The sequence below is a fragment of the Rhinatrema bivittatum genome, unplaced genomic scaffold (assembly GCF_901001135.1).
Source record: "Rhinatrema bivittatum unplaced genomic scaffold, aRhiBiv1.1, whole genome shotgun sequence".
NCBI classification, from domain to species: Eukaryota; Metazoa; Chordata; class Amphibia; order Gymnophiona; family Rhinatrematidae; genus Rhinatrema; species Rhinatrema bivittatum.
Genome location: NW_021821074.1, coordinates 14,263 through 86,351, shown reverse-complemented (window position 1 = coordinate 86,351; position 72,089 = coordinate 14,263). Strand labels below are relative to the sequence as shown.

The window sequence follows — 72,089 nt, the reverse complement described above, 5'->3', positions numbered from 1 at the left end:
TTTCTTGCACCCCTGGGGTATCATTGTAATGGGGATGTGGACCTCCCCATGGTTCACAAGTACCCCATTAATACTGTCTCCGGTACATAAACATGGTTCATTTGATAGTACCACCCTGGTTCCAGGGACTGTCAGAGGCTCAAGTGGTATGAAGACCCCATCTACCACTATTGCCATTCACAATTGCCATGTGTGTGACGGTTAACATATGGATGAAAAATAATATTTTTCTTTATATCCTGCTAGCTTCCAAAATAGCTGTGAAATGCACCACATTTGCCAATGCTATTATGTGTTCCTTGATGTCTTCTTCTCTCATTGCTAGACACCTGACCCCCATGCCTGCATGATCCTGGCTGCTGTGTTCACCCTCCATTCCCCCAGGCAGAGCAATCAGCTGCTGCCTATGATACCACTGTTGCATAAGATCCAATCTGCAGTGGTCTGACTGCAACAGAGATGGATGCAATTAGGGATGTGAATCGTTTTTTTGACGATTTAAAATATCGTCCGATATATTTTAAATCGTCAAAAATCGTTAGGGCCACGATACAATACAAATTCCCCCGATTTATCGTTAAAAAATCGTAAATCGGGGGAAGGGGGAGGGCAGGAAAACCGGCACACTAAAACCCCCTAAAACCCACCCCGACCCTTTAAATTAAATCCCCCACCCTCCTGAACCCCCCCCCAATGCTTTAAATAACCTGGGGATCCAGCAGTGGTCCAGAACGGCGGCGGTCCGGAACGGCCCCCTCATTGAATCCTGTTGTCTTCAGCCGGCGCCATTTTGCAAAATGACCGCCGCAAAATGGCGGCGGCCATAGACAAAAACGATTCGACGCAGAAGGTCGTTCCGGACCCCCGCTGGACTTTTGGCAAGTCTTGTGGGGGTCAGGAGGCCCCCCCAAGCTGGCCAAAAGTTCCTGGAGTCCAGCGGGGTTCAGGAAGCGATTTCTTGCCGCGAATTGTTTTCCGTACGGAAAATGGCGCCGGCAGGAGATCGACTGCAGGAGGTCCTTTCAGCGGCGGGTCCGGAACCCCCGCTGAACGACCTCCTGCAGTTGATCTCCTGCCGGCGCCATTTTCCGTACGGAAAACGATTCGCGGCAAGAAATCGCTTCCTGAACCCCGCTGGACTCCCAGGAACTTTTGGCCAGCTTGGGGGTCCTCCTGACCCCCACAAGACTTGCCAAAAGTCCAGCGGGGGTCCGGAATGACCTCCTGCGTCGAATCGTTTTTGTCTATGGCCGCCGCCATTTTGCGGCGGCCATTTTGCAAAATGGCGCCGGCTGAAGACAACAGGATTCAATTGAGGGGGCCGTTCCGGACCGCCGCCGTTCTGGACCACCGCTGGATCCCCAGGTTATTTAAAGCATGGGGGGGGGGGTTCGGGAGGGTGGGGGATTTAATTTAAAGGGTCGGGGGTGGGTTTTATGGGGTTTTATTGTGTCGGCTCACGATTTTAACGATTTTCACGATAGTTTACACACCCAAACGGCAACAATACGATTCCCTCCCCCTCCCAGCCGAAATCGATCGTTAAGACGATCGAGGACACGATTCACATCTCTAGATGCAATGAGAGGGGAGGAACAGGGGCTCTGGATACTATTTCTCATGTGCCTTGCTGCCTCTTGAGGTGTTTAGTGTTTTCCACAGCAGCAGGGGTACTGTTTATCTCTCTGGCTGGTAGAAGGTGGAAGAAGGGTCTTGCCAGTCAGAGTGACTGCCTCAGAGGTGGATAGAACTAAGGCAGGAACAGTATTTGCAGTTACTGGCCCTGAGGTGCTGCCACTGAAGAATTCCTCAAAAGTGGGTTCTCTGTCCCAGCGGATGATGGTGCTTGGGGGGGTCTTACACTGTGCCCAGCAGTGCCAGGATTGGTGTTATGCGCTGCTGCTGCTGTTGGGGGGGGGGGTGCAGCAGTTGGAGTTGCTGGGGGGTTGGCTGCAGTGGGTGGCATTGCTGCAGAAGATGTTTGGGGTGCCAGCCAGATGTTGACAGATGTTGAATTTTGGCAAAGCTTTCCAGCTGGCATCTTTCTTATGTTTCCCCCAGCTTTTCTCTTTCTTTGGAGATATTGGCAGTGGGGACTATGGAGGAAGCAGCATCTTATAAAATAAAAGGGGACGTTGGAGGGTTCTTCTGAAGCACAATTTATTTTTGTTCTTTATTTTATTTAACTAAAAATTAGAAAAATGTAGGCATAAATAAAATGTTTGTGAAAAATATAACTAAGTAACCTATGCTCAGAAATATACAGTGGGAAGTGCCCAGGGAGTGAGCAGTAATAAGAAACTCAAACTCAAACTCACTGAAAGTGCTGGGGCTCCTTGGCTGCTCCTGGAAGGGCTGCAGCAGGTGCTTCATCAGAGCTCAGCCGGGTTGCAGAGCTTCCAACCTGACTGAGCGGCTGAGTTACTTCCCCCTCCAGGAGCTCCCAGAGCCCAAGCATCCAGGCAAATTATAAAACTAAACTAAAATAAAAATAGGCAATTATGGAGGAAGATTTGAAATAACTAAATCAAACACAACAAGAGAGATAGAGCCCTGGCCTTTAGCTCCTATGGGGGTTTGAAAGGCAGAGCACAAACAAATGAAAAATGTAAAGCAATCAAATAAGAAAGAAAATGGACCCTAGGATTAACCCTGCCTAAATAAAACTCACCCTAAAACTAAAGCCCTGAAAAACTGCCCCTCTCTAAAATAAAAGCAACCCTGAAACTAATAAAATGTGTGTATTTGAGTAATTAAAAATAAAAGTGTGTGCCAGTGTGAGAAGGGAATGGGGGAAGGGAAGAGAGGATGCAGTCACATACAGGGAAAAGCAGAGGAGTTTCCTTTACCTAAAACAAATACAATAATATTCTAAATAAATATAATAGACTCTAACTAAAAGTGAGGACCGATTGCCTCAACACAAACCTAATTAAAATATGTCAAAAATTATAAGTAAATAAATGAAAAAAAGGTTTCCTTAATCCTGCAGCAGGAGCACGATGTGCACACAGCCTCTCTCTAGGAGGTAACACCAGATCTATTTTAATCGGTTTCTGATCCAGTGCCACCTAATGGTTGCTCCAGATCATTACATAGAACTTGGTTTCTCATTAAGAGGAACCAAAGAAAAGAACTAATGTAAACTAATTTCACCTAAAACCAGTGTAACTTGACTGTAAATCAAATAGAAAAATTGTGCATGGGGATAACAAATATTACAGTGAAGAATGTGATCTGGGAGGGTAGGGGGTGAGCAGAGTAGGGATGTGAATCGTTTTAGACGATTAAAATTATCGTCCGGATAATTTTAATATCGTCTTAAACCGGTTATGGAACACAATACAATACAGATTCTAACGATTTATCGTTATAAATTGTTAGAATCGTGAGCCGGCACACTAAAACCCCCTAAAACCCACCCCCGACCCTTTAAATTAAATCCCCCCCACCCTCCCGAACCCCCCCCCAAATAACTTAAATAACCTGCGGGTCCAGCGGCGGTCCGGAACGGCAGCGGTCCGGAACGGGCCTCCTGCTCTGCATCTTGTCGTCTTCGGCCGGCGCCATTTTCCAAAATGGCGCCGAAAAATGGCGGCGGCCATAGACGAAAAAGATTGGACGGCAGGAGGTCCTTCCGGACCCCCGCTGGACCTTTTGCAAGTCTCGTGGGGTCAGGAGGCCCCCCACAAGCTGGCCAAAAGTTCCTGGAGGTCCAGCGGGGGTCAGGGAGGCGATTTCCCGCCGCGAATCGTTTTCGTACGGAAAATGGCGCCGGCAGGAGATCGACTGCAGGAGGTTCGTTCAGCGAGGGTTCGGCGCTCGCTGAACGACCTCCTGCAGGCGATCTCCTGCCGGCGCCATTCCGTACGAAAACGATTCGCGGCGGGAAATGCCTCCCTGACCCCCGCTGGACCTCCAGGAACTTTTGGCCAGCTTGTGGGGGGCCTCCTGACCCCCACGAGACTTGCCAAAAGTCCAGCGGGGGTGACGGAAGGACCTCCTGCCGTCCAATCTTTTTCGTCTATGGCCGCCGCCATTTTTCGGCGCCATTTTGGAAAATGGCGCCGGCCGAAGACGACAAGATGCAGGAGCAGGAGCCCGTTCCGGACCGCTGCGTTCGGACCGCCGCTGGAACCCGCAGGTTATTTAGTTATTTGGGGTGGGGGATTAATTTAAAAGGTCGGGGTGGGTTTTAGGGGGTTTTAATGTGCCGGTTTTTCAGATTGTTTTCGATTTTTTCGATTTTTTAACGATTTTCTCACCGATTTTTCAACGATATTTTACACCCCCCCAAACGGCAACAATACGATTCCCTCCCCCTCCCAGCCGAAATCGATCGTTAAGTAACGATCGAGGACACGATTCACATCCTAGAGCAGAGCACACACTATTTAGTGCCCACCGGCAGGTAAAGGGTGTCCACCAAACCAATATACATGATGTAGTGGCCTGTTCACAGGTAGGAGCGCACCAATGGCCTGGAACAGGACCTCACAATCCATGTCCTTGTCTAGTGGTTGCCCTCCTGGTCTTAATAGATTGACAATTTTTGCAAAGAGTGAGAAGGAAGTTGATAAAGAGGTATCTTGCTTTATAAACTGGGGTCCAGGATTTAGTGTACTCACAAATAAACATGTTGGCAGAGAAATGTAGCCATAACTGCAGAAACAGATTTTTTACATAAAGAGAAAAAGGGCTGTAGTCTGGCACAAAGGAAAAACACATGAAATATGGACCCTCAAAAGGGACAGGAGAGTGAGGAGTCCATGAAACAAAGCTAAAAATTCAGCCATGCTAAGAGTGCCATGCATGATTCTGCAGCTCAGGTTCCCAACAGGTCTCAACATGTGCTGGGAATAGACAATGCCCACCAGGGATTCTGACCCTCAGATGGCAGAACAGTCTCCTGCCAGATGGTGACTGAGTGGGAGATGAAAGCAAGGAAGTGCATGAAGAACAGCATGAGTGAGTAGGTCTTGTGCCTCGACATGGTGCAGAAATGTGCCGGGATGAAGTTTGACATTCTGGATGAGTTGCCTGGATCAGATGACAGGGTTGCAAGACCCATGAGATGGGCTAAGGTCACTTACTCATGTCTATTGTAGTCCAAGAGATCTATAACTTTTGTGATCCTGTCCAGCATTAGCCAATGGTGACCCATAGTACGAAGACTATCTTCCACTACTATGCTGTCACTATTGCCACATGTGTGACAGCAAGTGTATAGAGGAAAAATACTATTTTTCCATACATCCTGCCAGCTGCCACAATGGCTAAAGATTCCACCTCTTCATCCAGTGCCAATACATGGGCCTTAAGAGTTGCCCCTCGCATGGCTGGATACCTGAGCTCATGCCTCTAGGTTAGCCTATGGAAAGGGTAGGTGCCATGACTTATATTGAGAGGGGTCCTAAAGCTTATACCTGGCTGGGTTGGTCCCAGATTCCTCCCCCCACCCCTCGAGTCATCACATCCGCTGTTGTGCCTAAAGCAACCACTGCATAGGATCTTACAGACCTATGTTGGTTTGGCAGCAGCAGAGGTGAGTGTGATGACAGGGGAAGAACTGGGCATCTGAGCCCTGTCTTTTAATGTCCTGCTGTTGCATGTGGTGTCTCAGTAGCAGCAGAGATACTGTTTCCTTCGCTGGCCGGTAATGCAGCTACCTCTGAGGTGGAAAGAATGGTTCTTCCGGTCATGGTCGCTGTTGTGATGCCACTCGCGGGTCTAGCCGCAAGCAGCCTCTTACCTCAGTGCTGCCAGTCTCCCCGAAGCCAACCCCTATCTCCCGTGGTGGTTGGAGTCACTGCAATCTAGCCTCGTGGTCCAGAGTCTGCCCCCTTTCATCTTCGCATCCTGGAGGCCGCCGCCCCCACTCCTCCTGTGGCCCGGAGGCCGCTGACATCACCGATGCTGCCGCCGTCGTTCGCAGCTGTCCTGCCATTGCTGACACCATCATTTTCCATGCGGTGGGCCAGCCCCCGCCACCGCTCCTCTTCACGGCCTGGCGGCCACCGCCAACCCTGCCATCTTCCTTGCGGCCTGGGCACCATCTTCCTCTATTCTCCATGGCTAGGCCACCACTGATGCTCTCCATCACATGGCCTGGATGCTGCTGACATCCTCTTCTGCGGCCTGGAGGCCGTTGCCAACCAGATCCTCTTCCACAGACTGGAGGCCACCCTGGAGCTCCTCTTCCTGTGGCAAATAGCTACCATCTTCTTCTTTCTTTGTGGCAGGGAGCCGCCGATATCAGGGCTTTCCTCCGTGGCATGGACACCACTGTCCAAGGTCCTGCCTCCTTCTCCTAGGTGCACGGCCGTGCCTCTTCAGCTGATTTAAAGGGCCAGTGGTTGGCAGTTCTCCAGGGCTCCTCCTCATGATGTTCCCAATGTGTTTCCTCTTCAGCCCTTTAAAGAGGGCCTTCCTTCAGTCCATCTTTCCCTTTACAAGGACCTGCCTGCTCCTGGATTCTCTGCTGTTCCCAGCTCTTCGTCCATGAGGCCTCCGACGTCCATCCTCACTTCTTCAAGTCACTCTGTTTCTTTGTGGAATCCCCTTGTCTTCCTCTGTGGTTCCTGATCCTTTGCCTTCATCTTTGTTCCATGTCCTGGTCTCTCAACGGTTCCTGTGTCCTCATCTATCCTTCAAGATGTTCCTGTCTTCAGATGTCCTTGTCTTTAGACATCTCTGATGTCCTCATCGCCAGAGGTTCCTGATGCCCAGATGTTCTAGATGTCCAGATGCCCTGATGTCCTGGTGTCCAGAGAGCAAGCCTCCAGAAGATCCTTGTTTACAATTTTCTGAGTTCTAAGTTCCAAGTCCTGATCCTGATATTTTCCAAGTTCCGAGTTCCAAGTTCTGAGTCCTGATCCTGATGTTCCGAGTTCCAAGTTCTGAGTCCTGATCCTGATGCCCTACATTTCAGTCCTGATCTTAAAGTAATCACTATTTCCTAGCTCCTAGCCTCGCCCCGGACCTCACCTCCAGCTGACCTTCCCTGGGAGTAAAAATCCATATTGATCTGGTATATGTTTCTGGTGGCTGGAGTCCTCTTCCAGTTGGATCCTTCCTCGATCACTGCCTGGATTCCTCGTTCATCCTGAGCCTCAGTCCTGTGCATGTCCCGCTCTCCACGTGGTCTGTGACCAGTCTCTTAAGATTGTGTAGGGCATGCAGTGGGTCAGAGTGGTCCATGACCAGCCCATGTTGGCTGTGTAGGATGCCCTTAGGGGCAGTACCTAAGTCTCCGAGTATCCTGAGTCCTTGTCTCGTCCAAGTTCCAAGTGTCCTTGTCTTGTCCGTGTTCCAAGTTCCAAGAGTCCTCATCTCATTCGAGATCCAAGTTCCAAGAGTCCTCGTCTCATTTGAGTTCCAAGTATCCTCGTCTCATCCAAGTTCCAAGAGTCCTCATCTTGTCTAAGTTCCAAGTATCCTCGTCTTGTTTGAGTTCCAAGTGTCCTTGTCTCACCTGAGTTCCAAGTTCCAAGTGTCCTCATCTCATCTGAGTTCCAAGTTCCAAGAGTCCTCATCACATCCGAGTTCCAAATTCCAAGAATCCTCATCTTGTCTGAGTTCCAAGTACCAAGTATCCTCTTCTCGTTCGAGTTCCAAGTGTCTTTGTCACGTCTGAGTTCCAAGTTCCAAGTATCCTCATCTCGTCTGAGTTCCAAGTAACCTCATCTTGTTCAAGTCTTCAAGCCTTGTCCAAGTCTCCGAATTCCTGTCTTGTTCCAAGTTCCAGTACCATCGCCTGTCCACAACCTCTGTCCATCCTATTGCATCTGCCTTTCCCAGGTGGCAGGTCTGAAAGGGCTATCAAGTGGCCGGAGGGCTACCCCAGAGACCAGCATTGCATTGCTGGGTCTCTCCCGGTACATGCATGTTCGGCAGAGGTCAGGGCCATAATCCAAGGAACACCAATCTCCACGGAATCAGGACTGCACCCTAGCGCTCCCTCAACAGTCGCTGCCTCAGTTGAGGATGGTTCTGAGGCAGGGGAGATGGTCATAGTGGCTGGCAAGGTGGTTCCAGCCACCAAAGATTCCCTTGAAAGGATAGTTTCTGTCCCAGCATTTGACAGTGCAGGGACAGCAGTTGCTGTGTGCACAGAGGTGGTAGGAATGACTTTATTATTCACCACTGCTGGAGTAGATTGTGCACAATTGGGGAGTACAGCAGTTTTAAGTGCTGTTAGGTGGTGGTGAGGGGCTGCAGATGATGTCATTGTTGCAGCCTTTGGGGCATTAGCCAGAAATTGGAAGATATTCTTACGAATGTCTTATGTAGCCTAGTTATTCCACTGCTGAGCCAGCTCCTTAAATAAACTTTTAAAATTTAAAACCAACACTATAAAAAGTTTGTGGTTTTATTGAAAGAAAAAAAAAGACAAACCAATCTTATAGTATGAATAACCATTTATCATAACCCCCTTTATAAAAAAAAACCAAAAAAACAATTTGGCTGAAAAGTGTTATGAACTAGCTCTGCCCGCGGGTCACCCCGCAAGCAGGCCACTTACCCACGCTGTTATCTTCGCTGACGTGGCAGGACGCCGACGTCAGCTTGCCCACGCGGTCCGGAGGCCACCCACCACCATCTTCGGCTCCGCGGTCAAAGCCGCGGCCTTCCACGGGGCTGGGACTGCCCCTGACGTCATCTGCATCTTCGCGGCGCATAAGACGCAGCCCCAGGCTAGATTAGCGGCAGGAGCTGCCCCCGGGGCCTCCCGCAGCAGCTGGAGCCGCTGCCGACGTTGGAGCCTGCGCTCAGGCTCAGCCCTGCCTCTGCTAGCGTCTGACGCACAGACGCTGTGCAGGCCGCTGGCCATGGTCCTGCACAGCCTCTGCTTCCTCTCCCTAGGCACACAGCTGCGTCTTCTTCTTATATTTAAAGGGCCAGACACAGGAAGTGTCTGGGCCCCACCTTGGGACTATTTCCTGCCTCAGCCCTATAAAGGGCTGCTCCGTTCTTCGTTCCAGTGCCTTGCATCATCGTGAGTCTTCGCTCTGGAGGCTCCTGCCTGCCAGAGCCTGTGTAAGGTCTTCTTCTCATCTTGTGGAGCTCCTCACTGTGATGTCGTCTCGTCTCGTCATGCTTTGCCATGCCATGTCTTGTCTCCGTGCCTGAGGTCCATGTCCAGGTGTCTTCGTTCTCTATGTCCTGGTGTTCCTGCCTTCCTGGATGTGCTTCCCGATGCCATGCCTTGTCTTCGCTCTCAAGCCTTCTGGTACCGGTAGGCCTGGGGTCCCTCAGATGCAGTATTCCTGGGTGGACTGCCTGCCAGTGGACGGTCGTCCTGTGCTCCTGAGCCGTCATGTCCTGGATGTGTTTTCCTGTGCTGTTCCGCTCCCATCGTGGTCTGTGACCAGCCTTGGGGCTGTGTAGGGTGTGTAACAGACAGGGTGGTCCGCGACTCAGTCCCGCGGGTGGCCTGAGTAGGGTGCCCTGAGAGACAGTGCCAATGTCTATGCCTTGTGTTGCCTCCCTTGGATGTCTTGTCAAGGATGCTGTTACATCAGCCATTTGTTTTCGTACCATGGATGCCGTCGCATCACCCCATGTCTTCTTGCCATGGATGCCGTCGCATCAACCCTTGTCTTCATGCCATTGATGCCGTCACATCAACCCTTGTCTTATGCCATGGATGCCGTCTGCATCACTCTTGTCTTCATGCCATGGATACCATCGCATCAACCTATATGATGCCGTTGCATCAATCTTCATGTCTTCATGTCAAGGCTCGTCTACCCTCAACCTCAGGCCAGGCCTGCTGCTCCATGCTGCTCGCAGCAGGTCCAAAAGGGCCCGGAATGGTCGAAGGACCATTCACCTTCAATCATGCTCGGATGTTTGGCCATGGGAGCTTGCCGGCCTGGCGGAGGGTAGACCGTCAGCCATGCGGGACCACCGTCAACCCTTGGTTCGGCTCAGAAGGTCTGGGTCGGGCTGAGGCCCATGGGCACACTAAACCACCAGTACACAACAGAATGCAAGGCCTTTCGAGGCCGTATACAACAAAAAGAATAAACACATTCATAAAATATTGAGAAGATCTGTTTCTCTCTTACATACTAATATTCCTTATTTTTTCTTTAATTTTTTGGTAGACTCAATAATTGAACAGGTTGGCAGGAAGACTGTTTAAGGGCCCTCTACCGTGAGGGACTATTCCCTGCTCTTAAGGATGAGATGGCCACCCTCGAGATTCTCATCTCTCTGGAAGAATTGATCTCTCTGGTGGGTAAAATTATATCAATATCAATCACAAAATCTGCCCAACTAAAATCAATGTATTCCAGAGACAATAATCACACAAGCATAGTGTGGGTCCTACATAAATAATATATTACATACATTTATGTATTGAATGTGGCTATTTTGAAGTTGTTGAATTATATACCAGAAGACTATTTGTGCTGTGCTTGGGTAAAATTGACCACCATCTCCGACAGCGGCTTCAGGAGGTAAGGATCCCCCAAGCTCCCACTCCATGACCATAAAGTGCAGCTAGTCCTTCATTGCAGACTTTACCAGCTCCTCAACCATCCAAGGAACCCATGCAAGTCAATCGCAGCCGTTTGACCCCTGAGGAATGTCACCAACATAGAACAGCAGGCCTCTGCCTTTATTTTGGCGGTTCAGGACATCTCCTTCAAGCCTGTCCAGTGTATCTGGGAAACTCCAAAGCCTAAGCCTGGGAAAGAGGGGGGGGGGGGGGGGTCACGAGCTTGGTTGCCACTGTTTCTGGGTCTCAACTATTGCTCCCTATCTCCCTCCTAGGGGAGACACTTTCCTTTGCCACTACCGCCCTCATAGACACTGGGGCGAGTGGAAAGTTTATCATGGTAAATATTAAAATTCCCTAGATACAGACCCAACGTCTCCGTATCACTTCAATCCAGGAGGAGCACCTCCCCAGTCGTACCTCTCACCATACCACAACCATTCGCCTCACCGTTTGAACCCTCCATAACGAGGAAATCTGATTCTCAGACGGTCTACAAACCCTGTCATCCTTAGACTTCCCTGGATCCAGTTACATGCACCCCACTTTGACTGGCAGTCTCTCCAACTAACCAAGTGGGGTCCACAATATCAGAACCATTGTCTTCGGCAAGTATCTCCATCCATGACCGTATTCAACACTGTAACCTTCCTGGGTTGCCTACTCCATACTCAGACTTCAAGGATGTCTTTTCCTAGATTAACATCGATATCTTGCCACCACTTTGAGAATTTAATTGTCCCATAGACTTACTACCTGGAACCATGCCTCACAAGGGCAGAGCTTACCCCCTATATCACTTTCAGAAACAAAAGCCATGTCTGCCTATTTTAAGAAGAACTTAAAGAAAGTGGATTACAAACTAGCTAAAAGACAGGAAACAGAGAGTAGGATTAAATGGACAATTTTCTCATTGGAAGGGAGTGGGCAGTGGAGTGTCTCAGGGATCTGTATTGGGACCCTTACTTTTCAATATATTTATAAATGATCTGGAAATAAATACAACGAGTGAAGTAATCAAATTTGCAGATGATACAAAATTGTTCAGAGTAGTTAAATCACAAGCAGATTGTGATAAATTGCAGGAAGATCTTGTGAGACTGGAAAACTGGGCATCAAAATGGCAGATGAAATTTAATGTGGATAAGTGCAAGGTACTGTATATAGGGAAAAATAACCCATGCTATAGTTACACAATGTTAGGTTCCATATTAGGTGCTATCACATATGAAAGAGATCTAGGCGTCATAGTGGATAACACATTGAAATTGCCGGTTCAGTGTGCTGCAGCAGTCAAAAAAGCAAACAGAATGTTGGGAATTATTAGGAAGGGAATGGTGAATAAAACAGAAAATGTCATAATGCCTCTGTATCGCTCCATGGTGAGACCACACAAATACTGTGTACAAATCTGGTCGCCACATCTCAAAAAAGATATAATTGTGATGGAGAAGGTACAGAAAAGGGTGACCAAAATAATAAGGGGAATGGAACAGCTCCCCTATGAGGAAAGACTAAAGAGGTTAGGACTTTTCCCTTGGAGAAGAGAAGGCTTGAGGGGGGATATGACTCAGGTGTTTAAAATCATGACAGGTCTAGAATGGGTAGATGTGAATTGGTTATTTACTCTTTCAGATAATAGAAGGACTAGGGGGCACTACATGAAGTTAGCATGTGGCACATTTAAAACTAATTGGAGAAAGTTCTTTTTCACTCAACGCACAATTAAACTCTGGAATTTGTTGTCAGAGGATGTGGTTAGTGCAGTTAGTATAGCTGTGTTTAAAAAAAGATTGGATAAGTTCTTGGAGGAGAAATCCATTACCTGCTATTAATTAAGTTGACTAAGAAAATAGCCACTGCTATTACTAGCAACAGTAACACGGAATATACAGTTTTTGGGTACTTGCCAGGTTCTAGTGGCCTGGATTGGCAACTTTTGGAAACAGGATGCTGGCTTTGATGGACCCTTGGTCTGACCCACTATGGCATGTTCTTATGTTAATCACTCCGCATTCCATCTTTGGAATTATGTCTTCTTCAGAATCCATCTTTGGAGTTTCACCCTCCATGGCATTCCACTGCATCCATCGTGGTTCATCTTGCTGCTCCTGTCTGGAAGACTTCATGTTCTATGTTTTCTTCTTCCTGATGTCCATCCAAAGCTCCAGGTTTCATCCCTCATCAGATCATCCTCATGGTATGGTGTAGCACTTGGCTTTCCTTCCGTAAGCCTCAGGGTTCCTCATCTGTCCTAGACGTCTCCAATGTTCCCGACATCCTGATGTCCAGATGTCTAAATGTCCAGATGTCCTCTTGTTCCAGTAATCCAGATGTCCTTTGTCCAGATGTCCTTTGTCCTGATGACCATCGTTCTTTTCTCTATGACCTTCTGATATCTACTCATCCAGTAGTCTACTTTACCTGTGTCCATCGTCCCTGATTTCCAGAGACTCTGATGTCCAGTTGTCTTCTCATTCTGACATCCAGATGTCCAGGTGTCCAGATTTCTAGATGTCCTGCACTTGAGGCTTCCACTCTTGTGTTCCTGAAGAATCCACCAGCAGCTTTGCCATCCTCTGTACGTCTCCTTCAGTCATCCTTCGCAGAAGCATCCAGCATTCCCAGTATCAGTCTTCAAGTGACCGGAATCGTCTCCGGTTGGACTTTTCTCAAGTGCTGTCCAGACTCTCTTCTCCTCTCAGTGCACATTCTGCTCTTAGTGTGGTCCGCGACCAGCCTTCCAGGTTCTGTAGGGCACACAGCGGACAGAGTGGTCCATGACCAGTCCACGTCAGGCTGTGTAGGGCACCCTGAGGGACAACACTCTCCCAAGTCTCCAAGAGTCTCATCTCTTCTTCATCTTCAAGAGTATCCCCTTGTCCAAGTCTTCATGAGTACCATCTTGTTCAAGTCTTTGAGTGTATCCCCTCATCCAAGTCTTTAAGAATACCATCTTGTTCAAGTCTTCAAGTGTGTCTTCTTGTCCAAGTCTTCAAGTGAATCCCCCTGTCCAAGTCTTCAAGAGTCTCATCTTGTCCAGTCCAGGAGTCCTCTTCTCATCCAAATTCTAGGAGTCCTCATTTCCTTATGTACTCTGACTCTTTGTCTCTCACCAGTTAGGAATCCCCTACTCTGGTACCTTGCATCAGATTTTCCTACCCTCTGTCATCTATAGTATATGTTGGTTCAACAGAGGGTTGACCCACTTTATCCTCCTCCTGTGTTCTTGCTCTGCCCATGCTTGTACTTGCTTACCTCACTCGAAGTATGTCTTGGTGCTCCTCCATGAGCCACCTCAGGCCAAAGGGCTCACACTATCTCTCAGGAGCAAGCGATCACACCTCTACGCCTTTCCCAGGGCTCTCCTAGAGCGTCCATAACAAAAAGCAGTCAATCAGGGATAAGAATTAAAAGAAGTTTCAAAAAGGTGGTCTTTAGATGGGATTTATACATGGCAAGAGAGGGAGCATGATGCACCAGTTCAGGGAGACTATTCCAAGCACACGGTAAAGCTAGGTGGAAAGTACGGAGTCTGGAATTGGCAGTAGAGGAGAAAGTCATGGATATAAGTGACTTATCCAGAGCTGCTTGCACGTGGAGGGATATAGAGAGAAATAAGATAGGTGATGCATAGTGAAGGCATTTGTAGGTGAGAAAGAGGAGCTTGAACTCTATATGGGAGCAGATAGGGAGCCAATGCAGTGACTTCAGAGGTGGGGTTATGTGAATGTAGAGACTTTGGCAAAAGATAAGTCACACAGCTGAATTTAGGACAGATTGCAGTGGAGAGGGATGGCTTGCCAGGAGACCTGTGAAGAGCAGGTTGCAATAGTCTAAGAGGGTGGAGATGAGAGAGTAAGTAAAGGGTTCTGGTTGTGTGTTCAGAAAGAAAAGAATGGATTTTGACAATGTTATAAAAAATAAATGACCTGTTTTAGCAGTGTTTTGGATATGCATAGAGGAGGAGAGAGAGGAGTCAAAGAGGACTTCAAAGTGACAGGATGATAGGAGCGGGCTGATGACAGTGTTATCCATAGAAACATAAAAAAGAGGAAAAGGGGAAGTGGGCTTGGGCTCTGCTTTGGTCATGTTGAGCTTAAAGTGACAGCAAGATATCCAGGCAGCAATATCTAACAAGTAGGCCGAGATCCGAGTCTGGATTTCTGGTGTAAAAAGGTAGATTTGGGAGCCATCAGCATAAAAATAGTATTGAAATCCATGAGAAGAAATCAGAGCAGCAAGGGAATTAGTATATAGTGAGAAGATAAGAGGGCCCAGGATGGAGCCCTGAAGCACACCAATTGTTAGTGGAATGGCAGTAGAAGAAGAACCACCAGAGGAAATGCTAAAAGTGCGGTGGTAGAGGTAAGAAGAGAAGCAAGATAGGACAAAATCCCGAAATCCAAACAATGACAGAGTATCAAGGAATAGGTGGTAATCAACAGTGTCAAAAGCAGCAGATAGGTAAAGGAGGATAAGGACAGAGTAAAGACCTTTGGCTTTATCCATAAACAGTTTATTGGAAACATTGGTAAGGGCTGTTTCAGTTGAATGTAGAGGGTGAAAAACAGACTGGAGTGGTCAAAAATGGCTTGAGATACCACCCATCCCTCCCACCTGGAAAAATTCCAGAGACAGGGATCCTAACTGTCCCCCATATACCCAGTCTGGTGGGGATTCACTGGCGAGGTGTAGGCCCAGGCTGAGGCCTCAGTCTTGTATAAGTCTAGGCGACGGTAGGTCACTGAAACCTCGGACTAGGCTCTATGCAAGGCTGAGGCTTGGAAGCCTGGTCCCTATGCCTTGGCTTAGGCCCATTGCTGAGGCCTTGGCCAGGTACCAATTCCTGGGCCTCTGCCTCGGCCAAAGCCCATACCCTGGGCCAATGCCAGAGCTAGGACAAGAGATTGTGTCCTGGTGCCTTTGCCTTGGCCTAGCCCAGAGACTGGGCCCAGCCCAGAGACTGGGTCCTGATACCTGGGCCTCAGCCCAGGCCCAACACAGGGGCTCAGTCCAGAAGCCGAGTCTTGACACCTGAGCATTGACCCAGACCTCTTCCTAATGCCTGGACCTTGGCCTAGACCTAACACTGGGGCCTTGGCTTATGCCCAATTCTGAGGCCTTGGACAGGTACAAATTCTTGGCCTCAGCCTCAGCCAAAGCCCATGCCCTGGGCCAATGCCAGAGCCTAGACAAGAGATTGGGTCCTGGTGCCTTGGCATTGGCCTAGACCTTTTCATAATGGCTGGACCTTGGCCTAGACCCAGTCCATAGACTGGTTCTTGATGCTTGGGTCTTGGTCTAGATAAGAACCTGGGTCCAAGTGTGAGGACATAGTTTCTGGAGTGGCCCCTGGCATCAGGCCTGGGATCAGGCTCTGACCTAGGCTGACTGCCAAGCATTGGGATGTGGTCTCTGATCTAGGCCCCAGCATCAGGCCTGGGCTTGGGCCCAGGTCTTGGTTTAAGCTGAGGCCCAGGAATCAGGACCTAGCCTGGCCTGGCCTCGGCTTTGGGTCTCTGATAGAGCAGGTAAGTGGGGGTTGGGGAATGTCTCAACCCAAGTAAAAAGCTTTTTGGGGGAGTGGTCCTTTGCTCATGTTTCAACAAGGCCCTGGCCTTGTGAAATAGGCATAGACCTGATGAGAGATTTTAACCAAATTAAACAAATACAATTTGTTTGATTCAGGGTTTCCTCAATTCATTTTGAAAGAAATAAATTGGCCCTTATTTGTTGCGTTTTTCAAATTCAGTTAAAATGAATGCACATTCCTAATTTAAATGTAGGAAAAAGTTATAGAAATATGTATCCAATAAAGGATATCCACTAATGTACCTCAGTGATGCAATACTTTTAGAGATGCTGACTTCACATTCAAGGTCACAGTGTCATTCATCTCTCAAACATAATTGAGGTGAATTCAGTTTTCAAAAGAGACTTTAAACCAAAACATGTTTAGAAGTTCATTTTTTTTCTCCAATGAATTAATTGAATGACAAATATTATTTTATTGCCGCATAGTTTTTATCTTCAGTTCACAAGGGATCTGAATACATTTATCATCATTGCTGTTTATATTATTTGCATGTGACCTGCAATTAGAGTGAGGGAGGTATCTATAGCAGTTGCTGAAATAGACGTCCTGTTGGATAAAGAGTTCAATCCCTGGTGTTAAGAGAGCTGGTGAGAATGGAAATTGTTTTGCTTCTGCTCCCAGTACAGGCAATCTGTGCCTTTTTGAAGGCAAAGATTTGAAAACACCATGAAAAAGGTGAAAGTGGAATCATGCAGAAGACTTTTTAAAGATAATTTGGTACACAGTAGTAACATATACCGATTGGCTGGGTATTTTTCTTTTTAAATAGCTGCTGTCCCTATAGGGAGGAGTCATTGAACCAAAGGTACTAAAAAAAATCAAATCAAATGATACAATGCTTCCATATTCCTTACTTCTGAGAGTGAGTGGAGTCTTGATAATGATTTCTGCCACCGTTACCCAAAGCCAGATACGAGGTTCTAGCTATGCCAGAAATGGTAATAGATTCAGCATTAGAGGACGAGACCTGATCTTGGGAGGCGTCATTCAGATGTCTGATTTTTCCTCAACATTTCCCTTCAACTTTAGAAAGTCCCCTGAAGCATATGCGTGCTTTGTGTAAGTAGTTTTCTGACTTGGAAATGTATTGATATTAGTAATGGCTCACTGAGATTACTGCAATGTGCTTCGGGTAAATTTACTACAGTGGGTAATGCAAAAAAATTCAATTTCATAAAAATAGGATATTGGATTGTTTGAGAAAAGCCACAATAAATGAGATGTTATCAACTTTACATTAGCTCTCAATAATGGCTTGTATAAAGTTTAGGATACTGGTTTTGACTTGTAAGATGTAGCACTGTGTTATTTGCTAGATATAGTGATGTGGTAGCAGCCTGGTAGAAAACTGAGAACAAGTCAAGGAGCACTTTGTTTCCCTTCATTTAAAGTGAAACGAAGGAAATAGATAAGATCAAGGGTTTTCTCTTTCTTTGTGAAATCTCCCTGTATCGATTCATTAGGATGTAGACTATCTAATGTTTTGAAAGAAGCATTAAATCATGGCTGTTTTCTCAAATAAATTATAGAATACTGGGGAAATGATATGATTTGCAAAGAAAAGTTTTGTGCCTCAAATGGTAGCAAAGATATTTGTGTATGTTGTTTTTTTTATATTGTATTATCTTATTGTAAGTGTTTAATCTATTATTTTATTTGGTTGTACATCACTTTGAATGATTTTAGAGTCTGAAGGTGGTATATAAAAATTTTATAATAAATAAATACTAAAATTCAGCCAAACTTTCAAAGGTTATGTCACATTCTGAAATCACAATTACTTGAGTAAATCCTATGGACAATTCAATGGCAGATATTGCAGCAATTTTCCAAAGCCTGCTTACTTGAGTGAATGCTTTTAAAAATCAGGCCCTTATTATTTTATTCTTATGTACATACCTCCTTTGAAAATTCACCTGTAATAGTGAATGCAAAATGGGAAAGTGCATACTATTTGTCTTTTTATCATTTTAAATTTTACTATTTCCTTTGATTGAAGAATGTACAATTTTATTTAAATTCATAGGCAATGGGTGACTGATGCAAAATTATGTAAAACAGCTTGTAATCTATGAAAGCATAATTAAATTGTGGGCTAAAAGCCCTTCTAAAATGCACTTTCAGAAAATTATGTTGTAAAATTTTCTGTAGAAAACCTACTTATGATAATTTTTTAGAGGCATTACATAAATTGTGCATGTTACTCATCAGATCAGACTCTTTGCACTTATTTTATGAATGGTTCTATTTCATTGTAAGATCTTTAGACAGACTTCCAACTCCATGCTATCCAGAAATGATGAATGACAGCAACCTATAAACAGACCAAGCACAATAAAAACAAGAATAAAACGTATTCTATATAAAATATCCCAGAAATAAAATTAATATTACATAGAAAGTGATCAGAGAAACGTTTAGCAAAATAGTCAAAAGAGTGAATATCATAGGATTCCTGCGACCAAGAGCACCCTGTTTCTATTGTTTTTGTTTCTCTAAATGTATTTGAGGATATCATGATAGGAATGAATCTGATTTATAAGCAAGGGTATGACAAATATGATCTTAATGACACAAATTTACTATTGATGCTTTACTAAATAGTTGCATTGTGCCAAGGTCTTCTATTACTTGTATAGGCAGTATATATAAATAAATAAATAAATAAATAAATAAAATGGGCTTCTTGCTGGTGTCCATAGTAAGTAATATGTGCTGGTAAAATATCAAGCTGTGCTTGAATTTCTTTTTAATCAAGCTGGTGGTCCTAATATGATTGGGAACATTTCTATATCTCTCTGCCACATTCTCTTGTGCTCTGATTGCATCTCTAAACTCTTGGGAGTAGATTTTAAAACCCCAAAGCAGGTAAATCCTGGCTTTTATGTGCATGGCCAGGTCTTACGCACGCCGGGCCCATTTTCAAATGGGCCTGGCCACACGCACAAACTCCGGGACGTTGTAAGTTCCGTGGCTTTAAAAGGGGATGGTCAGGGGCTGGGGTGGGGCAGAGCTAGAGGCACCATGTACAGCGGCCATTTGCTGCTGAACCAGCAGGGTGCCAGCAGGGTGCCAGCGTACGCAACTTGCTCCTGCTCCTTTGCAGGAGCAAAAGGTAAAAGAAAAAAAATTGGGGTAGTTAGGATAGGGATGGTGGGGTTAGAATAGGGGAAGAGGAAGGGAGGTTAGGGTAGGGGGTTGGGGACTGTGGAAGGCCCTGAGGCATTGCCATGTGATTTTACCAAATTAGAGACTCCCTCCCTTGTGCGTGCCGACCCGGCATTTTATAACATGCATGCGCCAGCACGCGCATTTTATAAAATCACACATCCATGTGTGTGTGCTGGGTAGTGCGCACACGTGGACGTGCGCACACGTGGACCTGCGCGTGCTTACTTTTTGAAAATCTACCCCTTGCTGATCTTCCTTCTCTCTCTCTCTCCACATGTATTGATATTTCTGTTAGTAATACTTTTGCTCTATTTTTCAACTTTATCTCAATATTTGGTTTTCTATGGTCAAGCTTTTTATCAGTCGGAATGCAAATGGTTCATGTAATACCAACTTCTTCATTCTCTGAAGTTATGTCAGAGTGTTCTTCTGGTTCAGCAAAGCTATATTCAGGGCTTAATTTGTGGGGGAAATGTCTGTAATGGAGGTCAGCCACTTTTCAGAATTAAGAAGCAGAAGAGCAGGGTATTTTGCTCCAGCCCCTTCCTTCTAAGCAGCTCATAGAGAAGAAGAAAAAGGGGTGAGCCTGCTCCCTAATGCTCTTCCTTCTGAAAGAAAGAAATCCTGATTTTAACCAATGTTGATCTTGATTTTAATCAATGTTTGCCTAAGGTATCCAATTGGCTTCTCGCTTCTAAATTAAAAGCCAGTTAATCCAAATCCAAGACTATGTGGTTCTGTAGGAACCTAGATCTAGATATTCTTTCCTTCACAGAAATTGTGCGTGCATAGCTTCAGATTACATTGCCGCTCTGGGAGACAAGCTTGATTCAAAATTAAGCATGGAGTTCCACATTTACAACACTGTTAAAACATCATACTACTTTTTTATGGCTAGTTAGGCAACTCAAGCCATTCTTGGAGGCTCAGAATCTTAAATCATTAATATTCACTGATTTTGAGTCACTTAGGCCTGGATTTTCTAAGGTCACAGACCTTAGAAAATCCGGCGGTAACGGGGGCCGGGGGGGCGAAGCGGGGGGGGGGGGGGTGGCGGGCCTGCGAAAGCCGGCAGCCATCACACCATTGCAGTGCGCTGGCTGCCGGCTTTCGCACTGAATAACTACACCATAAAAGGTGTCTGTCCTGTAGTTATTTGGCGCGAAATTGGCGGCAATAAGTGTCCTTACCTTTTGCCGCCAGCGATTTTTCCACAGAGTCGGCCCCTGTGCTGCCCCAACTCCTTCTCTTCCGGGGCTGACTGCTCCCCGACTCCACCCCATTTAGTGATTGCACGCGGAAAGACCCTTTTCACGTGCGATCGCTTTTGAAAATGACCCTCTTAGTTTACTGCAGTTTTTTTTTTTCATAGCCTTCTTGTCTACGTTATCCATAGACTTCAAAATAATATAAAATACTGCAACCGAGGTCAGTTTTAGGAAAGGTAAATATCACCTTTCTAATGTAAGAGCTTAACAAATTGAATATTTCTTATCAAAAACATTTTAAGATGGTCAGTTTGATTTTTAAAGCATTCCGGTGGGGGACCCCACCATATCTGTCAAAACATTTAGTTCTTTACCATCCTTCCAGAATGATGTGTTCCTCCCTGAGAGAAGTGTTAAGGCTCCCATCCCCCAAGGAAATCCACCTCGAACAAACTAGGGAAATGTGCTTTGTCTACTTAGAACTATGTCTCAGGCACTCTCTCTCACTCTCACCTGGGGGGGAGGGGGGGTGCGAGGGCTAGAGTTATTCACTTTTAGAAAGAATCTGGTTTCATCCATGGCTTAGATACTTAAATAGATAATTTATTTTATTTAGCAGTTATTATGGAAGGTTGATATATTTTGTTTAGCTGTTTTATGTTTTTTCTAATATTTATTATTTTAATTTGCCTTCTATTTTAATTTTTTTTATCAAACCATTTATTTAACATTTATCACTCATTACAATGAGAATCATAAAACATTGGGAAACAAAGGTGAGTGAGTTGCTTGTTTGAATGTGTTACTCTGAACTATTCTGTTATTTGGGTATTATTGAATGTGTAACTTTTTTATTAATTTACAGCACCTTGATTTTTTTCTTTATTGATTTACAAAATATTAATCAAGGCAAGTGTTGTGCTTGGAGGTGAACCCTTGTCCTGGAGCAGTGGAGAATGGATCCCTCGTAGGGACCAGGTAGCACCTGCCCCCAGAGGGTTGAGCACTGGAGGAGACAGAGGCTAGGATGAGCCCAGGTGGAGCACTGTAGGGACCCGGGCCATTTGGACTTAGGTGGGCCTCGCAGGGTATCCTGGAGAGCTAGTAGAGAGGTGTGCCCACGATAGCAAGGGAGCGCGGTCGGACTCTAGGCTGTAGGTCTGGAGAAGCAAGGAAGATCCGAACAGCATAGGCGATGACAATGCAAGGGACAGAGCCAGAATCAGGAGACACAGTCAATGGCAGCCGAGGTCAGAATCTGAGGATCAGTCCGAGGAGTAGTCAATGAGGCAGAGGTCAGGTTCTGGAGGTCAGACAAGATCACAAGGCAGGCAGAGGTCAGGATCCAGGCAGCAGACAGAATGGTCAAGGAGCAGGTCGAGGTCAGTACCAGAGAAACAGTCCAAGGGTACTACCTGGGGAGACAGGACAGACAGACGCTGGAACAGAAGGACGTTGGACAAGGCTGGAACAGTAGGATGCTGGAACAAAACTGGAACAAGACTATTAATGCAGAGGCAAACTAGTACATAAGCAGTGCCGTCCCGATTGCCAAGGCAAAGAAGTGCAGGCAGGAACTTCCTTATATTGAACATTCAATCAGGCTGCACTGCGGAGCTAGGACCCGCCCCTGGCCATACAAGAGGCCAGGCGGTCCATGCACACACACACCTAGGGGCGTGGCCAACACCACTGGAGATGCCAAACTCCGGCCTGAGGCCTGGTGCGAAGTGGAAGACCCGGTGACTGCCGCTGCGGGACGTCGAGGCCTGGAGGAGCTCATGGCTTCCACTTGGGAGGATGACCCATGACCTGCAGAAGAGCTAGAGAGGTGAACTTGCCCACCCACGGGCCAGGCACGGATGGGGTGCGTAACAGTACCCCCCCTCCTATGCCTCCCTCTAAGTGGCCATGGATTTTCAGGATAACTCCTATGGAAAGTTCTGAGGAGCTCTTTATCGAGAATGTTGTGGAAGGGTTCCCATGAGTTCTCCTTGGCCCCATAACCCTCCCAGGCTAAGAGGTATACTCATCTACCTCGATGCCAATGGACGTTGAGGACCTCTCTTACCTGGAGTGACAAGTCTCGTTCCGTAGAGATCCGCGGATGTGAAGGATCTCTACAAGAGGGCCAGGAGAGGACCAAAGGCTTCAACAGAGAGACATGGAATGTGTTGTGGATGCTCATGGCACGAGGTAGCTGGAGCTGATAACGCTCTGCTTTCACTCTTCGAGGCACTGGAAATGGACCGATGTACTTGGGAGCCAGGCAATAAGAAGGAAGTCTCAAACTTATGTATCAGGTGCTTAACCACACCTTCTGACCAGGACAGAAGAGTAGAGCGGAATGTCTATGGGCATCAGAAGTATGCTTGGAGCACTTGGCGACCTGGGTAATGTGTTCTTTGACTTGATTCCACACTTGACAAATGGTGTGGACCATGGATTGCACAGCTGGAGAAGGAACAGTCAGAGGAACTGGAATTGGTAGCTGAGGTTGTCATCCGAATACCACGGAGAACGGAGATACATCAGTGGCAGCAGCGACATGGGTATTGTGTGACAGCTCAGCCCAGGGTAGAAGATCAGACCAGTTGTCCTGCTGGTCATTCACATAGGAACTGAGGAATGTTTTCAAGGTTTGGTTGGTCCTTTCAGCTTGACCATTGGCCTGTGGATGATATGCCGACGTGAAATGCAAGGCAATGTTAAACGTTTTGCATAGGGAGTGCCAGTACCTGGCGTCAAATTGTGGTCCTCATTCGGATATAATTTCCTTTGGGAATCCAAGGAGATGGAAAATATGTTTCAGGAACGGCTAGTTCTGGGGCCAATGGGAGGCCGGGCAAGAAAATGAAGTGACCCATTTTCGAAAAACAGTCAATGATGACCCAGATTACGGTATTGTTCTGGGACGGAGGCAGGTTTGTGATGAAGTCCATTGAGATGCTGGACAATGGCTCTGTAGGTGCTGGAAGCGGTTTGAGTTGGCCCCAAGGCCATCCGGTAGGTGGCTTCTGTTGGGCACAGATGGGACATGAATCTACATAGTTACGAGAGTCTTGACCATGTTGGGCCACCAGTAATATCTCTGCAATATCTCTAGGGTCCTGGCATGACCCAGGTGTCCTGTCAACTTGGAATCATGGGCCTATTTCAAAATTCATTCATGTAATCTATGTGGAATGATGGTTTTCCCAACTGGGACTGTAGTGGTCATGCATGGGATATGCAGGCAGGATCTATGATGTGTCTGGGAACATCAGTAACATCTTCTGGTTTGAAGGATCTTGAGAGTGCATCAGCACAGAGGTTCTTGGAAGCTGGGCAATAACGTAGAATGAAATTGAACTGTTCAATTCAACTGTCCTAGTGGGCTTGTCTAGGATTCAAGAGTTGAGCTTCTTTAAGGTGCTCAAGATTCTTATGGTCAGTGAAAATGGTAAATTTGTGTTGCGCCCCTTCCAACCAGGGGTGCCACTCGGAGTACCAACTTGATGGCAAGAAGTTCTTGGTCAACAGCGGTGTAGTGCTGCTCTGTAGGAGAGAACTTGTGTGAGTAGAATGAACAAGGAATCAATTTCCCTTTGGATAGAACTGACTTAGGACGGCTCCTGCTCTAATTGCAGAGGTGTCAACTTTGACGATGAATGGACGTCTTGGGTCTGGATGCTGAAGATAAGGACCAGAACAGAAAGCATCTTTTAGTGTGTGAAAAGTGGCTTGTGCTTTGGTAGTCCGCACACGAGTGTTAGCCCCTTTCTTGGTCATGGTGGTAAGTGGAGCAGCTAGGGTAGAATAATTGGCAATGAAGTTCCTGTAATAATTAGTAAAGCCAAGGAAATGTAAGGCCCATAGGCCTACTGGCTGGGGCAAGTCTCAGATCCCCTGGACTTTATCTGGATCCATGGAAAAATCTCGATAAGATATGATGTACCCTAGGAAGGATAAGTGATTTCGCTCGAAGAGGCACTTTTCTAACTTGGCATACAGATGATTTTCTCTTAGACATTAGAGGATGATCAGAACATGATCTCGATGGGATTCAAGGTCTTTGGAAAAGATCAGGATGTTGTCAAGCTATACGACAGCGAATGAATACAAGAGGTCTCGGAGAATTTCGTTCATAAGCTGTTGAAAGACCGCTGGGGTATTGCATAGCCCAAAGGGCATCACGGTATATTTATAGTGACCATCCCTCATGGTTGAATGCAGTTTTCCAGATATCTTCAGGTTGAATGCATACCCGATTGTACTCACCCCTCAGATCCAACTTGGTGAAAATCCATGCCCCTTGAAAGCGATCAAACAGCTCACTGATAAGGAGTTAAGGGGTATCAGTCTTTGCGGGTTATGGCATGGAGCCTTCTGTAGTCAATACAAGGGCATAACCCACTGTCCTTTACTTGATGGCTAGAGTTCCTGAGAGAGACAATGGATAAGTTCTGCCCTTGGGAGGCATTGTGCCCGGCAGAAGTTCTATGGAGCAATTGAACTTGCATAACGGGGCAAGGTATCCACCTTCTGCTTCGAGAAGATGTCTTCAAACTCAACATACTGCTTCATGCAATTTGCACTGCAACACTCCTTCATTCATTCATATATGGCAAACCATATAGAGTGGTAGACTTCAGGACAGAGACTACTGGAGATACTTGATGTAGACATGTCTTCTGGCACTTGGAACCCCACTGCACCAACTGCAGGGAATGCCAATCAAACTGAGGTTCATGGACCTGGAGCCAGGGCAGCCCCATGATAACTGGATGTGTAGATCATTTTAACACATAGAAGGACATCTCTTCCTCGTGGAGAGTGCCCATGGTAAGATGGACAGTCACTGTTCAATGGGTAATGAGCCCTGGAATATGTTCTCCTTGAATGGAGGCAATACATCTAATGGCTGAAGAGGAATATTCAGAAGCTTGACAATGTCATCCATGATGAAGCTGCCACTTGCTCCTATATCGACAAGAGCAGTGGTGGTGAAGAAGTGGGCCTCGATACCCAGAGAGACTGGAAGCAGGAGTTGGGGGCTGGTGACAGTAGCGCCTAAGCTCAGGACCCCCGCTGGGCTCAGGCATTGCAGTTTTCTGGATGGACCGGACAGGACTGCTGAAGATGTCTGGAAGTGACACAGTAAAGGCAAAGACCCTCCTTCCTCCAAAAGAGATGCTCAGTTAGAGACAGTTGCCCACGGTTCAACTCCATAGGTTCCACCACGGGAGAAGGTGGTGGTGGTACTGAAGTCTTGGCTGGAAGACTCTGGACACGCATCGGATGCGGTGCAGGAGAACGGGAAACCTTTACTTCTAGGCGCCTTTGCCAGAGACAATGGTCAATCTTCCTGGTGATGGGAAATCATGTCCTATAGGGACGATGGAGTCTCATGGATGGAGAGTTCATCTTTGAGAGTGCTGGAGAGCCCATTTAGGAAGATGGCTTGCAGACAATCTTCTTGCCACCCGAGCTCAGTAGCCAGGGTCCTAAACGCCACCATATACTCAGAGAGGGTCTATGACCCTTGACAGAGGGGGAGTAGATTATGGCTGGCTAGAGCTTGGTGGCCTGGGTCTCCGAAGGTCTGCTTGAAGAGAGCAGCAAACTTGGATAGGTTGGAAAGCATGGGATCAGAGCATTCCCCTAAGGGAAAGGCCCATGCTAGAGCCTTCCCTTCCAGGCAGGAAAGGATGAAAGTCACTTTGGTGGTTTCATTCAGGAACAAGGAGGGTTGCAGTGCAAATTGCATGAAGCAAGGATTGAAGAAGCCATGACAGGAGCGTGGGTCCCCATTGTATCGAGGAGGTGTAGGAAATGCTAATGATGCTTTGGGTAGCATAGAGGCTGATAGGCTCATGAGATTGGCCAGAACTTTATCTCGCAGCTGGGAGTGAAGTTCTTTCACTGAAGAGGCTAGCGATTCCAAAGCTTTGTGATATTCTTTGACTGTGGCGGCCAAACCCGGTAGGGCCCTGGGGGTGGGAGACTCCACTGAGTCATAGCCTTGGCAACCTGTTGCTCTTGGAGGTGGACCCTTGTCCTGGAGCAGTAGAGAATGGCTCCCTGGTAGGAACCAGGATGCATGTGCCCCAAGAGGGTTGTGCACTGGAGGAGACAGAGGCTAGGATGAGCTTCACCACTGGAAGTCCACGGTCCCCCCGAGTGGAGCCCGTAGGGATCCTGGCCACTTGAACTTAGGTGGGCCTCGCAGGGTGTCCTGGAGAGGTAGTAGAGAGGTGTGCCCATGGATAGCAAGGGAGAGCAGTTGGACTCTAGGCTGTAGGTCTGGAGGAGCAAGGAAGACCCCGAACAGTATAGGCAATGACAAGGCAAGGAACAGAGCCAGAATCAGGAGACGTGGTCAATGGCAGCCGAAGTCAGAATCTGAGGATCAGTCCGATGAGTAGTCAACGAGGCAGAGATCAGGTTCTGGAGGTCAGATGAGGTCACAAGGCAGGCAGAGGTCAGGATCCAGGCAGCAGACAGAATGGTCAAGGAGCAGGCCGAGGTCAGTACCAGAGAGACAGTCCGAGGATACTACCTGGGGAGACAGGACAGACAGACGCTGGAACAGTAGGACGCTGGAACAGTAGGATGCTGGAACAAGGCTGGAACAAGACTGGAACAAGACTATGAATGCATAGGCAAACTAGTACACAAGCAGTGCTGACCTGATTGCCAAGGCAAGGAAGTATAGGCAGGGACTTCCTTATATTGAACATTCAATCAGGGTGTACCACGGAGCTAGGACCCGCCCCTAACCCTACAAGAGGCTGGGCCTTCTGCGTGTGCACAGGTGTGTGGCCAATGCCATTGGAGATGCCGAACTTCTTGTGAGGCCTGGTCCACAGTGGAAGGCATGGCAACTGCTGCCGAGGGACGCTGAGGCCTGGAGGAGCTCACGGCTGCTGCTGGGGAGGCCGACCCATGACCTGCAGAGGAGTCAGCGAGGTGAGCAGGCCCATGTGCAGGCCATGTGCGGACAGGACACGTAACAGCAAGCTTGATATACAGGAAAGCATAGCAAAACAGTGCATATATAAGTAAAAGAAATCATATAATAAGAAAAACATTTCTATAATTTGCCATTACGCGCACAGGGCACTTGCGCGCTGGTGTGCCTATTTTGCATAGGCCGCCAGCGCGTGCAAAGCCCTGGGACGCACGTAAGTCCCGGGGCTTGCTAAAATGGTCCTGGGGGCGTGTCTGCAGTCCGGGGCGGTCCGGGGTTGTGGCTGAGTGCCCCGACACAGCCTCTGTCGGGGCCTGGCCAGCCGGTGTGTGCAAGTTACGCCTGCCAGCGGCAGGCGTAACTTCATCGAACAAGGTAGGGGGTATTTAGGTAGGGCCGGGGGGGGGAGGGGGGTTAGATAGGGGAAGGGAGGGAAAGGTGGGGAAAGGTGAGGGGGGACAAAAAAAGTTCCCTCCGAGGCCGCTCCGATTTCGGAGCGGCCTCGGAGGGAACGGAGTCAGGCTGCGTGGCTCAGCACGTTGCAGGCTGACGATTTTGCGCAGCCTTGTGCGCGCCCACCCCGGATTTTAAAAGATACGTGCAGCTATGCTACTTTTGTTTACGCAGGTTGCGCGAACAAAAGTACATGCGTGCATATTTTTAAAATCTGCCCCTAAGCCTGTTATGCTGTCTATAGTAAAGTTAGCCAATGTTATGCTGCTATCAGAAAAAAAAAAAACACTTGCTAAAATAGCTACCAGAGCAGCACTATTTTGACAAAAATGTAATCCTATGCTACCTTTCTTGACTATATTTAGCATGGTCAGCATTACTAGTGTAGCATTTTCAAACCAGCATTGAAGCCAAGCCAGAAGGAGGTAAGAAAAAATGCTTCCAGCATGGCGTGGGGAGTATTGGTCACAGGAGACTTTATGGTTGGTGGGGAGGGTGCTCACTGGAGAACCAGATTGACTCTGTGGCGTACAGATTGGGAGGAGATGAGGCAGGAGGGAGTTACCCACAATGGAATTAAAAAAAAAAATGACTAGAGCGATGGAGATTGGATGGGGGCACCCAGATTTAGGATCACATGTTTTTACATAAAGAAAAGAAGTGGCAAATCCTGAAATGATAGAAATGCTGAAAGCCAAACAAAACAACTAAAATATAGTGACAAAATGACATGAAAACTTTTCCCATGCACTTCCCTATTATGTATGCACTTAGACACCATTTAAAATAGCCTATTCAGTACAATGCCACATTTCTTCAGTCTGAAAATTCAAGTTAACTCTGATAGGAGAATTTTAAAATAATCCAACTGGAGTTAAGTTACTTTAGCTGAGAATGAGACAGCTTGAGATGCATATTCAGTAAACAGGTAAAGTTATGTGCATACATTTTCCAACTTATTCAGTGGGACTTACGGACATGAGTCTGCCACTGAATATAGTTGGAAAAATTTAGAACAGCTATTTCTACAAACAGGATTTTGTAGGCATCCTCAACATCTGTACTTACTGGCTAAAAGGTGGGTGATAAATTGTAATAAACCTTGTTCACAGACTGAATCTCCGTTACTATCGGCATCTTTTGGCTTTTTATTTTGCCATTGAGGAGATCAACCAAAATGTTGAGATATTACCCAACATCACCTTGGGCTTCCATATCTATGACTCCTGCTGTCATGCCGGTGTTTCAGTATACAGAGCCCTAAGTATCTTATCTGGAGAAGAGGATCCTACTCCTGGCTACAGCTGTCACCAGCAAGGCCAGGTGGCTGGTTTCATTGGAAGTCTCTCATCAGATACATCAGATGCAATTGCCCAACTTACAGGGATCTATCAACTCCCACAGGTATAGTAATGACCTTTCTTATCCTCCTTTCACTAGCCTGGATCATTGCTGGTGATATATGAGTTTGATAGATTACCTAGGTTGTATATCTCCTGGAATAATTTCAAACAAGTTTAAGTCTTTCATGACACCCCAAACAGTACTTTCAAGAAATTCCTTGTTCAGAACATCAGAGAGAAGCATGGGCTGGATGAGACCAGAAGCATCAAGAGAATCAGGTCATTATTAGGCAGAATTAGACATAGCAAGATAAGACAACATAAGATCTACATCTGTGGCAACCATAGGAAATAATTCAAAACCTTTACTTCAACCAGAACATTATGTTGTAAAAACATTAGCACATTGCTTAATCAAACAAAAGAACAGCACAAAAAAATACACATTTGTTGTTTCTTTCCAAAACTTCAGTGCTTGCATTTTGTTCACCAGTTGCCTCTGAAAGAGGTTTGCATGACTATAGACAGGGTTATCAACTAACTTCTTTTAATTAAAGGCAGGCTAATGCAGTCCATATTTTATTCAACTACAGATATGGATTTATAGTCAATAATCAGTAGAATATTTGCCCAGCCTCTTCTCTTGGTTCCTTATTTATTGGTGTCACGGGTGGAGCTGAGTGGGGGTTGTGAGTAGGAGGAGTCAGGAGAATAAATCTGAGAAAATTACCCAACCCTTCCCTCTGATAATAATAATAAATGTATGTAATATAAGAATACATAATAATATTTACCAAATATAGTATAGTGAGAAAACCAAATTAGCACTTATAAGAGTACCAGTAGAAATACAATCAAACGAGCACAATAAGCAAGCATAACTATCTTAGGGCCTTATTTTCCAAGCCACTCGCAAGTGATAAGGGACCTTTCGCACACGAAAAGTCCCTTATCGCGTGTGATACCAGGATGGGGGCGGAGTCAGGACGGAGTCGGCCCCGGAAGAGGAGGAGTCGGGGCGTCACTGGAACCGACTCTGCACCGACGCCGCGGACAGTGAAAAGGTAAGGCCCTTTTCGCATCCGCTTTCGCTCCCAATAACTACACCTCCTATGGTGGCGCTATTGGGTGCGAAAGCTGCAGCAATCGCGCCGCGAAGGTGCGATCGCTGCCGGCTAGCGCAGGCCCGACCCCCGATTCGGCCCCCGCCCCTCAACTAAAGTATCGCAGGCCTGTGATACTTTAGAAAATGAGGTCCCAAATCCCCCAACTAATAGGGAATATTTATATACAAAGGCCTAGCAGAAGCTGTTTCGCTTTCCCGGAAAAAGAGAGTGTCTCCTGGCTCTCCCCAGTAGTGACTCAGCTATAAGCGAGTTCTTGATTGGCGTGCACGTCAGTGCTGGAGATCCTTATTGTGTGAGATCGGTCATGCTGTCTTGTAAGCTCTCAACAGGGAATCTGTCTGAAGTTTGAGGAGCTGGAGGTTTTATGCTCTTTGAAATAGGATATGCATTGTTTAGATTTCTTTGTGTAGCCCTTCTTGATATATTGCCAAGCCACAGATATGTTTCGGGACCACTGATAAATGGTAAAATTCGTATGTTTTGTTCATATTACCTATTTCTTATAAATGTTGTTATGTGATTCCTACCTAAAATATTCTTTAAACTTAACATAATCTGGAATCAAAATTATAATATCTGCATTAGTAAAAATGAAAGCAATCATAATAATTCAGATGGGAATACGTTTGTGTCACTATAAAAGTACCTGCAAATAATGCTTTTTCCTCTTGAAAATTGTGTGAAGCACACAAACAGCCTGAGATTAGGATACAAGGCAGAAATCAGAACAAATTCCTATGTTTCTTAAATATTTGTGTAAATGGCATTGGGCATCAGAAAAATAGGTTTGATTTAAATAAGAATATAAGTACATAAGAAATTGCCAAACTGGGTCAGACCAAGGATGCATCAAGCCCAGCATCCTGTTTCCAACAGTGGCCAATCCAGGCCACAAGAAACTGGCAAGTACCCAAAAACTAAATCTATTCTATGTTACCATTGTTAGTAATAGCAGTGGCTATTTTCTAATTCAACTTAATTAATAGCAGGTAATGGACTTCTCCTACAAAAACTTATCCAATCCTTTTTTAAACACAGCTATACTAACTGCACTAAACACATCCTCTGGCAACAAATTCCAGAGTTTAATTGTGCGTTCAGTGAAAAAGAACTTTCTCCGATTAGTTTTAAATGTGCCACAAGCTAACTTCATGGAGTGCCCCATATTCCTTCTATTATCTGAAAGAGTAAATAACCGATTCACATCCACCCGTTCTAGACCTCTCATGATTTTAAACACCTCTATCATATCCCCCCTCAGCCGTCTCTTCTCCAAGCTGAAAAGTCCTAACCTCTTTAGTCTTTCCTCATAGGGGAGCTGTTCCATTCCCCTTATCATTTTGGTAGCCCTTCTCTGTACCTTCTCCATCGCAATTATATCTTTTTTGAGATGCGGCGACCAGAATTGTACACAGTATTCAAGGTGTGGTCTCACCATGGAGCGATACAGAGGCATTATGACATTTTCCGTTTTATTCATCATTCCCTTTCTAATAATTCCCAACATTCTGTTTGCTTTTTTGACTGCCGCAGCACACTGTACCGACAATTTCAATGTGTTATCCACTATGACACCTAGATCTCTTTCTTGGGTGTTAGCACCTAATATGGAACCTAACATTGTGTAACTATAGCATGGATTATTTTTCCCTATATGCATCACCTTGCACTTATCCACATTAAATTTCATCTGCCAGTTTGATGCCCAATTTTCCATTCTCACAAAATAAGGGTCCCAATACAGATCCCTGAGGCACCCCACTGCCCACTCCCTTCCACTGAGAAAATTATCCATTTAATCCTACTCTCCGTTTCCTGTCTTTTAGCCAGTTTGCAATCCACGAAAGGACATCGCCACCTATCCCATGACTTTTTCCTAGAAGCCTCTTATGAGGAACTTTGTCAAATGCCTTCTGAAAATCCAAGTACACTACATATACAGGTTCACCTTTATCCACATGTTTATTAACTCCTTCAAAAAAGTGAAGCAGATTTGTAAGGCAAGACTTGCCCTGGGTAAAGCCATGCTGACTTTGTTCCATTAAACCATGACTTTCTATATGTTCTGTGATTTTGATGTTTAGAACACTTTCCACTATTTTTCCTGGCACTGAAGTCAGGCTAACCGGTCTGTAGTTTCCTGGATCACCCCTGGAGCCCTTTTTAAATATTGGGGTTACATTTGCTATCCTCCAGTCTTCAGGTACAATGGATGATTTTAATGATAGGTTACAAATTTTTACTAATAGGTCTGAAATTTCATTTTTTAGTTCCTTCAGAACTCTGGGGTGTATACCATCTGGTCTAGATGATTTACTACTCTTCAGTTTGTCAATCAGGTCTACATATCTTCTAGGTTCACCGTGATTTGGTTCAGCCCATCTGAATCATTACCTATGAAAACCTTCTCCAGTACGGGTACCTCCCCAACATCCTCTTCAGTAAACACAGAAGCAAAGAAATAATTTAATCTTTCTGCGATGGCCTTATCTTCTCTAAGTGCCCGTTTAACTCCTCGAACATCTAACAGTCCAACTGACTCCCTCACAGGCTTTCTGCTTCGGATATATTTAAAAAAGTTTTTACTGTGAGTTTTTGCCTCTACAGCCAACTTCTTTTCAAATTCTCTCTTAGCCTGTCTTATCAATGTCTTACATTTAACTTGCCAACGTTTATGCTTTATCCTATTTTCTTCTGTTGCATCCTTCTTCCAATTTTTGAATGAAGATCTTTTGGCTAAAATAGCTTCTTTCACCTTCCCTTTTAACCATGCCGGTAATTGTTTTGCCTTCTTTCCACCTTTCTTAATGTGTGGAATACATCTGGACTGTGCTTTTAGGATGGTATTTTTTAACAATGACCACGCCTCTTGCACACTTTTTACTTTTGTAGCTGCACCTTTCAGTTTTTTTCTATTTTTCTCATTTTATCAAAGTTTCCCTTTTGAAAGTTTAGCACGAGAGCCTTGGATTTGCTTACTGTCCCCCTTCCAGTCATTAATTCAAATGTGATCATATTATGATCACTATTGCCAAGCGGCCCAACCACCGTTACTTTTCTCACCAAATCCTGTGCTCCACTGAGAATTAGATCTAAAATTGATCCCTCTCTCATCAGTTCCTGAACCAATTGCTCCATAAAGCTATAATTTATTCCATCTAGGAACTTTATCTCTCTAGCATTTACCCAGTCAATATTAGGGTAATTGAAATCTCCCATTATTACCGCACTACCAATTTGGTTAGCTTCCCTAATTTCTCTTAGCATTTCACTGTCGCCATAGTGAGGGCAAAGGTAGCGCCGGCGCCATTTTGAATATTGTCAAATCTGCCCAAGTGCAGAAGGTGGCTCCTGGACCCCCGCTGGACTTTTGGCAAGTCTTGGGGGGGTCAGGAGGCCCCCCCAAGCTGGCCAAAAGTCCCTAGTTGTGGCACAAGGGGTAGGCAAGATCAGTCTGCTTACCCCTTGTTCTATCAGCTAGAGCCGTGGGGGAAAGGCAGATGTGGTTTACAGCTTCTATAGAAAGCCAATTGCCTCTTCCCTTCCTCCCTATAGGAACCAAAATGGCGCCGGTGCTACCTTTGCCCTGTCATATGGTAAGGGCAAAGGGCCACCGGCGCCATTTCTCTTAACGCAGCCGTGGCCCAAGAGCGGGAGATCGCGCTGGGACACCCCCCCCCCCCCACTGGACCCCAGGTAATTTAAAACATTTTGGGGGGGTTCGGGAGGGTGGGGGATTTCTTTTAAAGGGTCGGGGTGGGTTTTAGGGTTGTTTTGGTGTGCCGGTTTTCCCGCCCTCCCCCCGCCACCGATTTACGATTTTTGACGATAAATCGAGGGAATTGTTATTGTATCGCGGCTCTAACGATTTTTGACTATTTAAAATATATCTGACGATTGTTTTAAATCGTCAAAAAACGATTCACATCCCTACTAGATAGATCTATTGTCATGGCTCAGGTACTTAGATATTTTTTGCTTCTATCGAACAATATACAATAAAGCTGTGGCTAACAGTTACCAACACATTGTCTGTCTGGTGTGTGAGACTGAGTGAATTTGTTACCGTCACCCCTCCCCACCTCTTTTTGTGACAAACTGGTTGTGACTATCCAGGTTATGGTAGAATTAGTACCTTTTTCTTGCTTTTGTTTGCTTCATAACCTACAATATTCTTGTTTTATTTCATTACTTTAAATGAATAAACCTAATACAATTTAAATTAAAAAAAAGGAAAGAAATCCTAACATTTCTCATGTTTCCCTTTTAATCACAGATCAGTTACGGATCTATGGACATACTCTTCAATGACCGGGTTAAGTTCCCGTTCTTCTATCGCACGATCCCAAATGATCATTCTCAGTTCCAGGGCCTGATTCAGCTCCTGAACCTCTTCAGATGGACCTGGGTGGGGATTCTCACCTCGGATGATGAGAGTGATCAGAGGGGCTGCGACGAACTGAAGAGGGAGATTATCAGGAGTGGAAGTTGTGTGGAATTTGTAGAAAAAACTCCTTTGGTCATCACCTATACAGTTAAAGATTCTGTAAGATGGAATTGGGTTATTGACAAGGTCAAGAAGTCACTGGCTAATGTGATTATCATCTACTGCACTACCAGTTACTTAGCAGCACAATTCTGCTTCCGATGGTGGCAAGAAATGACTGGCAAGCAGTTGCTTATATCTTCTGAAGCCTCTTCCCTAAATAACATACACCACCCATACTTACTTTCAGATTGTAGCACATTGAATGGTTCTCTACAATTTGCCATTCATAAAGGAAAGATTCCAGGTTTCAAGGATTTCCTCCATAATCTCCACCCATCCACATTCCCAGACCCCTCTGTTCTGAAACCTCTGTGGAGGAAGGCATTCCAGTGTGAGATTGGGTCTGAAAATTTGAATTTGCACAGCTGCACGGGGCTGGAGACTCTGTCTAACCTTTCACTTTCAGAGTTTGATGTGAATCATTTTCAGTTCACTTATAGTCTTTACACTGCAGTCTATGCACTGGCTCATGCTTTGCACAACATGTACACAGCCAAGTCTCAACTTGGGGGGGATCTAAAACAGGACTTTCAACCATGGCAGGTAAGTTTACCTTTGATTTTTTAAAAATTGTGTAATGCTTTTTTGTTTACAGTAACATTCATTTTTAGTAACATAGTAAATATTGGAGGATAAAATTAATTTCAAAAGAGAGTAAGATAGATCCTTATGCAAAACCAAGACTATATTCATGGTCTAATGGAACTGACCCTTGCTTTCCCCCAAGAGTGTCAGCAGTTGTTAGCAATGAGGCTTCTCTTTCCTGGTGCTCCATTCCCTTCAAACTCCACAGCTTGAATTTACAAGTCAGGAGTGCAGGAGTTTCCTATACTTCCTTATGATCCATGGTGACCTGAAATGCATGGACATGTGGCAACTTCTGGATCTGGTACTGTTCCGGGTTCAGATTGTGCACCTTGTCATTCTGCTAATCTCACTGAAGTCTACACTGGGTGCTACCTTAGGGGCTTATCACCTGCATGTACATAGGACTACCTCGGGGGGCTTATCCAAGGTAAACATGATTACTGGGATTATACCTGGGGGCTTGAACCCAGGAGCTTATTCCCTAATAGACAGTCACATACAAACTTTGATTCAGTACATCACAGTTCCAGGTACTTAGGAATGTAAGTTTATTTGAGCAATAGGAGGATAGAACAAATACATTCAGATCATACAGAAGAAGTAATGGTAGATAAAAATTCTACATATATATATAAAACGTACATGTTTCCAAAGGATCAGCCTGTGCTCTCATGTCCAGAAGTGTGTTCTCCCTCTCTAGCTGTTGTTACTCCATATACTAGGGATGTGAATAGTTTTTTGACGATTTAAAATATCGTCCGATATATTTTAAATCGTCAAAAATCGTTAGGGCCACGATACAATAACAATTCCCCCGATTTATCGTCAAAAAATCGAAAATCGGGGGAAGGGGGAGGGCGGGAAAACTGGCACACTAAAACACCCTAAAACCCACCCCCGACCCTTTAAATTAAATCCCCCACTCTCCCGAACCCCCCCAAAATGCCTTAAATTACCTGGGGGTCCAGCGGGGGTCTGGAACGGCCTCCTGAAATCGAATTGTGTTGTCTTCAGCCGGCGCCATTTTGCGCCGCCATTTTGCAAAATGGCGGCGCAAAATGGCGCCGGCCATAGACCAACACGATTCGACTGCAGGAGGTCGTTCCAGACCCCCGCTGGACTTTTGGCAAGTGTTGTGAGGGTCAGGAGGCCCCCCCAAGCTGGCCAAAAGTCCCTGGGGGTCCAGCGGGGGTCCGGGAGCGATCTCCTGCCGCGAATCGTTTTTCCGTACGGAAAATGGCGCCGGCAGGAGATCGACTGCAGGAGGTCGTTCCGGACCCCCGCTGGACTTTTGGCAAGTCTTGTGGGGTCAGGAGCCCCCTCTCCAAGCTGGCCAAAAGTCCCTCGGGGTCCGGGAGCGATCTGCTGCCGCGAATCGATTTTTGCGATTCGCGGCCTGTTGGAGAGGAAGCATTTAATCCATTTGAGAGCTTTCTGTTTTTGAGGCTGTTCCTGACTCCTGATCCAGCTCCTGCAGCTCTGGTCCTGGCATTGACCTGCAGCCCTTTCCCCTCCGTTGCTGGAGGGAGCTCCTGTTTGAATGCAGATGATGGGACACTCCAAAAGGAATGTCCTAAAGGGGGCTGTCACTTTCTGATTTCTTTCAGGAGAACTCAGGATTGTTAGAGAATGTATTTTTTTTTTCGTTGAGAAAGGACTTGATAGTGGGTGACTTTCTCTGTCTCTACCCTTAGTGAGAAAGAGGATTGGGGTTGGAGTATGTCAGGGTTTTTTTTTTTTAAATTATTATTTCATCATTTGTAATAATTTGATAACTGAAGAAAGCATGGGATAAACACAAGGGATCTCCGAAGGAATGATGATGTAATTTGGCGAAAGCAGCTTGGAAGCAGCCAGAAGGTATAAGGAGACAGACTCTGTTTCCTTTTATGCAATTTATTTACAGTGTCAAAGTACAAAGCAAACCAACAAATGATGCAGGTCACCTTCAGATAGCATGGACACATCATACATAACAGGTTTTAGTGTATGCTGAATTCCTGCCTGCTCCCCTGGCATCTCTAAGCCTTCTGGGCCATGTCTTCTTATTACATAGAAACGACGGCAGAAGAAGACCAAACGGCCCATCCAGTCTGCCCAGCAAGCTTCACACATTTTTTTTTTCTCATACTTATCTGTTTCTCTTAGCTCTTTGTTCTATTTCCCTTCCACCCCCACCTTTAATGTAGAGAGCAGTGATGGAGCTGCATCCAAGTGAAATATCAAGCTTGATTAGTTAGGAGTAGTAACCGCCGCAATAAGCAAGCTACACCCATGCTTATTTGTTTTATCCAGACTATGTTATTCAGCCCTTATTGGTTGTTTTTCTTCTCCCCTGCGGTTGAAGCAGAGAGCTATGCTGGATATGCGTGAAGTATCAGTTTTTCTTCTCCCCTGCCGTTGAAGCAGAGAGCTGTGCTGGATATGCGTGAAGTATCAGGTTTTCTTCTCCCCTGCCGTTGAAGCAGAGAGCTATGCTGGATATGCGTGAAGTATCAGTTTTTCTTCTCCCCTGCTGTTGAAGCAGAGAGCTATGCTGGATATGCATTGAAAGTGAAGTATCAGGCTTATTTGGTTTGGGGTAGTAACCGCCGTAACAAGGCAGCTACTCCCCACTTTGTGAGTGCAAATCCTTTTTTCCACATTTCCTCTTGCTTGAAGCTTAGAGTGATGTTGGAGTCACAGTAACCATGTTATGTTTATTGAATAAGGGTATTATCTCTAGGCAGTAGCCATCATTCTGGCGAGCCACCCACTCTTCATTGACGGCCTCTTGACTTTATGGATCCACAGTGTTTATTCCACACCTCTTTGAAGTCCTTCACAGTTCTGGTCTTCACTATTTCCTCCGGAAGGACATTCCAGGCATCTACCACCCTCTCCATGAAGAAATACTTCCTGACATTGGTTCTGAATCTTCCTCCCTGGAGCTTCAAATCGTGACCCCTGGTTCTGATGATTTTTTTCCTACGGAAAATGTTTGTCGTTGTCTTTGGATCATTAAAACCTTTCAAGTATCTGAAAGTCTGTATCATATCACCTCTGCTCCTCCTTTCCTCCAGGGTGTACATATTTAGATTCTTCAATCTGTCCTCATAAGTCATTTGATGAAGACCTTCCACCTTTTTGGTCGCCCTTCTCTGGACCGCCTCCATCTTGTCTCTGTCTCTTTGGAGATACGGTCTCCAGAACTGAACACAATACTCCAGGTGATGTCTTACCAAGGACCTGTACAAGGGGATAATCACTTCCCTTTTCTTACTCGATATTCCTCTATGCAGCCCAGCATTCTTCTGGCTTTAGCTATCACCTTGTCACATTGTTTCGCCGACTTCAGATCATTAGACACCATCACCCCAAGGTCTCTCTCCTCCTCCGTGCACATCAGCCTTTCTCCCCCCATTGAATACAGTTCAGTCGGATTTCCACTCCCCATATGCATGACTGCACTTCTTGGCATTGAATCCCAGTTGCCATATCTTCGACCACTCTTCCAGCTTCCTTAAATCCCATCTCATTCTCTCCACTCCTTCTGGCGTGTCCACTCTGTTGCAGATCTTAGTGTCATCCGCAAAAAGACATACCTTACCTTCTATCCCTTCCGCAATGTCGCTCACAAAGATATTGAAAAGGACCGGTCCCAACACCGATCCCTGCGGTACGCTGCTTAAAACCGCTCTCTCATCAGAGAGAGTTCCATTTACCATCACACATTGTCTTCTGTCGTCAACCAGTTTGCAATCCAGGCCACCACCTCGGCCACCACCTCGGCACTCACTCCTAAGCTTCTCATTTTATTCACCAGTCTCCTGTGCGGGACAGTGTCAAACGCTTTTCTGAAATCCAAGTAGATGACATTGAGTGCTCTTCCTTGATCCAATTCCTTGGTTACCCAGTCAAAAAAGTCAATCAGATTTGTCTGACAGGATCTTCCAATGGTGAATCCATGCTTCCTCTGGTCCAGCAATTCTCCCGACTGTAGATAGTTGCCTATTCTCTCTTTCAAAAATGACTCCATTACTTTCCCACCACCGAAGTGAGGCTAACCGGTCTGTAGTTACCAGCCTCTTCTCTGTTCCCACTTTTGTGAAGCGGGACCACCACCGCTCTCCTCCAATCACTCGGCACCACTCCCGTTTCTAGGGATCTATTGAACAGGTCACACAGTGGACCCGCCAGCACATCTCTGAGCTCCCTCAGTATTCTGGGATGAACTTCATCAGGCCCCATGGCTTTGTCCACTTTCAGTTTCACCAGCTCTTCCCATACATTTTCTACTGTAAATAGAGTTACATCTACTCCATTCCCCTCCAGTTTCTTGTTAACTAGTGATGGTCCTTCTCCAGGGTCCTCTTTAGTGAACACAGAACTGAAGTATTCATTTAATATTTCTGAAATTTCTTCGTCTCTCTCCACACATTGATCCTTTCCACCTTTCAATTTCAATATACCACTTTGAACTTTTCTCTTTTCACTGATGTATCTGAAAAATGTTTTGTTACCACTCTTTACCTCCTTGGCAATCCTCTCTTCCGCTTGACTTTTTGCCATCTTGATTAATTTCCCTCAGTTCTACCAGATATTCTTCTTTGTGCTCCTCCTTTTGGGATCTTTTATATTTCTTGAACGCTGTTCTTTTAGCCTTTATTTTGTCAGCCACCTCCTTTGAGAACCAGATAGGTTTCATTTTTCTTTTGCTTTTCTTTACTTTTCTAACATATAGATTAGTTGCCTTGGTAATTGCTCCTTTTAGATTGGTCCACTGTTGATCCACATCTCTCTCTTTCTCCCAGCCATTTAGTTCTTCCTCCAGGTACTTCCCCATTTCATCAAAGTCTGTGTTTTTGAACAGCAAAACTTGGGTTTTTGTGCTTCTTTTCCGTGTCCTTTTCGTGATATTAAACCATACCGTTTGATGATCACTGGTGCTGAGGTGGGCACCCACCTGGACGTCTGAGACATTATCTCCATTAGTGAGTACTAAGTCGAGTATAGCTCCTTCTCTCGTGGGTTCCATTACCATTTGTTTGAACAAAGCTACTTGCAGGGCATCTACTATTTTTCCACTATTATTAGATTCTGCAGATGGGATTCTCCAGTCTACATCTGGCATATTAAAGTCTCCAATGATTACCACTTCTCCTTTCTTTCCTATCCTGTGGATGACTTCAACCAGATCTCTGTCCAGCTCTTCCTTTTGGTTTGGAGGCCTGTAAGCCACTCCAATAAAAATGGATGCCCCATCTTTTTTTAAGTTGGCCCATAGTGCTTCTTCATTGCCCCATCTTCCTTGCAGCTCAGATGCTTGGATATTGTTTCTGACATAAAGAGCCACTCCTCCCCCTTTCCTATCCTCTCTGTCCTTCTTTAACAAGTTATAGCCTGGTATTGCCATATCCTAGTCATGAGATTCCATAAACCACATTTCCGTGACAGCAACAATGTCCAAGTCCGCTTCCACCATTAGGGCTTGCAGATCTGGGATTTTATTACCCAAACTACGAGCATTTGTGCTCATAGCTTTCCAGCTTTCTTTGTTCAGGTTACTGCTGTTCCTGGACTCCTTTTGTAACCTATTTAGTTGAGTTTTGTTATCCACTTTTCTCTTTGCATTTGTGCAAGGGAAGAGATTAGTGCCTCTGATGACAGAGTCATCCATCACCGTGAGCTTTTTTCTTTGGTTTCTGATCTGGAATTTCTGTATGCATTGGTTTTTTTCTCTTGATTCTGATAACACTTCAATCTTTTTCTCAAGGACTTCTTCAGAATTTAATACAGAGAAGGCATTTTGTACTTGTTGCACTTGATACAGTGTGTGTCTCCAGAACACAGGTCTTATTCTACCAGAGCCCACTGTAATACCTTTTAAGTTCCTTAATGGCCTGTGTGAGTGGGGGGGATTGGCTGCAGAGACATTCCTTGGGCTAAGAATACCTTGCTGGGTTGTACTTAGGGAGGACCAGGCCAGAAAGCTATGGCCAGTCCCCTAAGGTGGTCTGAGGGAGTTTCCTCAGACTCCCTCACATACCTTCCTCCTCAGCTCAGGCTTGCCGAGATGAGCACCTGCCTGTACAGGGGACTTCTCTCTGGATAGGAAATCCACATTGGCCTTCTCCCTTCCTGCCCTGTGTCAGATCTTATAGTTGAAGGGCTGAGGGACAGGAACCAACTCATCATCCTCGGACTTCTTATTTCTGTTTATTCATAGGAGGTGTTGGTTGCAAATTTGAACTGCCATCCCAGCAGGTAGTAGTGCAAGATCTCTAAAGCCCACTTGATTGCCAAGATGCCCTTCTCGACAGTAGAGAAACACCTCTCCCAATGCATTCCAGCTAATTTATTCCACAAAATGTTCTTGAAGATCCTTCTCTTGGACTAAAACATTTCCCAAGGCTACTTCTGAAGCATCAGTCTGTGCGTGAAGGATTTGGTGAAGTCCTGACTTATAAGGAAAGGTTTAGAGCATAACGCCTCTTTCAGAGCTCAGAAGGCTTTCTCTGCTTCAGATGATCACTGTACTTTCTATGGTGCTCTGCCTTCTCAGAGTAATTGGAGATAAACTTTCAGGCCTAGTAATGCTCTCAATTTTACTTTTGTTTGTGGGATTGGCACTCTGGTGATTTCTTCAATCTTCTAGGTCTGCAGATGGACCTTGCCCTTTCCCAGGGTGTAGCTAAGATACTTGATTTCTTGCCTTCCCAAAAGGCATTTCTTAGGGTAGGCCATCAGTCCTTCTCTCCTCAGACTGGTTAGCATGTCCTGGAGTTGGTTCAGATGTATAGTCCAATCTGGGTTGTACACCAAACCTTAAAACATTGTGAGGGCATCATGGAGTCCAAACAGAAGGACCATAAATTGGAAAAGTCGCACTGGCAGTGAGAACACAGTCTTTTCCTTTGCTGCTAGTGTGAGTGGTACCTGCTAATAGCCTTTTGAAAGCTCCAAGATAGAGATGGACTGGGCTGATCCTAGATACTCAATCAGTTCATCCACTCGTGGCATAGGGTTCGTGTCGAGTTCTGAAACCTCATTGATCTTTTGAAAGTCAATGCAGAACCTTATGTTCCCATCTCGCTTTGGCACCACCAATATGGGTAAGTACAAATCACTGTTAGACTCCTCCATAATCCCTTCACTTTGATCTCAAAGATGCAGTGCCTGATCTCAGGGTCATTGCCGTACTACAAATCAGGAAGCATAATGATGTCATATGCTGAACCAGGTAAGAATGACCTGATAGGTTTGAGAAGATCTCCTTGTCTTGCTCTACCAGCTGCTTATGCCAGCTGTCTGTGAAGTAGACAGCTGTTCACCAAAAGGAATCTGGGTTTGATCCTCTTAAGGCCCGACCTCTGGACCAAAACTCTCCTTCTTGCACCACTCAGTACTCCTATGCAATCCACTTCTTCAGAAGGTTTATGAGGCAGATTTGTGTTTTCTTTCATTTATCTAGCAGGGCTAATTTGTAATCCACAGGATCTGTTTCTCTAACACTTCATAGGGTCATTGCCAAAGGGCTAACAACTTGCATTCTGAAGATGTGAGGAGGACAAGGATGTGTCCCCTGCTGGAATACTCTTTGGACCATAGGATGATTATATCCCAGAGCTTGGGTAGCCTGAGCCTTCTCTAGGCATAGGCGGGCCACTTCCCAGCCTTTTTCAGGTGATCCTGCACTCAGAGCACATAGTCAATGAGGTTCTGCGCAGGGTTTCTTTCATTTTCACAAATCTTGGGAGCTATGTCCAAATTCCTCTTGGTCTCCTGCCATATAGCAACTAAAAAGGGGAAACTGCCAGCAAGTTCTGTGTCACTTTGTGGATTGTGAATAGCTCATATGGTAACAATGCAACCCAAATTTGCCATCTTCATCCACAAATTTCCTCAACATTTGTTTAAGCATCTGATTGATGTGCTAAACAAGGCCATCGATCTGAGATGATAACAAAAGCATGAAGGGTTTTTACCTTAAGAACATAAGAACATGTGAATATAAAACTTGACATACTGGGTCAGACCAAAAGTCCATCAAGCCCAGCATCCTGTTTCTAACAGTGATCAAGCCAAGTTACAAGTGCCTGGCAGGATTCCAAGGAGTAAATAGATTCCAAGCTGCTTAACCCAAGAATAAGCAGTGGATTTCTGCAACACTACCTTAATAATAGTTAATGAACTTTTCCTCCAGAAACTTGTCCAAACCTTTTTTAAATGCAGCTACACTAATAGCTTTCACACCATCCTCTGGCAATGAATTCCAGAGCTTAATTATCTGTTGAGTAAAAACAAATTTTCTCGTATAAGTTTTAAATATTTTAGCTGGTAACTTCATTGTGGTATATTTTGAAAAGGTAAAGAACTGATTAACGATTACTTGCTCCATTCCACTCATTATTTTATAGGTCTCTATCATATCTCCCATTAACTGTCTCTTCACCAAGCTAAAGAGTCCTAGCACCATACCCTTTATCATTTTGGTTGCCCTTCTCTACCTTTTCTAATTCTGCTATATCTTTTTTGTGATGTGGTGGCCAGAAATACACACAATATTACGGAGGATGTGAGAACACTTATCTCCCATCCTCCGTAACTTACACTGGCTCCCAGTGAAATAAAGAATCCTTCACAAATCACTCATTTTAATCCACAAATCCATCTACAATCACTTGCATCTGGACCTCGAATTCCCTCTCAACCTCCACTTCACCAACAGACCGACTAGAGAAATATATAAAGGAACCCTACAAGCCCCACCTACAAAAGCCACACGCCTCACCTCAACCAAAGACCGATCCTTCTCGACAGCAGGCCCAGCTATCTGGAACAACATCCCATCTGACCTTAGAATGGAACCCTGCCTCTTAACATTTAAGAAAAAACTTAAGACCTGGCTTTTCCGCCAAGCCTTCTCAGAGCCCCCTGATACAGAACAGACAACAGAACATCCTTCATGAACAATGGATCTCCATACTACCTCCAAGTTCTGAATAAGAGCCTTCCCTGACTCAGCAATTGTTTATACTATTTATTTACTACGTTCTTAAGCCTTTCTTTCCAGCAGTATATGCTTCCAAGTTTACTTTCCTTGTTGAATGTAACTTTGTTCTTCCTGTTCAAACTATTGTTTTGTTTTGGTTACAGTTCCCCAATTCGATGTAAACCGATCTGATATGGTCTCTCAACCATGAAGGTCGGTATAGAAAAGTGTTAAATTAAACAAATAAATAAATAAACAATTCTCAATGAGGTCGCACCATGGAAAGATACAGAGGCATTAGGAAATTCTCTGTTTTATTCTCTTTTCCTTTCCTAATAATCCCTATTTACTTTCATGGCTGCTGCTGCACACTGGGCAGAAGATTTTTTTTTTTTTAAATTTTTCTTTATTGATATTTTTAATAATTACAAAGCATATCCATCTTTGTACAGAAAAGAAAGGAAAAAAGAAGTTTAATACAAAACGATATAACTTTCAAAGAAAATACATTATTTCTATAGTCCCCTATATAAAGCGAGGGGGGTGGGTATTCAGAAACTAAGGAAGCTTTGATTTCTCATTATATTTTACAGAGATAAACATAAGGAACTGCTCTTAGCTTGCTCTAGTCACCATTTTAATTAAATTCCTAGGTTATTGGACCTTCAACAGGCGATGATGTTATCATCGCCCTTTTATGGGAATTGAGCCACACTTTCAGTTGTTCAGGAGATATAAACACATATGTATTACCACCAAACTTAATAATACATTTGCAAGGGTATCTTAGTTGATATGTAGCCCCCATCTCTCTGGTTTCCTTACGAAGTGTCGGGAAACCTTTTCTCCTTTCTTGTGTGCTTCTTGCCAGATCGGGGAAGATCTGAACAAATTGGCCCATAAATTTCTCCCCCATGTTCTGGAAATAATTCTTCATTATCACGTTCATATCTTGTTCGTAAATAAAAGAAATCAGTAAAGTTGCTCTCTCAATGATCTCTGCAGTAGATGACTCCAAAAAGTCAGTAAGGTTTTCCAGATCCAGTTGGTTCTGTCTCATCCCTTCTCTCATCCGGGTAAATGGCAGGAAATAGACCTTATTAAATGCTGGTATACTCTCAAAAGGTATTTTTAGTATTTCATGTAAATATCTCCGCAGAATTAATCTTGGTTGCTCTCCCAATATTTTGGGGAAGTTTAACAGCCTTAAGTTAAGCCTTCTCAGCCTATTTTCCAGCAACTCTGTTTTTTTTATTTAAAGCAATACAGTCTTGTATTGTAGCCGTTTGCACTCTCTGCATTTCTTTCATCTGGGTTTCAATTAACTGCATTTTATCTGACTGTTCCTTGATTCTTTTATCATGAGTCTGAGTAACCATTTCCAGTTTAGAAGAAAATAAAGATATTTGATTCATACAGCCTTGGAGGACTAAATTTTGCTGGGCCATCAATTCCCATAAGGAGTCCATTGTTACCACCGCGGGTTTACTAGGAAGGGTTAACTCAGCTTGTTGATGTTCCATAGTCGGTGTTAATAGCAAGGAAACATTTGAAGTGGGAATCAAAACAGCCTTACCATTACTGGCTTCTCCAGGCTGCACAATATTCACCGACATTAAAGCTGTCTGCCCTCCTTGTAAGATGGTAGTTCCTCTGTCCAGATCTCCAGTTTCTGTGCCCTCCGCGGGTTCTCCTAAGCGACTTGCGCTGGGTGTCTCCGCAACAGCTTCCTCCGGAGAACGGAACGGCATCGCTTGTGGTATCCTAGGAGTGGGGGGGCTCAAAGATAGTTCCCCAGGCGAAACGGCTGCTTCCTTGCCTGTTTCGTCAGCGGGGCACGGCTCCTCCCGATTGTGGTGAGTACGAGCGCACTCTTCGATGGTCTTTTGTCCCGGGGGTACTGAGGAGCTGGAGGGGTAAGTCCTCAGTTTCCCCTTTCTTTTTGGCGGCATGGTGATCAAAGAAACAGCGTTTGCAAGGAAATTCACCACGGGAGCTCTGAGTCGACGCTACTTGCAAGTGGCCATCTTAACTCCACCCCCCTCTTACCTGGGCAGAAGATTTTAATGTATTTTCAATGAAGACATCTAGATCCTTTTCCTGAGTGGTGACTCCTAATGTGGATACTTGCATTATGTAAGCTATAATTTGGATTACCCTTCCCTAAGTGCAGCACTTAGCACTTGTACACGTTAAGTTTCCTTTTCATTTGCACACCCAATTTCCCAATTTTGCAATGTTCTCTTGCAATTTCTCACAATCCTCTTGCAATTGAATTTTGTGGTCTTTGGAAAATTTGATTACTTCACTTGGTGTTCCTATTTCCAGGTCTTTTTTTAAATATATTAAAAAGCAGTGGTCCCAGAACAGATCCCTGGGGCACTCCACTATTCACCCTTTTTCATTGGGAATATTTACATTTAGTCTTAGTCTCTGTTTTCTATCTTTTAACCAGTTGGCAATCCACAACAGGACACTGCCCCCTTTCCCATGACTTTTTAATTTCCTAAGAAATCTCTCATGAGATACTTTTTCAAATGCTTTCTGGAAATCCACACTATATCAACTGTCTCACCTTTATCCATATGTTTACTTACACTCTCAAAACAATGTAGCAAATTTGTAGGCAAGACTTTCCTTGGCTAAATCCATGTTGTCTTTGTTCCATTAAACTATGCTTATCTATATATTCAGCAATTTTGTTCTTTATGATAATTTCTACCATTTTGCTTGGCACAGATGTCAGACTCACTGGTCTGTAGATTCCAGCTTCACCCCTTGATCTCTTTTTAAAAATCGGCATTATATTAGCAACCCTCCAGTCTTCAGGTAACATAGATGATGTTACTGATAGTTTACCAATTTCCAGTAGCAGGTCCACAATTTAATTTCTTAGTTCTTTCAGCACTCTGGGATGTATACTGTCTGGTCCAGGTGATTTTCTACTCTTTAGTTTGTCAATTTGCCTGAGGATATCTTCCAGGTTCATTGAGATTTGTTTCAGCTCTTCTGAATCATCACCTTTGAACATCATTTCTGGCATGATTATATCTCACATCTTCCTCAGTGAATACTGAAGCAAATAATTAATTTATTCTCTCTGCTTTGTCATCCCTAAGTGCCTCTTTTACCTCTTGATCATCTAATGGACCAAATGACTCCCTCATAGTCTTTTTACCACAAATGTAGCTGAAAAATCTTTTATTAAGAGTTTTTGCTTCCATGGTAAATTCTCTCTTTGCCTTCCTGCCAGTGCTTATGCTGTTTCCTGTTTTCTTAATTTGGATCCTATTTTCATTTCTTGAAAGATGTTCTTTTAGATATTATAGCCTTTCTCATCTCATCTTTAACCATGCGGGTAGTCGTTTAGCCTTCCTTTCACCTTTTCTAATGTCTGGTATACATCTGATCTGGGCTTACAAGATGGTATTTTTAAACAACATCCATGCCTGAACCATTGCAGTTGTTCCTTTCAGTTTTTTCCTAACCATTTTCCTCATTTTAACATAGTCACCTTTTTGAAAGTTAAGCGTGGTCACAGTAGATTTATTTTTTGTGCTCCCTCCAGTTATTAAGTCAAATTGGATGATGTTGTGATCACTATTGCCAAGTGGCTCTAACACTGTTACCTCTTGCACCAAATCCTGTGTTCCAGTAAAGATTAGTGTATAATAGTTTCCCCTTGAGCAAGCTGATGAGTTGTTTCATCACTTTGGACACAAATGGGGTTCCAGGATCCATCAGAATCTCCTTGGGCAGTCCAAGTCATAAAAATACCTCCATTAGGGCAGTCACCATCATTGGGATTTTCATATTCCATAGCGGTACTGCTTCCAGATATCTCGTGGCATAGTCAGGAATGATCAGAATGTACTTATTTCCTTGACTATATCTCTCTTGTGGCTCCACAAGATCCATGCCCACCTTTTCAAAAGGGGTCTCAATTCTGACCATTGATTTGAGAGGTACCGCTCGTACACTGGCAGATTTAGTGAGTTGGGAGGTAGGACAGGACCAGAAATAGAACTGCACCTGTTCATGTAGGCCCAGCTAATAGAATTGAGCCAAAATGTTCTCTGGGTCTCTTCCTCCCCCAGGTGACCCCCCCCCCCCCCCCCAGAAGTGGGTTGTGAGCTATTTGCATAACCTTCTGGTGATAGGATATGGGAACTAGGATTTGTTCTATCAATTCCCCTTCTCTTTCTTGGTAAAGTAAGGCCCCTTTCATTACAAAATAAGGATAAATAGGGTCTGTTATCTCTGTCCCAGGGACTGGCTTTCCATACACCCACTTAAAGAAGTCATCCTCCCTCTGGGCCCATCTGAAGCCCCGGGACACCCCCCTTTCCCATTCAAAAGGGCCAGGTATGACATTCTGGGATGGTTGCTGCTCTTCCCCTGAATCCAACAATTCCTCCCCAGATGCCTCTAAATTAGCAGCTTAACTGTATTTGTCCTGTTGGCATTGCCTCCAGGATTTAGGAGTTTTAGAGTCTTTATGTTTGGGTCTTGTAAAGGGAAGCATTTTGGAAATGCCAATTTCTCATGGTTATGGCTGAACAAACCAATTGTGAGTTGTTTCCAAAGGTTTTCAAATTATGGATAATCCCATCCCATCACCACAGGGTAGGGTTAACCAAGGAAAAACTCCCACTTCCATTCTGTCTTGGCTGGCAGGGTCTTCAGTTGTTGCAGGCTTGTTGGATATTGTCATTGGTCCTCTTGAATACATGTGAGGGTCATGACTGTTGTAGTCAGTCTGCACCCATTTCACTAATTCTCTTTGAATGATTGTTTTTAAACTCCCTGAGTCCACCAATGCCTGGGTAGGAATAACAAATAGCTTACCCACAATCAGAAAAGTAGAGATTTCCCAGCTGGGAAGATCCACAACATTACAAACGTGTGGGGTCACAGCATTAATATCCATTGGCTCACCTTCCCTGCGGGGGCAGTCCCATGCAAAATGACCTCTCTCTCTGCAACTGAAATATGGCAGTCCCATTACTTTTTGCAGTTGAGGAGAAAAGCCCATCCTGTCTGACTCCACCAGCTATCAAGGTCTCTTTGTATCTTTTACCTGGGTCAGGTGGTCTCCCCTCAGCCTGTAGCAATCCACTAATGGATTGAGTTTGGTAATAAGCCTCCACCATTTCCAACGCTGTCTCTAGTATACGATTTGGGTGACTGAACAACCATTGCTGCATAGGGTATCCTAGGTCATCTTGGAATTGTTTCAGAAAAAAAACATGTTGGCTACCTCCACCCCTGTCTGCCCTTCTGTGTGCAGCCACTTCCAAGCCACCGCTCTCAGTAGGTTTCTGGGGTGAAGTCAGGGAGAGAGAGAGAGCTATGTAAAGAGTGCATCAACCTAGGTAGAGAGCACATTATACAAATCTACTTCTGTTTTCCTTTTCAGCAAGCCAAATGACACAAAATCTGCACTGCTGTATATTTTGCAGGTCATAACTCTGACTATGGGGGTCATTTATCAAAAAGCGATAAGGCATTTTTGCATGCATTATGGGCTTATCGCATGCAAAAAGCCCCATTAACACATGCAATAGGCCCTTACATAAGAGAACATAAGAACATAAGAAAATGCCATACTGGGTCAGACCAAGGGTCCACCAAGCCCAGCATCCTGTTTCCAACAGTGGCCAATCCAGGCCATAAGAACCTAGCAAGTACCCAAAAACTAAGTCTATTCCATGTTACCATTGCTAATGGCAGTGGCTATTCTCTAAGTGAACTTAATAGCAGGTAATGGACTTCTCCTCCAAGAACTTATCCAATCCTTTTTTAAACACAGCTATACTAACTGCACGAACCACATTCTCTGGCAACAAATTCCAGAGTTTAATTGTGCGTTGAGTAAAAAAGAACTTTCTCTGATTAGTTTTAAATGTGCCCCATGCTAACTTCATGGAGTGCCCCCTAGTCTTTCTACTATCCGAAAGAGTAAATAACCGATTCACATCTACCCGTTCTAGACCTCTCATGATTTTAAACACCTCTATCATATCCCCCCTCAGTCGTCTCTTCTCCAAGCTGAAAAGTCCTAACCTCTTTAGTCTTTCCTCATAGGGGAGTTGTTCCATTCCCTTTCTCATTTTGGTAGCCCTTCTCTGTACCTTCTCCATCGCAATTATATCTTTTTTGAGATGCGGCGACCAGAATTGTACACAGTATTCAAGGTGCGGTCTCACCATGGAGCGATACAGAGGCATTATGACATTTTCCATTTTATTCATCATTCCTTTTCTAATAATTCCCAACATTCTGTTTGCTTTTTTGACTGCCGCAGCAGATTGCACCGACGATTTCAATGTGTTATCCACTATGACACCTAGATCTCTTTCTTGGGTTGTAGCACCTAATATGGAACCCAACATTGTGTAATTATAGCATGGGTTATTTTTCCCTATATGCATCACCTTGCACTTATCCACATTAAATTTCATCTGCCACTTGGATGCCCAATTTTCCAGTCTTACAAGGTCTTCCTGCAATTTATCACAATCTGCTTGTGATTTAACTACTCTGAACAATTTTGTGTCATCTGCAAATTTGATTATCTCACTTGTCGTATTTCTTTCCAGATCATTTATAAATATATTGAACAGTAAGGGTCCCAATACACATGCAAAAATGTGTTTAACACATGCGATAGCACCATATCGTATGGTGCAATGCAAATTCAGACAATAGGAGGAGTGGAGAGTGGGCTGGGTTAGGCTGTCTGTGAAGAGCTATTGCATAGCTGTAATGCTGATTTTAGCAACACCTCTTTGAATTGTGTTAGGCTGTGTCATTGCCCTTTGTGATGTCTCCTGTAAGGCCTATTTGAGGTGAATTGAAGGGAAGAGAGAGGGAGAGAGACTGGCCATAATGTAATTTCCATAGGTAGGTATTTGTATCCCTATGGTAGGCCCACCTAGTAACTCGAGGTGGGGTTTAGGTAAGTGTAGGGGCCATTTTGACATTCTACATGACACCTATGAACAGAACAGTGGTCTCGTGAAGATTTGATGACCTTTGGAGTGAGGAAATTCACTCCAAGATGAGATTAGGGCAATGTTCTCTCAACCTAGCTTGATGTTACCCAGGTAGAGAATCCATCAAGCTAGGTTGAGAGAACATTGCCCAAATCTCATCTTGGAGTGAGTTTCCTCACTCCACTTCTACGTGACATGTAGGTGTCACGTAGAATGTCAAAGTAGCCTCTAACCCCCTACACTCTTACCTAAACCCCACCTCGAGTTACTAGGTGGGCCTACCATAGGGATACAAATACCTACCTATGGGAATGACATTATGGCCAGTCTCTCTCTCTCTCTCTCTCTCTCTCTCTCTCTCTCTTGTGGTCATAAAAGTGCCTCCTAAGTCTATCCCACTTTACAGTACCCCCCTTTTACAGTGTTATAAATAGTAGATGGACATTTGTTTAGCCACGCTCCCTTTTTTTTTTTTTTATAATGGGCGCTATGCTTGCTATATTTATAGCAAAATACTAAATCTAAGCCTAAGTTAGCACTAAGGTTCACTGCATAAGTTTTCTCACAGCACCTGCTTCTGGTCAATTTGGATTTGCAGGGCGTTCTGCAGTTGCTGCTGCCCTATAGTCAGAACCTGAACTAAGGCTCCAGTTTCCATGGGAATTAAGGCTGGTCCCTTAAGGTGGTCTGAGGGAATTTCTTGTAGAGTACCTCACAGATGGGAATTATACATCTAAATTAGTTGGGAGGAGTTTGTATGACATGTGATCATCACTTCTAAAGTGGGAAAGTCTCTGCAAACCCATTTCTAATCCTTCCTATGCTCCATTATGATGCTAGATCTTTGCTAGTTTTATATGATTCAGACTATACTTGGTTCATCTTTCTGAAATATATGTTCTCTTACTACTTACTCATTCAGGTATCACATCTATTCACATTTTAGGCTCATAATAATGTTGTATGCATTGGGTATATGATAATAGACATAAAAAAGTGTTGAATTAATAAATGTGGAATCAAGTGTGCAGTAGTGCCAAATGTCAAGGCTTTAGGTCTAATGAAACAGAATTGTCTAACCATTTGCTTCCATTTCTAGCTCAACCAATTCATCAAGGAGGTTCATTTTAAAACCCCTGATGGATATGAGATCTTCTTTGATGATGAAGGGAATGTCCCAGCTCACTTTGACATTATAAACTGGGTCCTGCACCCCAGTGGTTACTTCAGAAGCATCAATGTTGGAAAATTCAATCTCTCAGCTTCAAGTGGGCAGCAACTCTTTGTGAACAAAAGTGCCATCTTGTGGAATCCTTCCTTTAAACAGGTTTACCATTTTATATTCCTTATTTCTGTAGACTTTGTAGTGAGTAAGTAAGGAAGGATTAAAAAAAAAAAACTCATAGGAAGAACAGGATTTTAAGGTAAATGTTTGAATCACATTCTTGTTGAAATTAAGGATGGAGAAATAAGACATAGAACAAATGGGCTTTCACTTTTGTGATAAATTTCACCAAATCTGATTTTTGCATCATGTCAATGTAGTAGCTCAGAAATATTCTACAGTATACACAATGGGTCCAATATTTAAAGCATGTTCAGTGCTATTCAGCTGATAAGCAGGACTTATGTGGCTGAGTAGCAGATGCTGAATATGCTCCTACATTCAGTGGACACCACTTTGTCATATAAGGGCCTGATTCATCAGTCTTTTCCCATAGATGCAGAATGGGAGAAAAGCTTTAGTGAATCAAGCCATAAGTCCCTTAGAAAGCTAAAAATTACACTCACAAAAAAAGTGTCCGCCTCTTCATACATCCCTGAGAAACCCAAGAACATAAGACGAACAGAGTACAAATCCAGAACGGACAACACTGAACATGGCCAACGAAAGAAATGAATGAAAGAAAACCTGCTTAAACAAAGGTAAATATGGAGATAACTACTCAAAGAAACACAGAAACAGATATACAGCAAACAAAACCAAGAAAACAAAATCTAGTAACCTCATACAAATAAAAAAGACCAAAATCGCAACCAACACAATTACAAGTAATTTGTTAATGATAACTTTCCTGTTAGTAAATGCACAATCAATCACAAAGAAATTCCCTATAATTACGGATCTATTATATGACACGAAACAAAGCTTCATTGCAGTCACAGAATCATGGTTAAAAAAATCAGACACAGTTTTAAAAAATCAAATAGCACATAGAAATGATGATGTAAGCAGCAAGGAGGAATAGCCTAGTGGTTAAAGCAGTTGACTATAAACCAGGAGACCAGGCTTCAAGTCCTGCTGTTGCTCCTTGTGACCTTGGGCAAGTCACTTTTCCCTCCATTGCCTCAGGTACAAACTTAGATTGTAAGCCCTCTGGGGATAGTAAAATACTACAGTACCTGAATATAAACCAGTGTGATATCTTGATTGAGATCAAATGTTGGTATATAATAATAATAATGTCTTTTCAATCCCAGAGTAAATAAAAGAGGAGGGGGACTGCTCCTAATAATAGAAAAGAAATTCAAATGTAAACTAATCTCAATAACACCTCCAAGGAATCACAAAATTGCTTTTTTTTTTAAACTAACAATATACAAATATGCCTCATATACTGTCCACCAAGCCTCCTAGAATTAAACATCTCCCCACTAATTGAATTTCTAATAACACACCTAAATACTTCAAAACCCACCATTGGCTAGGAAACTTTAACCTCCACATGGATGCAAACCCCTTATCAAACACTAGAGATGTGAATCGTGTCCCCGATCGTCTTAACGATCGATTTCGGCTGGGAGGGGGAGGGAATCGTATTGTCGCCGTTTGGGTGTTTAGAGTATCGTGAAAATCGTTAAAATCGTGAACCGGCACACTAAAACCCCCTAAAACCCACCCCCGACCCTTTAAATTAAATCCCCCACCCTCCCGAACCCCCCCCCCCCCAAAATGCCTTAAATTACCTGGGGGTCCAGCGGCACACTAAAACCCCCTAAAACCCACCCCGACCCTTTAAATTAAATCCCCCACCCTCCCGAACCACCCCCCCAAAATGCCTTAAATTACCTGGGGGTCCGTAGCGGCGGTCCGTAGCTTAAATTACCTCCGTAGCCTTAAATTACCTCCGTAGCCTTAAATTACCTGGGGGTCCGTAGCGGCGGTCCGTAGCTAAATCGAGGGAAGGGGGAGAGCAGGAAAACCGGCACACTAAATCGTGTTGTCTTCAGCCGGTGCCATTTTGCAAAATGGCCGCCGCAAAATGGCGGCAGCCATAGACCAACACGATTTGACGCAGGAGGTCGTTCCGGACCCCCGCTGGACTTTTGGCAAGTCTTGTGGGGGTCAGGAGGCCCCCCCAAGCTGGCCAAAAGTTCCTGGGGGTCCAGCGGGGGTCCGGGAGCGATCTCCTGCCGCGAATCGTTTTCTGTACGGAAAATGGCGCCGGCAGGAGATCGACTGCAGGAGGTCGTTCAGCCTCCTGACCCCCACAAGACTTGCCAAAAGTCCAGAGGGGGTCCGGAACGACCTCCTGCGTCGAATCGTGTTGGTCTATGGCCGCCGCCATTTTGCGGTGGCCATTTTGCAAAATGGCGCCGGCTGAAGACAACACGATTTAGTGTGCCGGTTTTCCTGCTCTCCCCCTTCCCCCGATTTAGCTACGGACCGCCGCTATGGACACCCAGGTAATTTAAGGCTACGGAGGTAATTTAAGGCTACGGAGGTAATTTAAGCTACGGACCGCCGCTACGGACTCCCAGGTAATTTAAGGCATTTTGGGGGGGGGGTTCGGGAGGGTGGGGGATTTAATTTAAAGGGTCGGGGTGGGTTTTAGGGGGTTTTAGTGTGCCGGGGGGTGGGTTTTAGGGTGTTTTAGTATGCCATGTTTTAGTGTGCCGCTGGACCCCCAGGTAATTTAAGGCATTTGGGGGGGGGGTTCGGGAGGGTGGGGGATTTAATTTAAAGGGTCGGGGGTGGGTTTTAGGGTGTTTTAGTGTGCCGGTTTTCCTGCCCTCCCCCTTCCCCTGATTTACGATTTTTTGACGATAAATCGGGGGAATTGGTATTGTATCGTGGCCCTAACGATTTTTGACGATTTAAAATATATCGGACGATATTTTAAATCGTCAAAAAATGATTCACATCTCTATCAAACACCTGCCAAACACTATTGGATTTAATGGCAGCACTAAGATTCACGCTAACTACTGATAAACCCACGCACAAAGCAGGACACTCTCTTGACCTATCATTCATCAACCACAGCTACTTAGAACATATTAAAACAGACTACACACAAATTCCTTGGTCAGATCACTTCCTCATACAATCCTCCATCAAACATATTGAGCCACAAATGACACAAACAAAAGAACACATAGAATTTAAGCATTGCCCGCCTTATAACACAGAAACACTGAAAGACAAATTAGAAGAAAAACTAGCTGAAATTGACTATAATGACTGCTGTTCCGCAGTAACAGCATGGATGCAAAGAACCAACAAATTAGCTGATGAGATAAACCCCATACAATTTATACGCATCAAAGAACCCAAACAAACTAATCCCTGGCATAGTGAAAAGATAAAGGAAGTCAAAATAAATCTTAGGAAAAAAGAAAAAGAATGGAGAAAAGATAAAACAACTGAAAACCTAACTAAATATAGAAAACAACTAGCCTACAACAAACAAATTATTTTTGATGCAAAAAAAAACAATACTTCAGCTCTAAAATAGAGAAGTTTGCAAATAACCCAAGAACCTTATTTACCATAGTAAAAAACCTCACCAATGACAAATCAGAATCTCCCCAAAGCCTACTGGTAAATAGATGTAATGAAATTGCAAATTTTTTCATTGACAAAATAGCAAACCTAAAAACCAAAATCCCAAATATAACTAAGCAAGAAATTAAAATGCAAAAAAGAGACGTTAAACAATGGACTACATTTAACGAGATATCAGAACTGGAAGTGGAATCCATGCTAAAAAAAATCTAAATCCAACCCCACATGCAACTGACACACTACCAACTATGGACATAAAAAAAAGTAGTCAATACAGTATCTCCGATATTAGCGAAGATCATAAATCTATCCTTAGAGGAGGGAGCCATGCCAGATATACTAAAAGGGGCAATCATAAAACCAATTATAAAGAAAAAAACAGCGACCCACTTATACTGAGCAATTACAGATGAGTGTCAAATCTACCACTAATTGCAAAATTAATTGGAAAAACTGTATAAAATCAATTAACTGAACACTTAGACAACAATAATATACTGTATCCATCACAGCATGGTTTCTGTAAACATTACAGCACAGAGACACTGCTGCTTTCACTAACAGACAATATCATGAGCTGTTTCGATAGTGGAAAACATTATATTCTAGTGATGCTAGACCTGTCATCAGCCTTTGACACAGTAAATCATGACATACTATTAAAAAGACTAGAAGAAATAGGATTATACAACAAAACAATCAACTGGTTCAGATCATATTTATTTATTTATTTATTTATTTATTTATTTAGAGATTTTTTATATACCGCAGTACGTAAAGATATACATCACCGCGGTTTACATTTAACAATAACTTAGCAACAGGCTTTACAATTGACATTATTAATAAATATTAATTAGAGTTAATTTCAAAAAAAAACCCAAAAAACAGTATAGACGGAAAAACAGGCTGTACAGACCGTGGACCATCCATTAGAGTTTAACATACTAAAATGAAATTGAGGTAACTAAAAATATTTACGAACCAACGCTAAAATCATAGAGCATATAATACAATAACAGTGCTGAGAGGGGATACAAGTTCTAAATTGAACAGAGGATAATTCTATTATATACAATCAGTTAAACTGTATAATTGGGGATTGTGTGGGCAAATGGGAGGGGAAGAATATAGGGAGGGATAGTGTGAAGGAGGGACCAGGAGCAGGGGATATAAGGGGGTTGTAGAATGAATGGCATTTCAGTTTAATTGGGTATCATTGTGTGAATGCTAGTTCAAATAACCACATTTTGAGGCCTTGTTTGAATTTCTTATGGCAGGGTTCCAGACGCAGGTCAGTGGGCATCTTGTTCCATAGGTTGATTCCCGCTATGGAGAAAGCGCGGTCTCTTGTGGATACATGTTTGATATGTTTAATAGGCGCAGCTGCAAATTTAGCTTGATGGATATTAGAGATGTGAATCGTGTCCTCGATCGTCTTAATGATCGATTTCGGCTGGGAGGGGGAGGGAATCGTATTGTTGCCGTTTGGGTGTGTAAAGTATCGTGAAAATCGTTAAAATCGTGAGCCGGCACACTAAACCCCCCTAAAACCCACCCCCGACCCTTTAAATTAAATCCCCCACCCTCCCGAACCTCCCCCCCAAATGCCTTAAATTACCTGAGGGTCCAGCGGCACACTAAAACACGGCACACTAAAACCCCCTAAAACCCACCCCGACCCTTTAAATTAAATCCCCCACCCTCCCGAACCCCCCCCCCCAAATGCCTTAAATTACCTGGGGGTCCGTAGCGGCGGTCCGTAGCTTAAATTACCTCCGTAGCCTTAAATTACCTCCGTAGCGGCGGTCCGTAGCTAAATCGGGGGAAGGGGGAGAGCAGGAAAACCGGCACACTAAATCGTGTAGTCTTCAGCCGGCGCCATTTTGCAAAATGGCCGCCGCAAAATGGCGGCGGCCATAGACCAAAACGATTCGACGCAGGAGGTCGTTCCGGACCCCCGCTGGACTTTTGGCAAGTCTTGTGGGGGTCAGGAGGCCCCCCCAAGCTGGCCAAAAGTTCCTGGGGGTCCAGCGGGGGTCCGGGAGCGGGGGTCCGGGAGCGATCTCCTGCCGCGAATCGTTTTCCGTATGGAAAATGGCGCCGGCAGGAGATCGACTGCAGGAGGTCGTTCAGCGGGGGTCCGGAACCCTCGGAAAACGATTTGCGGCAGGAGATCGCTCTCGGACCCCTGCTGGACCCCCAGGAACTTTTGGCCAGCTTGGGCGGGCCTCCTGACCCCCACAAGACTTGCCAAAAGTCCAGCAGGGGTCCGGAACGACCTCCTGCGTCGAATCATTTTGGTCTATGGCCGCCGCCATTTTGCGGCGGCCATTTTGCAAAATGGCGCCGGCTGAAAACTACACGATTTAGTGTGCCGGTTTTCCTGCTCTCCCCCTTCCCCCGATTTAGCTACGGACCGCCGCTATGGAGGTAATTTAAGGCTACGGAGGTAATTTAAGCTACGGACCACCGCTACGGACCCCCAGGTAATTTAAGGCATTTGGGGGGGGGGGTTCGGGAGGGTGGGGGATTTAATTTAAAGGGTCGGTGTGGGTTTTAGGGGGTTTTAGTGTGCCGTGTTTTAGTGTGCCGCTGGACCCCCAGGTAATTTAAGACATTTGGGGGGGGGTTCGGGAGGGTGGGGGATTTAATTTAAAGGGTCGGGGGTGGGTTTTAGGGTGTTTTAGTGTGCCGGTTTTCCTGCCCTCCCCCTTCCCCCGATTTACGATTTTTTGACGATAAATCGGGGGAATTGGTATTGTATCGTGGCCCTAACGATTTTTGATGATTTAAAATATATCGGACAATATTTTAAATCGTCAAAAAATTATTCACATCCCTAAGATATTTCTTATTGGTCTCTTAGAGGTACGGAAAGCAAACTGCTCTGAGAACCATTGCATCTCTTGGTTATAGACCGACTTATGAATCAGGGAGAGAACTAAAGGTAATTCTAGATGCTACAGGCAGCCAATGCAAGAACATTAGAGCTGGTGTAATGTGATCATGGTGGCGGGTATTGGTGATTAGTCGAGCTGCTGCATTCTGTAACATCTGTAAAGGTTGAACTGAGTTTTTAGGGAGACCTAAGAGTAATGCATTGCAGTAGTCAATTTTTGGAAGTATGGTAGCTTGCAATACCGTCTGGAAATCTTGTGGATGAAGCAAGGGTTTAATTCTTTTTAGCATGTGAAGTTTGAAAAAACCATTTTTTATAGTGGCCGAGATGAATTTCTTTAATGTAAAATGGTTGTCAATTATGACGCCAAGACTGCGGACTTGCTGTAGTTGGGGAAGAACAGATGTTGAAAGATGGGATGTGTTGGAGGAGATGTTATTGTGTGGTGTGATGAGGATGAGTTCCATTTTGGAAGTGTTTATAGCTAGGAAGTTTTCTGTGAGAAGCTTTTTTATTTCAGCAAGGGCTGATTCCCAGGTTTTCAGAGCATTAGAGAGTGAATCATTAATTGGGATGAGAACCTGTACGTCATCAGCATATATGAAGTGACGGAGATTCAATTTTGCTAGGAGTGGACAGAGAGGAGCTAAGTAAATGTTAAACAGGGTTGATGATAGCGAAGAGCCTTGTGGTACACCTTGTAGCAGATTTCTTGGTTTAGAAATTTGGGATCCCAACTTGACACTGTATGTCCTGTCTTTCAGGAAAGATTGGATCCAGTATAATGCAGTGCCAGTTATGCCGATTTGAGAGAGGAGGGCTAGAAGGATATTATGATTGACTGTGTCAAATGCCGAAGAAATATCAAGAAGGGCAAGAATGTATGAATGACCAGTATCTAGTGTTTTTAGAATAGAGTCTGATAGGGATACTAGCAGTGTTTCAGTACTATGGTTCTTACGGAAACCATATTGTGACTGGAATAGTAATTGGTTATCGTCTAGATAGTCAGTGAGTTGTTTGTTGATTACTTTTTCTATGATTTTTGACAAGAATGGGAGGTTCGAGACAGGACAGTAATTGGCCGGTTCAGATGGATCCAGGTCTGGTTTTTTTTGTACTTGAAAGTATCTAAACAGATACTTTCAAGTACAGATCAAAGACGTAATATCAGAAAAAATAAACCCTCGAACAGGAGTACCACAAGAATCAGCCCTGTCCGCAACACTCTGCTGCCTTTATGTCACCTTCTGGCAGGTCTAGGCATTATACATTACATATATGCTGATGACATTCAATTAATTCTACCCATTGGCGACACAATTGAAAAAACATTAAACCTAGCTAACATATCAAACAGCTACTAAACCAAATGGAACTAGTTATTAACATCGATAAAACAGAATTCCTACATTTAGAATGAAAAAATATACAGATCATTCAAAACCCAATTATGCTCAAAAACAACCAGAAAATAGAATTAGTAGAGAAAGTACAGAACCTCAGAGTAATAATTGACACGGAACTAAGCATGAACAACATATATCCTTAAAGGAAAAGGAAGGATACACCAAACTCATGATTCTCAGGAGACTAAAACCATTACTAATAACTACTAACTTTCAATCAGTTACAAGCTTTAATATTTGCTAGCACTCATTACTGTAATGCCCTACTGCTAGGATTACCATACACAACGCTGACCACTACAAATACTAAAAAATACCGCAGCAAGAATTTTAACGGGTAAAAGAAAAAGAGACCACATTACCGAAACCCTAGCTGAATTACACTGGTTACCCATTGAGCACAGAATACAGTACAAAATGCTATGCACTATATACAAATTAATACATATCGAAAAAGCAGAATGGCTGAACACAGCACTATGTGTACATGTCCCTCATAGAAACCTGAGATCAGCCAACAAAGCAATCCTAACTGTCCCTTCCGTCAAAACAGCTAGACTAACCCAAGTGAGAGAAAGGGCACTATCATTAGCAGGCCCAATACTATGGAACACCATGCATCTAGAGATCAGATTACAAAGAGACATCAAAACTTTTAAAAAAAAGGTTTAAAAACCTGGCTCTTTAAGCAAGCTTATCACAAAGAGAATGGATAATAGAATAGAATACATAAAGGAGTAGGGTGTGGATAGTAGTACATCCACACCCAGCACTTAATCCAATATGTGCATATTTTTATTTTATCTCACTGCTAATGGATAGATACAGTTATAAAACTATACTTGTATTTAAAAATGTTACAGGTATAAAAGGACAAGATTTATCACATTCACCAAATAGTATTTATTATAATTTTATGTACCTGAACCTTTATGGCACCTGATTAGATTACATGATTCCATACATTTATCAACATTAATTTATGTGCCTTACTGTAAACCATTGTGATGGTACTTTTCTTAACAATGGTATAGAAAGTATTTTAAATAAATAAATGTGCTGGATGGATCGGGGGGGGGGGGGGGGGGGGGGGCAGAGAGAACTAGCTGTACCGATATTCAGAGTTAGCCGTATAAGTTTATGTCTAAGTTTAAACTCCCTATAGAGCAGATCTAAACTTATCTAGGTAGACTTATCTGGTGAAGTGTGCACATATATTTAAAGGCTTTGCTGTGCCACTGAACATACATCGTAACTTAATTGGATAAGTTCTAACCAGCGAAGTTACCTACATGACCAGCTTTGAATATCTACCCCAATGAATACACCAGAAGTTTTGATAGTAGAGGTGCATACGAAGCTCCTTACAGAGAAAGGCACCTGCTGAATATGGTATGTGACTATTTTCTCTTTCTTCCTTGCCTCAGACCCCCTGCTCTGTGTGCTCTGAGAGCTGTACTCCTGGATACAGGAAAGTTCTTCAGAAACTGAAACCGGTCTGCTGCTTTGACTGTGTCCCTTGCTCTGAAGGGCAATATTCCAACAAAACAGGTAGGCAAATCACATAGGCCCAGATTTTCAAAGCCCTACGTGCGCCGGGCCTATTTTAAAAAGGCCCAGTGACGCGTGTAAAGCCCCAGGACACATCTAAGTCCTGGGGCTTTGGGAAAGGGGAGGGGGCAGGGGGCAGGGCAGGGTGGTCCACGGGATGGGGTGGGGTGAGCTAGAGGTCATCAGCACAGCGGCTATTTGCCACTGTGTTGAGGCACCGTGTGTCGGCAGGGTGCCGGCGCGAGCAACCTGCGCCTGCCCCAAGGCAGTCGCAAACGGTAAGATAAAGGAATAGGGGGAGGGGGGTTTAGAATATCACATCTATTCACTTTTTTAGGCTCAAAATAATGCTGTGTGCGCACATGGACACCCGTGCGCAGGCTTTAATATCTACCCCATAATATCATGGCAGAAATATGGAACATCTGCACTTACCAACTCAATGAGCAAACACAGGTACGCACCTGCATGTATTACAAAAATACATGCAACAATATAGCAATACACTAGATATTTCAATGCAGTTCTATAAGATGATTAATGGTAGAGGATTCAATGCAGTAATGGTAAAGCATATACACCAAGAAGCAAAAAGAAGCATTCTATGTAGTAAAGTCCTATCATGCACTCCAGACATCTCAAATAATATTAGGAATCAGTTTTTAAAAATTGTCCACCCTCTATGTGGGTAAAGTAGATGCCTTGTTCCACATCAAGCATTCTTTTACCTGCATCATGGAAAGGCCTACAAGACAGGGTAGAGTGGGTGGGTGTGATGGGGGAGGCAACGAGCATCGTTTTAACAATTTCAAATTACACTATATGCATTGTTTTACCCAGAACATAAAACATATTTCAATATTTCTTAAATTTCTATGCATCAACCATAAAATTAAATCCAAGTTATTATTTCCCCTCTCCTAAAATTTCTGAATTGTAGGGTATTACAGCCTAAAAATTTTGTTTTATTTATGTTTTCTTTCATTTCAGGGGAAGGGTTCTGCTTGTTAATTTGCTTTATTTTCTGGTTGGTTCATTTAAACCCCCCAAAAAGCCTAAAATAAAAAAAAAAAAATTGAAATGTCACCTAGCCTCTTATTCTTCAAGACAAGGTCTCTGGGCCAGATTGGGTTGTGGGGCCTCTCCAAGTCTCCTTCTGCCAGCAATACTGAGTGGGACTGACTGGGGTTAACCAAGCCTGGCTGGAACTTATCCAGTACCTCTGATACCCTTCAGAAAATGTAGTCCAGGGACTTCCCCTGCCCCCACTTATCCCTGTATTGGGTCCATCGATGGTGGCAGCATTGGAGCAGGCAGAAGTGATGCCCATTCACTCCTGCCGTCTCTTCTCTCTTAAAAGATGGCAGCATTCATTGTAGTGAATGGTTCCAATGTGATATCACTTTGGCAATTGTCTCAGTGTCAGTGGATCCCATGTTCTAATCTATAGAAATTGCAAAGCCATGCAATATATTATTGGCTATCTAGTTGGGGCACCAGTGTAACCCCACTTTAAAGCTACTCATGAGGGTTTGTATTTGTAAAAGAAAAAGTGATGACAGGGGTAAGTGGAGATTACTTTTACACATTTCAGTGCCACAGCTGTTCTATACCAACAGATACTGAGACGTGGGGGCTGGGGTGATGCCTTGCTCTGATGATTTTTGAATGGGGTGGGAAGGGGATTAGAGAGGTTTGGTGCAGCCTCGCCCGGTAGGCCCAGGACCCACTCAATTTTGCCAGAGGAAGGAGGCTTGAAGGGACCCAAGGAAGCCCCAGCTGGGCCCATCCTGGGGCAGGAAACCTGGCTTGGGGAGGGAAGGGAGTATGAGATATTTCCCCCTTATTTCCTTCCTTTCTTTTTCCCCTTGAAAATGAAAAAAAAAAACAAATGCATTCCATTTTGTGTTCAATCCATTAATAATGACCTAATAATGGCCTCATTCTTCAATTTTACAGCATTTGTTTGAAACAAATTGACAAACCACCTTAACCGTTGGAATAAAAATGTTTAAAAAATAAGAATTGTTATATAATATCTTCAATAGATGCTGAGACCTGCATAAACTGCCCTGAAGATCAATGGCCCAATGAGAAGAAGGATGGGTGTCGCCAAAGAGTCATAGAATTCCTGTCTTATGAAGATCCCTTGGGTTCAGCTCTAGCTTCCATTGCCATCATGTTCTCCATCATCACTGCTGTAGTACTAGTAATTGTTATTATACATCAGGATACCCCTGTGGTGAAAGCCAATAACCGGGATCTCAGCTACATCCTCCTTCTCTCCCTCCTTCTCTCTTTCCTCTCTTGCTTGGTATTCATCAGCCCTGCTGGAAGAGTGACCTGTCTGCTCCGACAAGTTGCTTTTGGGGTTATTTTTACTATTGCTGTTTCTTCTGTGCTGGCAAAAACTATCACAGTTGTCATTGCTTTCAATGCCACCAAGCCTAATAGCAAGTTAAGGAAGTGGGTAGGGTCAGGATTTTCCAGTTGTCTAGTTCTTATCTGCTCCTTGGGTGAAGTTCTGATATGCATTGCATGGCTGCTCATCTCTCCTCCATTCCCAGACTATGACACACAATCTGAAACTGGCAAGATGATCCTACAATGTAACGAGGGGTCCACCATAGCATTTTATAGTGTGATTGGATACATGGGCTTCTTGGCTCTGTTAAGCTTCATTGTGGCTTTCCTGGCAAGGAAGTTGCCTGACAGTTTCAATGAAGCCCAGTTTATATCGTTCAGCATGCTGGTGTTCTGCAGTGTTTGGGTCTCCTTCATCCCAGCGTACCTGAGCACCAAGGGCAAATACATGGTGGCTGTGGAGATCTTTGCCATCCTGGCTTCCAGCACTGGACTGCTGGGCTGTATCTTCATCCCCAAGTGCTACATTATTCTGTTCAGACCTGACCTGAATACAAGGGGGCATATAATTGGAAAACAATTTACTAATAAAGCTAAATAGGATAGCATTTCTTCTAAATGGCCTTGATCTTTATATCCCCTTAGCAATAAAGTGTATTACTTTCAGAATTGATGAAAACAAGTGAGTGTTACAAACGGTGTGCCATTATTTTGTGCTTCATGTGAAATAAGGACCTATTTCTGCATTCAAAAAAATCCCAAGAGTTTCCAACCCAACTCCATCCATAAATGAGGCAATTTTCAAAAATCGGTGTATACTTTTTACCTGCAGACTCTGCTCCTGTTCTCAAAGGGAAAATAAAAGCATACTTTTCTTTGAATATTGCTTTGCGAAAAATGACCCGCAGAAATTTGCTTCTGCTTTCTCTGACAGTACTTTTCTGCAGCAAAACAATGTGCTTGATTTCGAAAATGCAAAACTACATGCATTGTTGTCTCCCCTACCTAATCCTGTTCTTTGGAATGCGTCCACACAATGTAGGTGAATGTAAACAAGCAAGGAAAAACAAGCTGATCGGTGAAAATACAGCCTTTATTGGAAAAAGCCCGACTCTGGCCAAGTTTCGCTCCCACAGCTGCTGCCTCAGGGGCTGTCAAGGGCAAAAGATATATACAAATCTCTTAATTCAATGTTAAAATATACAAACAAAAAAACATATATATGTGTGTGGTTATGGGCAAACCAAAATCATAGAGACATCAAAAAATATAAAGAACATTTAAACACAACTATTTGCAATAGCAATGCATTGATATATGTATAATAAAACAATAAATGTATGTAATGTGTATATATGTTAGAAATTGTGAATAAATATCCTTCTCAACTAAAAATAATGCTTAAGTTTGTATGTGTAATTTTTGGATACAGTGGACTAAGAGTCATATTGATTGATAAACAATTGGAATATATAAGTGTTACAAAATGGGCAAAAGCACATTATGAAGGTGAACATGGTCAAAAATATATATATAATTTGTAACTACCTATTGTTAATGGGTGTCTTCAATGTGATTGAGCATAGATCAGAATCATTTGATCCAGGCTGGACAACTTGGTGTAGTAAACTAATAAAAATTTTCATAAATAAAAATATGGTAATGCAAAGGAAAAAAGAAAGTAGTGAAGATGGGAATTGTAGATAAATAGTCATTAAAACTTCAAATGTTAGAAAATATCATGTTAAAATAAATTTTCTATAAAACAAGTGGTCAACAAATGCATATATATTGTAAAAATATCAAACCTCGATGAAACCTGTAAATGGATGAATTAAAATGAAATCCATCGATAAGGGACTTGTGCAGTATATAATTAATGTGGGCAAAAATCATAACTAATAATGTATCTTCAACATGTAACTTTAAAACCAGATGTAATGAAATCTCTTACCATATGTATTCTGCAAAACTGGTGCAATGAAACAGGTGCAGTCTGTGTAAATTAGCTTTAGTCTTTTGACACTTTGTATCAACTGTTGCAAATGTTGGCGATTCAGTATGCCGAAACTCACACAAGTATTCAGATACTTTGTATGCTCTGCTTTTGCAGCCGGTGCTTGTGACTTCTGAGCCTGATCTGATGCAGCTTTTATATCTTTTTGTACTCATTACACAGCATATTTAAAAAAAAAATAAATTTGAATATTCTTATAATCGTTTGTTGTTGAGTATTTTTATATTGTTTTATGTACAGTATTGACTGACTCCCGTTTTTTTTTAATATATTTTTTACTTCGCAGTTTTTTCAAATATGTCCCACTGCCTGTCTGGGTAAAATTATTTTTAGTACTCCGCTTGTCAGCCCAGTTGGCTTTTAATATAGTGCTTTTAAGTCATTATTTATTGACTATGACATACATTGATTTTGTTTATTTTAGCAGAATTTGCACACATTCAATATATGTTCCTCTCATGTGTGTACAAGGAACATAGAGTAATTTTCGAACACACATGTAGTGAGTCCTTACCACGGCTACATAAGGATTTCATCGCACCAGTTTTGCAGAATACATATGGTAAGAGATTTCATTACATCTGGTTTTAAAGTTACATGTTGAAGATACATTATTAGTTATGATTTTTGCCCACATTAATTATATACTGCACAAGTCTTTTACTGATGGATTTCATTTTAATTCATCCATTTACAGGTTTCATCGAGGTTTGATATTTTTACAATATATATGCATTTGTTGACCACTTGTTTTATAGAAAATTTATTTTAACATGATATTTTCTAACATTTGAAGTTTTAATGACTATTTATCTACAATTCCCATCTTCACTACTTTCTTTTTTCCTTTGCATTATCATATTTTTATTTATGACCATTTTTTAAATTTTTATTAGTTTACTACACCAAGTTGTCCAGCCTGGATCAAATGATTCTGAACTATGCTCAATCACATTGAAGAGACCCATTAACAATAGGTAGTTACAAATTATATATATATTTTTGACCATGTTCACCTTCATAATGTGCTTTTGCCCGTTTTGTAACACTTATATATTCCAAATGTTTATCAATCAATATGACTCTTAGTCCATTGTATCCAAAAATTACACATACAAACTTAAGCATTATTTTTAGTTGAGAAGGATATTTATTCACAATTTCTAACATATATACATATTACATACATTTATTGTTGTATTATACATATATCAATGCATTGCTATTGCAAATAATTGTGTTTAAATGTTCTTTATATTTTTTGATGTCTCTATGATTTTGGTTTGTCCATAACCACATACATATATATTTTTTTTTGTTTGTGTATTTTAACATTGAATTAAGAGATTTGTATATATCTTTTGCCCTTGACAGCCCCTGAGGCAGCTCCTGTGGGAGAGAAACTCGACCAGAGTCGGGCTTTTTCCAATAAAGGCTGTTTTTTCACCGATCAGCTTTTTTTTCCTTGCTTGTCAGCACCTTGGATCAGTTTCCGATTTGTTTCCTGGGTGAATGTATACAGACAGTGGAAAAACACACTCATGTTTAGCTGTACAGAGGCAAGATAATCTTAAAAAAATAATCCGATATTTTTTAAATCGTCAAAATCGGTACAGTGTGCGATACAATAGAAATTTTCACTATTTATCATGAAAAACCATTACTCCCGTTAGTGTCCACTAACGGGAGTTATTTGGGGGGAGGGCGGGAAAACCGGCACACCAAAACAACCCCTAAACCCACCCCGACCCTATAAAACTAATCCCTTACCTTCCCCCACCCCCCCGAACCCCCCAAAAACTTTTTACGAGTACCTGGTGATCCAGTGGGGGCACGGGGACCGATCTCCCGCTCTCGGGCCATCGGCGCCATTTTGACTGCCACTCAAAAATGGTGCCGATGGCCCGATTAAAAAAAAACCCACCTGACCCTTTAAAGATTATCCCTTAGCTTCTCCCACCCTCCTGATCCCCCAAAAACATTTTTAAATTACCTGGTGGTCTAGTGGTGATCCTGGGAGTGATCTCCCATTCTCGGGCCGTCGTCTGCCAATCATAAAGATGGCGCCGATGGCCCTTTGCCCTTACCATTTGACAGGGTATCCGTGCCATTGGCCGGCCCCTGTCACATGGTAGGAGCACTGGATGGCCGGCACTATCTTTAAAGGGACTTTTCACATGCAATAGCTAAATCGAGGTGGAGTTGGGGTGGAGTCCGCACCAGAAGGGGAGGAGTCAGGATGGCATTGGGGTGGATTATCTTTACATATTTCATTTAAGAACTTAAGAACTTGCTCCAGGCTGCCACAAGGGAAAGAAGTTAGCAGAGAAATTCGGAATCCAGCGCTTTAGCTGCTTTATTGTCATAAAATGTATATTGTGCATGCATCTAAGCTTTGAAAATTCACCTCAAGGGAATTTCAACAATGAAACAAAGTTTAAATCATAATTATCAATAAAAATCCAAAATATTATTGATTCATTTCCATTTGATATTAAGCCTTTGTCTTAGGCAAGGCACAAGGCAGATTACAAAGGAAGATGTGAATGTCAGTACATACGTCGGAGGTGGGGAGACATAAGAACTTAAACCTGAGAACTTAAACTACAGTAGCTAGTAAATAAATACCCAATATCTTATGAAGCCAAAGACCTTGCAGTCTTTCTTTACAGTGAATTAACCTGGAAAACCTGGATAAATAACCTAATCAAAGACGGCTATTTTAACTTACATGTTTTAAAAAATATATATTAAAACCTCTTCTTTACACTCTGGATTTTACAACAGTTCTTTAAGCCCTTCTGTTTTCAAAATTAGATTATTGCAATGCCTTACTCCTTGAACTTCCTACCTCCACCACCAGACCCCTTCAACTGCTTCAAAACTCGGCCACCAGAATACTAACAAACACCAAAAGATCCAAACATATTACCCCAATTTTAAAAGAACTACACTGGCTTCTAATTACATGTCACTCTCAGTATACAACACTTTCATTAATCCATAAAACATTATATAATGAGAAAATGGAACAGCTTACGGTAGCACTGCATTTTCACATCCCTCAGAGAATGACTTGCTCCGCGAATAATGGGGCACTACCCATCCCTTCCCCCAAAATAGCGCACCTAAATGCAGTGAGAAAAAGAGCCATATCAATAGCACAGACCTCAGCAATGGAACCGATTACCTCAAGAATTAAGACTGGAATCTAACAGCAAAATGTTTAAAAAAGCCATTAAGACCTGGCTTTTCCAGCAAGCCCTCTCTTAACACAGGAAACATATAACTTTTACTCATTTTATTCATGATACAGCTATTTATTTACTTTTAACTTGAACAACTAGAAATATCAACAGCACTTGATTGTATTTTAGATATTTTATTCACATTCTTACAACTTAATTTTTATTGTATTTTATGATATTTAATAGTATTTTAATGATGTTTAACAGTATTTTAATATTTTATGGGGTTTTTTGTATATTGTCACCCTATATAATTGAATTCTATGTATTGTAAATCGATGTGATATCCCATACAAACGTCGGCATACAAAAACAAATAAATAAATAAATAATACATTGCAAAAATATATAGGAAGAAATAAATGGTGTACACTAGAGATGTGAATCGGTGCAGGCCAATACTGGGAGATTTGGCAAAATAAAAAGGGGATGGCCAGGGGCAGAGTCTGGGTGGGTCAGGACAGTGCTATTAGGCATTTTCCTGCTGAAGCGTGTGCCGGCAGCAGGCTTGCCCTCACAATTTACTACTGCTCGGGAGAGCAGGTAAGTCTTGCGACAAAAAAAGTAAAGCCACAAGGAGGTGTTTTATGGGTCGGGGCAGAGAGGGGAAAAGAGAGGCAGGGTAGGTAGGGGTAGGTAGGTAGTTCCCTCCCAGTCTGCTCCTTTATTAGAGTGGTCTAGGAGGGAACTGGGGAATGCTCCAACGGCGTTGCCACGCAGATGTTATAAAATTCCCCATTTACGCACATGAGTTGCCACTTGCGCACACATGCACAGACCAACATAAAATTGGGCACACATATGCGTGTGGCTAGCGGATTCTTTTTTTGTTTCCGCCTGCTTTTTAAGTTTCACTTAAACACGCACTCCCCAACAATGGGAGATGATAACCACAATTACGTTACAGCAATATTATTTACAAATGTCTACTTCATTTCTCCTAATTACCCTTCCCAGAAAACCTCCCCCTCCCTTCTTCCAACACCCCCTTTACCCCACCCCCATCTTATCCAAGTCTCCTATCGCAGGGGTCTCATAGGGCCAGATTTTAAAAGGGTTATGTGCATAAGGTACGTGCGTAACCCTTTTAAAACCCCCCTGCATGCGCTGAGCCTATTTTGCATAGGCTCGGTGACACATGCTAGCCCCGGGACGCATGTAAGTCCTGGGGTTTGCAAAAAGGGGCAGTTTGGGGCGTTACCAGGGGGTGTGGTTTTGGATCTGGGGTGTGTTCGGGGGCATGTGGGCGGTCAAGGGCATGGCCGAGTGCCCTGACACAGCGGCCTGTGTCAGGGCCTGCCGCGCCGGTGCACGTAAGTTACTACTGCCTGGAGGCAGTAGTAACTTTTCAGATAAAGGTGGGGGGGGGGGGGGGGTCTAGATAGGGCCGGGAGGGTGGTATAGGTAGGGGAAGAAAGGGGAAGTGCAGGGGGGTGGAAGGAAAGTTCCCTCTGAGGCTTCTCCGATTTCGGAGCGGCCTTGGAGGGTAAATCGTGTGCCCGATCGTTTTAACGATCGGGTTCGGCTGGGGGAGGGGGAGAAATCTGATCGTTAGAGATGTGAATTGGGATTGGTTCCGATTCCAATTCCAATTCCAATTAGTGAGGCCCACGCCGATAAAAAAACCCCCACCCCGACCCTTTAAAATGACCCCCTTAGCCTCCCCCACTCTCCCGACCCCCCAAAAAAACTTTTTACACATACCTGGTAGTCCAGGGGGGCCGCGGGGAGCGATCTCCAGTTCCCAGGCCATCAGCTGCGCTAAAAAAAATGGCGCCGCCATCTTTAAAGATGGCGCCGACCATCCAGTTCTCCTACCATGTGACAGGGGCCGGCCAATGGCACGGATACCCTTTCACATGGAAAGGGCAAAGGGCCATCGGCGCCATCTTTATGAGTGGCAGCCGATGGCCCGAGAGCGAGAGATCGCTCCCTGCGCCCCCCCCCCCCCGGACCACCAAGTAATTTTAAAAGGTTTTGGGGGAGGTCGGGAGGGTGGGGGAGGCTAATGGGTTCGGTTTAAAGGGTTGGGTGGTTTTTTTTTTTATCGGGCCATGGGCGCCATTTATATTAGTGACAGCCAAAATGGCGCCGATGGCCCGAGAGCGGAAGATCACTCCAGTACCCCCCCCCCCACTGGACCACCAGATAATTTAACATTGGAGGGGGGGGGGGGTTTCGGGAGGGTGGGGGAGGGTAAGGGATTGGTTTTAAAGGGTCGGGTGGGTTTTTTTTATCGGGCCATTGGCGCCATTTATATTAGTGGCAGCCAAAATGGCGCCGATGGCCCGAGAACAGGAGATCGTGCCGGGACCCCCCCCCCCCCCCCCCCCCATC

General features: G+C 43.9%; 1 protein-coding gene across 1 annotated transcript; it reads left to right on the top strand.

Annotated features, from left to right (window-relative positions):
- Window positions 1–29,005: 29,005 nt before the first annotated feature.
- Window positions 29,006–65,088, top strand: LOC115082433 (vomeronasal type-2 receptor 26-like; the record flags this gene model as incomplete). Its single annotated transcript, XM_029586664.1, has 5 exons — window positions 29,006–29,297; window positions 34,640–35,455; window positions 52,572–52,799; window positions 62,000–62,123; window positions 64,172–65,088. Coding segments are annotated over 5 exons (2,377 nt in total), but the record flags the coding sequence as incomplete, so codon positions are not given.
- Between the last annotated feature and the right edge of the window lie 7,001 nt (window positions 65,089–72,089).